The 72,089-nt window shown below is 36.4% G+C and overlaps 1 protein-coding gene across 1 annotated transcript; it reads left to right on the top strand.

Annotated features, from left to right (window-relative positions):
* Positions 1–13,215: 13,215 nt before the first annotated feature.
* Positions 13,216–64,137, top strand: LOC140168028 (uncharacterized). Its single transcript, XM_072191332.1, has 4 exons — positions 13,216–13,453; positions 17,838–18,320; positions 60,115–60,260; positions 62,469–64,137. Exons 1-4 carry the CDS (start codon positions 13,393–13,395, stop codon positions 62,736–62,738), a joined length of 960 nt encoding a protein of 319 aa, XP_072047433.1. The 5' UTR covers positions 13,216–13,392; the 3' UTR covers positions 62,739–64,137.
* The last annotated feature ends 7,952 nt before the right edge of the window (positions 64,138–72,089 follow it).

Here is a 72,089-nt window from a genome sequence, read left to right as displayed (position 1 = left end):
TATCAGCAAATATATCACATTTGAGGTCCAGGGTAGACTCCTATACGCGATGCTCATGTAAAATACTATGGTAGGCCTATACATAATAAAACACGATGTGGACCGCGGCTAATGTCCTTAAAATACTACAGTAGGAGTGATATCATAATTACTTCAAATCCTTATATGTAGACCTATTGGCAAACAATGTAGACAACTTACTTGTGTAGATTCTTATATCCGCCACACAGAGCGCACACTTTGCCTATGCTGCTGAACTGTCCGTAGCGAAATGGTACAGCAAAGCGTGTTCACTGAGTATAATCAAATGAGCGCCCAAACCAATTTGGGCGCTGCAATAGGTTTGTATTGTTGGTGAACCTCTGTTTTGTGTGCATGCGACAACTCACGCACACCCTTGGGATGGACTAGTACAAAAGGTACCTCTCGTTCGTATAGGCGCTTTTACGTGACTTTCGTTTCATCACTTATTGACAGTAGCCTGCCTATTATAGCGTTAATACGCTGGTCAGGTCAGTTACCGATTTAATGGCGGAAGCCCTTTGTCTCGAACAAAAGGTACCTCTCGATGAATAGCGTGTCGGGAACTCCAATTGGAACAAAGGAACAATAAGCGTTACATAATCTATTTCCTCTCCTTCCTATATAAACTCCTTGAGTACGACGGCAACTTCGTGACCTCTTTTGTTCGACAGAAAATTTATACGGGTTGGTGAACACGAGTTACGCAACACAATGTTGAAATTTTAGCCGGCAAACACGTTTTATCAAAATAGCTCCAGAAATGGAAGACACGGGTCGTATATTGCTCCATTTATGTAGGCCTACCCTGACCACAGATAAGATATCAAACATTTGTGTAAAGCAACAAATAACTTGTAAAAGTTGAATTAAATGGAAAATAAAGAAGCTTGAACATGTCCAAAGTAGCTCGGAAAATGAAAAAAATTGCATGTCACGAACACAAAAATGTTCATATCATCAAGCAAGAAAAAGCGCCGGAATCAAAAATGGGTGTCATGTTATAGAATAACTAAAGTTAGCTTGCCTGAAAATTTCACGAATTTTGGTTGGGGTATATTCTTAGTCGTATATTGAACATGTTGAAATGTTTATCTTTGTGCGTGACTACTGTCACACGATATATTGTACGGCCGATGTTTTCCTTGCAAAGAAACTTTCATTGTCAATTGTCCATTGTTTGTTATTTACCTTGAAAATAATACTCCCAACGTTCAAACAATTTTAAAGTCAGCATAAAGCGAGCTTCAGACTCCCCCTCATTTCAAATATATAGTTTTGGTTTCTCTATTGTTCAGAAACCAAAAATCAAGGGATTAAAATGTGGAGATGAACTGGTATGCAATCATAACACTATTGTGCTGGGAGGACACAAGAGGGTATATATAATCAAAAGTATAATGGCCTATAACCATACGTATATAATAGCCTATTGTGCTAACATTTTCATTATCGATATCTATCAACGCTGGCGACTTTTGATGCTCTCTGCCGTAGGTGGCACACTTCCATGACACCATAAAATTACACCCGAGTTCCGAGATTCGTTTGATAAGTAATATGCATAGACATCGTTGAGACATAAAGGATGGATATATACTAGGCCTACATGTAGAAATCATGTGCATATATTGAGGGGTGGGGGGGTGTTTTGTTTATTTGTCTGAAATATAAACGATGCATGATGATGTAGATGATTTGATTATGAATTAGATTATTCCCCGGAAAGCACAACCCATACCTCTTATCTATGTTCCCTCCGCCACCTATATATAACCTCCTCCCTCCCCCCTCCGCACACTCGATATCGACTCTTCCCTATTATTCCACTCCACTCTTGAGCTCCCTCTCCCCCCTTCCTTCCTTCCCACTTCCAATGCTCTCTCCCTCTGTTTCTCTTTCTCCCTTACCCTTACCCCTCCCCTCACACACACACCCCCCCCCCCTTTCCCTGTCGATCTCTTTTTTCTCTCTCTCTCTCTTCCCAAATAAATAAATTGAATAAAAGTCAGTTTAAACCAGCTTTCTATGATATTGATCTTCCGTCATGCGACATGCACATAAATAGAGTTGTGTATAATAGTGTTTATATCACTGAAGTCATAATCTGTCAAGTGCCTATTGTAATGTCTGTGGAAATATTTCGATGGTCTATATATTTTCACAGTGAAATCAACTTAGGCTATTTCGTAGTCTCAAGTCAATGCTTTCAAACTAAATCAATGCTTTCAAATGTAGACTGCTTTGTTCGACTTCTCTGCTCGTGAATATTGCACTGCGAAATTTAAACATTTTCTTTTGTATACTTAGATCAGGTAACTCGAAAATCGTGTAATTGTATTCGTCACACCACTTATAAGAAACTGAAACCAAAACCGAAACTACCTGTCACAAATGTTTAGTTTTAAACAAAAGGTAGAAACAATGAGTTCGATATCTTGTGATTCAAGTGGTTAGGCAGGACAATAGGAAACCACGTGACCAAAACCAAAACCAAAACTAAAACTCAATATTTGAAATGAGGCTCCGTATTGTACCTACAATATTGTATGTACAATACTTTTCGTGACGTCAAAAAGTATTACACGTGCAATAAATATACGTGCCACGACGAGTTGAATCAGATTAAATAACGCGCTATAACCCTGACGGTTCATTGTTTGCTAAATCCAAGCGAGGTCACCAGAAAATCTATGCAAGAGAAATTTCTACTGCTGCTGATGAAAAATCCTAGAGTGCTAGTTAGGGGAAAAAGTTCACTTTGGTGACCACTCTCTGGCTAGTAAGGTTTGACGATTGATTCGACATCTATGGACCATTTAGAAAAAAAATAGCCACCATGTCCCTCGCGAAAATCCCGGCATTTTTCGCTAGAGGCCAAAATCCAAAATGGCCGCCACCACCATTTTGAAAATTTAAGTTTGGAGGTTTTTTCTGCACTTTACCAGTAGGCCTTATAAATTCATAAAAAAATCAAATAAAGATTTAGGGCGAATGATTTTACTCGCTGCTCATCTGATCCACTTTCCCAGGAAACTAAATACCGATACTCCTTAGTTTTTCCCTGACTGTCCAGATATAAATATGAGTAAACATCAAATTTAATGTTTTCAAAACAATCAAATAAATATACATTCGTTTGCATTTTGTACATAAATATTAATATTAATAATGTACAAACATTAAAAAAGGGGCCTAAGAGTATGTCTATTTTTAATCATATACTAATTCCGCCATGCCCAAACATATTTTATATATATGAAATTGTGTAATGGAACCCAAATTCCAGTCAAAAATAAAAACAAATTTGTTATCAAATACACTAGGCCTATACATTGTATTACAGGAATTTAATAGATGGTGCATTTTAATAAATAAATAGATTAACACGGGTAATGGACGAGAAATATTTGGCAATACCGGATTTACCACAGAGCCAGTGGATAAAGAAATTAATTAAAATTAAAACAAATTAAATGAGAAAATGAAAGCAAGGACATTTGGTGAAGTATTGTTTTAGAATTCGAAGGAATCCTAAATGTTATCCTGGCCCAGGACACTGATTAATGTAAACTCGACCCATAGTTATTTTATCTACTTTTGCCAGCATTCAACCTGTTCAATGTGATTTATGCCTATTATATTTTTAATAAAATTCCGAAATCTGACGTATCAACGTTGTATCGTGCACAAATTATGATTCGAGACTATTTCATTTGACACGGTTGTATGGATTTCAATAGATTGGTCCTATAATAGATATCGATTAGAGAATTACAGCTAGAGGCTTTGAGGATGCCGTAATCCTCTTGACAATCAACCAATCAGAGAGACATATGGGTAAGTCCATATGATATCAAGGAGGTCCCCCACCTGACCCCCTCAGACCATCCTCAAATGGTCCATAGAAGTCGAATCAATCGTCAAACCTTACTAGCCAGAGAGTGGTCACCAAAGTGAACTTTTTCCCCTAACTATGCGTTTGGAGGTTTTTTCTGCACTTTACCAGTAGGCCTTATAAATTCATTAAAAAATCAAATAAAGATTTAGGGCGAATGATTTTACTCGCTGCTCATCTGATCCACTTTCCCAGGAAACTAAATACCGATACTCCTTAGTTTTTCCCTGACTGTCCAGATATAAATATGAGTAAACATCAAATTTAATGTTTTCAAAACAATCAAATAAATATACATTCGTTTGCATTTTGTACATAAATATTAATATTAATAATGTACAAACATTAAAAAAGGGGCCTAAGAGTATGTCTATTTTAATCATATACTAATTCCGCCATGCCCAAACATATTATATATATATGAAATTGTGTAATGGAACCCAAATTCCAGTCAAAAATAAAAACAAATTTGTTATCAAATACACTAGGCCTATACATTGTATTACAGGAATTTAATAGATGGTGCATTTTAATACATAAATAGATTAACACGGGTAATGGACGAGAAATATTTGGCAATACCGGATTTACCACAGAGCCAGTGGATAAAGAAATTAATTAAAATTAAAACAAATTAAATGAGAAAATGAAAGCAAGGACATTTGGTGAAGTATTGTTTTAGAATTCGAAGGAATCCTAAATGTTATCCTGGCCCAGGACACTGATTAATGTAAACTCGACCCATAGTTATTTTATCTACTTTTGCCAGCATTCAACCTGTTCAATGTGATTTATGCCTATTATATTTTTAATAAAATTCCGAAATCTGACGTATCAACGTTGTATCGTGCACAAATTATGATTCGAGACTATTTCATTTGACACGGTTGTATGGATTTCAATAGATTGGTCCTATAATAGATATCGATTAGAGAATTACAGCTAGAGGCTTTGAGGATGCCGTAATCCTCTTGACAATCAACCAATCAGAGAGACATATGGGTAAGTCCATATGATATCAAGGAGGTCCCCACCTGACCCCCTCAGATTTGCTTTATATTTTAGTCATATGTTGTACCTGTAAAAATATTAAAAACCTGCAAATTTGAGGTCTGTAGCTCTTACGGATTTTCTGTGGCAGCCATTTAAAGTTGGAGTATGGGGGTCTAAATTTGGATTCAAAAGTTGCCCTTTAAATAAATGTCATCTTTGGGAGTCTGTGACTTCTTTACAAAATAAGAGAGAGGTCTGAAACCTTGTATACACACTAACTGCATGCCCAATTTGTCAAAAAAAAAAAAAAAAAAAAATCTGTAATTGCGCGTTGTGTCACGGGGTCATTCAATATGCAAGAAAAAATGTAATGTTTTGTAAACTGGCAAGTTTAGCCCCTCTAAATTCACATTTTTTGTCAGATTAATTATTTTTTGTTGTCACTGATGCTAAATATAGGATAAATACAATACATATCCAAAAAATTGAGGTCACAACTCATTCACATTTCGAACAGCGCCCTCACGAAGATGAAATTTATTGCAAATTCAACATTTTTAGGGGGTCCAAAGTCGATGTGGTCCACCTTCAAAATTTATAAAACATTTTTTTTATTTGTCTACTAGTCTTAAATTACAACTTTGCGAAGTCCCAGTAATTGTCTAGGTTGACTTCATATAAAACGACAAGCCCAAAGTTGACCATTTTCTTATGATTGCATGTAGGGGAGAGTGGGGTAAGTTGAGCCACTTTTTACATTTACTTTCACTACGCTCAAATAAATAAAGCAGGACCCAAATGCAGTTTTACAAATGAAACATATGTATGTTTACTTGGTTATGATACCACAAAATTATAATCAATATTTTGCACTTTCGCACAGTGAGATGCCAAAAATCATTTGCATATTGGCTCAACTTACCCCAACGGTGGGGTAAGTTGAGCCAGTCGCGGGGGCAGGTTGAGCCACCATAGAAATGCACTGTATATGCCATAGCTGTGAAATTCAATTTTGCCTTTTTTTAAATTGTATTTTGCAGGTATTTATTTCGAAAAATAGTTTGATATAGAAGTAGTTTGATCTAAATATTGCATACAAGTAATTTTTGACAAGATTTTATGTTGAATAAAAACATTGGGGAAATTTCTACAGGTTTTTCCTATGCTCAACTTGCCCCATGGCCTGCGGCTCAACTTACCCCATGTGCCCCTTTTTGTCAACAACCAAGCCTCCCACCTGAGTAAAATTTGTTACAGTTGTAGATAGTTTTCTAAAATAGCGTTCATATATAACATCCTCAATACCCAGAATGCTATTATCTTAGCCTTTTTCTTTCTGGGTGAAACATGAAAAAAATTGTTTTTTGCCAAAAGTTCAACAAAAGTGCGAAAAATGAACTTTCTAATGCAGCTTTCTTACCCTATGTGCAAATGATTCCATATTACACTTGAGAAGCCTCTGTTATGTCATATACAAATAAGTGGAACTGCAAAGTAAGATAAATTTTTAATTTTCTTTCTAGATGGGGTGGCTCAACTTACCCCCTGGCTCAACTTACCCCACTCTCCCCTACTGCAAATGTGCCGAATTTGGAAGGGTTAAAGTCAAATTGGCCCCAATATTGAAAATAAAATGGAAATTAAAGTAAATAGGGCCAATAACTACGCATCTAGTCATTTATTTTCAATATTGTGGCCATTTTGACTTTTAAACCTTCCGAATTCGGCACATTTGCAGTACATACAATCATAAGACAATGGTCAACTTTGGGCTTGTCGTTTTATATGAAGTCAACCTATAAAATTACTGGGATATAGCAAAGTTGTACTTTAAGACTAGTAGTCATATAAAAGTGATGTTTTATGAATTTTGAAGGTTGACCACATTGACTTTGGGCCCCTGAAAATGTTGAATTTGCAACTTAAATTTCATCTTTGCGAGGGCGCTGTTCGAAATGTAAATAAATTGTCACCTCTATGTCTTGGATATGCATTGTATTTGTCCTATATATCGCATCAGTGACAACAAAAAACAATTATTCTGACAACAAATGTGAATTTAGGGGGGCTAAAACATTAATGTTTTGTATACTGGCAAGTTTTAGCCCCCCTAAATTCACATGTGCCGAATTCGGAAGGTTTAAAAGTCAAAATGGCCACAATATTGAAAATAAATGACTAGATGCGTAGTTATTGGCCCTATTTACTTTAATTTCCATTTTATTTTCAATATTGGGGCCAATTTGACTTTAAGCCTTCCAAATTCGGCACCTTTGCAGTACATGCAATCATAAGAAAATGGTCAACTTTGGGCTTGTCGTTTTATATGAAGTCAACCTAGACAATTACTGAGACTTTGCAAAGTTGTAATATAAGACTAGTAGTCATATAAAAAAAATGTTTTATAAATTTTGAAGGTGGACCACATCGACTTTGGACCCCTGAAAATGTTGAATTTGCAATAAATTTCATCTTCGTGAGGGCGCTGTTCGAAATGTAAATGAGTTGTGACCTCAATTGTTTGATATGTATTGTATTTATCCTATATATAGCATCAGTGACAACAAAAAATAATTAATGTGACAAAAAATGTGAATTTAGAGGGGCTAAACTTGCCAGTTTACAAAACATTACATTTTTTCTTGCATATTTAATGACCCCGTGACACAACGCGCAATTCAGTATCGAAGTTACGTAATGTTACTATGTCAACGGGATCACGCGCTAGAGTAATGAACCACGATCGAAATGATCACCACATAAAGTATATGGCACTCGAAGGCATACCAAAGTAGCGTGATCCGGTAACCAAGAGAATTACGTAACCACTTCGATGCTGAATTACAGATTTTTTATTTTTTTTACTTTTTGACAAATTGGGCATGCAGTTAGTGTGTATACAAGGTTTCAGACCTCTCTCTCTTTTTGTAAAGAAGTCACAGACTCCCAAAGGTGACATTTATTTAAAGGGCAACTTTTGAGTCCAAATTTAGACCCCCATACTTCAACTTTAAATGGCTGCCACAGAAAATCCGTAAGAGCTACAGACCTCAAATTTGCAGGTTTTAATATTTTTACAGGTACAACATATGACTAAAATATAAAGCAAATCTGAGGGGGTCAGGTGGGGACCTCCTTGATATCATATGGACTTACCCATATTTCAGAAATATATTGGTAGAGTTGAAACTCTTTCAACTCTGAAATATATATTTCAAGTAATCTCGTTTCACATTTAGCCCGGGCATTTAGCAGCACTTTGGCTTGCAATAAAGCCACGCAGGGACGGTAATGCTAATATACGATTTCAGTCAAATATTGGTGCAAATATACGATTTCGGTCAACTAATTGGCTATCATTTGCCCCAAATTATGAAATGTTTATTAGTAACAACAACTCTTAGGAGGGTTTTCGAGTAATTTTAGCGAAATAATGAGGTAAAATAAAAGAAAACCCACTTACAATTTTGGACGCTTAACTGTGGTGTTCTAGGGGAATTAAAATATCACAATTAACATGTTTAATTCAAAATCGTTGTCCTACAAGCACATGTTAAATGGTTCGATTCATATTAGGTATAAGTTGGGACATTGTCAGATTGTGTGAACATTACAAATACAAACAATAAGGTTGAAAAAAAATAGCCATTTAAAAATGATTTTAAAAGATCGTCTATTCTGTAGCTTTATGACACTGAATAGACCAAATATCTGCCTCTGACGAAAAAAAAAAAACATGTTTTCCATGCTGATTTGTTTTTGTAACAAGTACCGTATGTCATTTCAAAAAGAAAGAAAAAAAGGCGGATATTACTTTTTAAAAACTCAACGCACTACTATTAATACGCCTATATATAATTAATGAAAAAGTATAGAAGGCGTTGCATCCGTTTTCGGCACTTCCTATGGGATTTTCTAAAATTTCAGATCAATGGGGGTGGGGCTTCCGTGTCCCTATAACGCTACGGTTACTGCATTAACACGTTTATGGATGTATTGTGATGATCATAAGTAGGCCTATAACATACACCATCATAACATGCCTCAACGATATCAATATGTAAAAAGGTGTTGCAAATTCATAACACAGCGTGTTATAATGTAACGAATGCTATGCCAAAACTAAAAAAAAACCAAAAATATCAGTATCAATAAAATCAGAACCAGAATAAATACATAGGCCTACAAATAATACTTTTAAAGAAAGAAAGGAAAGGTTTTATTTCAAACTCTAATCGTGACCCGCAGGTCAAATTGCTAGAATTGTACATTAAACACACCTAAACAGACACAATGCAATTTTGCTGGCAGCAGCTTAATCAGCGCCAATATTGCAACATTGAAACAAACTACTATACAAACATCAATCCAACCCAACCACATCCCCCCAAGTAGGCAATGAGGATAAAGTGCCTTGCCCAAGGACACAACACGTTGGCACGAGCGGGGCTCGAACTCACAACCTATGTATTATGAGTCAGGCGCCTTATCCACTCGGCCACACGTGCTCCTCAACTTTTAAACTGACTAAATCAATATATGACTAAATATCAGTATAAATGAATCTCTAAATCAATTAATCAATCAGTAATCAATCAATCAATCAATAAATAAATAAATAACTAATAAATAAATAAATAAATAAATAAATAAATAAATAAATAAATAAATAAATAAATAATTAAATAATTAAATAAATAAATAAATAAACAAACAAATAGGCCTAAATAGATCAATCTATAAATAAATAAATAAGAACCGAATGTGCCATTTATATTATTATTACAATTTTAATATTATTAATATTAGTATTAATATTATTAACTTTAAAAAGGTGCCCATTGATTATATAATAATTCAAGTACAGTTGAATACAATGCACTCACTAAATTTACCACCCTTAGAAATTTGGCAACTCCGTATCAATTAAGCAACCAATGATTGTAGCAAAATATATATTTTCCCGGTACATACTATTTATTGCACGTGTAATACTTTTTGACGTCACGAAAAGTATTGTACATACAATATTGTACGTACAATACGGAGTCTGAAGCGCGCTTAAAGGTTTGTGTTACATTATTTGGACGGTGTTAATTCATTCCAGAAATAGAATACACGAGTGAGCCATGAGTGGGAATAACATTGCTATTATTACCGTATCTATCAAATCACTGGTATGGCTTAGTGGTAAATATTTGGAAGTTCGATCTTGGTTCGAACCCCGCTAGCACCTCTCTTTGATTTTTGATTTTATTTTAACTCATTTGTTTAAATCCTAGTTTTCATATTTTTATTAAAGCCATAATATACGATTTCGGGCTAATTTGAAGTTTTGTTATTCCAAAAATTATAACAATATTTATAATATTAATAAATAACTGTCAGGAAGGTTTTCACATTACATTTGAAGCAGAAGTAGCGAGAAAAAATGAAAGAAAACACATAATATCTTGACCGCTGAGTGTTCTATGGAGGATTAGTCTTAATAAGACATTAAAGTTAGTTGCTCTATCTAGAAAACGAACTTGGCTGAATCCAATTAGGTGTAATCCGAGGTGTAAGTTGGACATTGTGTAAAAGTGACAAATATGCCAAAATATTAGGTTTGAAATTCGTGCATCTCGTGATTTAATATGTAGGCATAAAAGCTCATAAAATATGTTGTCGATAGGGGAGGGGTCTAGTCCAATTAAAAAATCGTGAAAATCTGTGTTGACGTTCCTTTATTTGATAGGCCTATATATAATCTTGAACTTTTAAAAATTACTTAAGTTTGACATGCTTTATTTGAAATTATTTCATATTGAAAGCTACTGAACTTAAATGCAATTTTTAAAAAAAGATATCAAATCGAATGTAGGATTAGGCTTAAATATGAAATACTTAGCAACAAGAAATAAATCATGAAAAAAGTGGCCCTTCAAGCTGACATTCATTAGGCCTATATTATTACAGACGAAAGGGAGAGGAAAAAAGAAAGAAAAACGAACTGAACAATTCAAAGAACAACATGGGAATCGATCTCTCAACCCTTCGCACTGTAGACCTGAACTCTATCCACTAAGCCATCGCATCTTGTTCTTGCAAATGATATTATTTTGCTATCTTATTTCTCGTTCAACATGTTCAAGTATCTCACTCAACAACAATATTTTCAAAAATGATTCTACCTTCTTTGACGACTAAAATATTTTGACACCCAAATTTTTTTTTTTCATTAATAAAATATATAACAATAGACGTTTTTAGTTGCTATATTGATCAATATAACATGTAATAATAGACAGTGCCGGCTGGGATCCATTTCGTGAAGCATCGTGACACTTGCAACGTGCGCTTACGACACACGAGGACTCAAAGAACGCAACTTTTCAACCTACGACTAGGTTATTCCACCGCTCATTTTTGCTGAAAATTTAATACAAGCTCTGGTTAATTAATGTTTATCATAACAGAAAAGCATTAGACCGGCGTTTCCTCAAAGCTATAGATATAACCATTTTAGTGATCGTGACATGCATTTTCTCTCATTTTTTAGGCTACTTCGCGCACCAAAAGCATTCATTTTTTCCACAATAATTCAACTTTTACACGTTATTCTTTGCCTTATACTCATGTTTCATATCTTATCTATGGGCTCAATATGGAAATGAAGGGAGAAACGACTCGTGCATTCCATTTTTTTGATGTTTTCTGAAAAACCGTATTTGCCACTTGATTTTCAACATTGCGTTACGTAACAGCAGAGGTCACGCCGGTAAAAATTACCGGAAGTGAGCTAAGTTGCTGTCGTACTGCAAATGCATGAGTACAAAAGACCCGGGACAAAAAATCACTTTGATCAATACCAGCAGGAATAATAGACAAAGGGATAGGCATCCTAGACTGCTGCCCTCTGTTGAAATATGTATCCTAGGTCTAGACAATAGGCGGATTAGCGGCCATTTTGTCTTCGACATGATTTTATTCACGTGTCCTTATACTTTAGTACACAAATATATAAGTTAACAGGTTTACAATATTAAAATTATATTTTGAATATGCAATATATTCTGTAGTAAATCGATCAAACGACGGTGATTGTTCAGGTATTAAATGCTTGATAAAATTAAACTGTCTGACCAGCTAGTATTCTCAGGCTCCGCCGTCAGTGTGATTCCAGACACTCCACGTACCGTGTTGCGAAGGTGGAGGAGACTAAAAGCTGTATTGACAAACACGCATGCGTTAAAAAAAATGTAGCCTAGGTCGAACAATAACGTGACGTAGTTCCGGCATCGTTCCTATGCACTTTCACCAGGCGGCTGACACTGAAAAATTTGCATGGAAAAATGACCCGTCTCCTCCGCAGCCAATTTGGTTCCGCTCCATCGAAATCAAGCTGGTCACGGAGGAGACTACCCTCCTTTGTGTTTGTTCATTTGTGTATGGAGAGCCCTTTTTGGAGTCCGGAATGACTTAGGCTACGCTCTCAGCTAGAGTCCGACGCTGCATTGCATTATAAATACCTTTTCTGTGAAATCGCTATAGAGCCAACCGGGAGCACGTATTCGTTTTGAAAATATAGCATTAAAATTAGTATCACCCTTGTGGCCCCCGTGCAGTGGAAAACCTTAATTCTTTCATTAAAAGGAAATGAAAATTAAAACAACCACGGATCTACTTGTGCACCAATAAAATTGGCACAGCAATTTGTCTCAAATATGAATGAATTTTAAGAAACATACGGGGTATGATGAACATTGACCTGACGCCATGATAGTAGGATCTATTAGTCGTTTTATATACAATGTATATACCGTATTGTCATAATACCAATATTTGTCATTATATATAATGAGTAATATCTAGCAACGTAAATGTGCAGTTCATATGCACAAACGAATACTGATCTTTATGATATTCAGGGTTTTGTACATCACATATAACATGTCACATAGGAGGTCATACGTGTTGACCTTCATCTATTGTATTTGTTCATCTGTGTATGGAGAGGATTAGCGCCATTAAACGCCATTAAAACGCCATCAGTATTAGGGCGTAGTTCAGTGAACTCACCGGATTGCTATTCCAAGTACTTTGATAATACAGATAATATGTATTAATGGGTCGAGGCGATTGCATTGAAAAACCTAATAAATTATTCATAACAGTTACGTAATCAATCGATAGTGCGGACACTTTTCATTTGCAAACCACCAAAATTCGTGATCTTTTAGCGTTGGAAAAGAAACCACGTGAATAGAGTGCCCTCTCAAGAATATCAACTCTCTGCTTTCACCCTCCTGATACCAGTTAAACAGGTGATTGGTATTGTACTCCATGCATTTGCATGTCTTCTGGAGCGTGTCTGGAGGATTCTGCAAGAAGCACCTATACAGGGTGTATTCGTGTTTTAGAACAGCTGGTAGAAGCACGGTTATATTGGACTCCAAATAGGGCGTATTACATACACCATCCGACAGAGGATTTCTAAGATGACGGAAGGGTGGATTTCACGGGCATGTCTTGCCTCTCTAGCGTTCACGTTACTCATTGGTAAGAATATTATTTTTTCAAACATAATTATTATCCTGCATGTGGCCCATTTCAAACGATTTATAACTATACTGCGCTAGCCCTAGAACTCTGGCCATAGTATCCGTTTTTACTTCCACTAGGGCCAGTAGACTGCGGAACTCAGTCCTCAATGATAGTCAGTCATTTATCTTTTGGTCGTTATATGACTATCATTTGAGGGACTGAGTTGTTATAATATATCTTCCGAGGTGCAATTTCAGACAATAGCTGGGGATTAGTGGGGCAGAGGTTATCTATTGAATCCTTTCATGACCACTGAAGCATAGTCAAGTCTGCCAAGGACACTCGGCACAAATTGAAAGACCATCACAAAAGAATGCATGCATGTCAGGTCATCGACACCAATTTGGTGTTTGTTATGACACAAATTTGGTGTCTGTTATGCACCTCGAAATATGTACCTTAAAGTCTGTATCTATAGGGCCAGAGGCACTTACATTGAAAAAATTGTTGGAGATGGTTGAACGCAACAGAACAAATAAATGATGAAAATTGACCTTTTCATTGTGTTCGTGGGTCACCGCAAGAGCTGTAAAATATTTTTCATATTTATGCACACTTTCCCTACCTATTTAAATGAACCTCAATATTGACCATCATATTGTACCCATTTGTGTTACCTTCAATTCGACGATCCCTGTTGATTTGCCGTGAAAACGCTTGCATTTACTTGGAGGGAATTATTCGGTTCTTCCGTTATTTACATCATTTGACCTCTTGACCTGATGCGCCGAAGGCGCTGTGACTTTTTCCATTTGCAACAATCTTCCCTATAATTGAAGACCGAATTGAAAAGACTAGTTTGCGTATGACGTCCTGTCAACCAGACCAAAAATGCCGTACTGCGCAGGTCAGTAACCAATCACGTCGCGCCTTTGCCCTGACGTCAGACGCAAACTAGTCTTTTTAATTCGGTCTTCAATTATACCATCATGCAACCGCATCTGACCTCGCCACATCCCGGGGTCGTCATGTCCATTTTACTTGTGGGGTGGATAAATGACGGAGTAGTGGACTAGGAATAGTAAATTAACATGAAACGTAAAACACCTGTATAAAACGAGAATAACTCACGCATGACCGACCGACCGGCCGGCCGCCCGTTGGAATAAAAAAATACACGCTGGATTGTCTTGGAACTCCAAATGATTTAGTTACAAACAGATATTGCGCTAGTAAAAAATGCATTTCAGCCCCTGCCAAAGTTCATTTTCGGACTCCCCCGTAAAGTAGAATAGTCCAGATTATCGTAACCTTTGACATTGCCAATATCACACAAATGTCGTCTATTTCATGCCGTAAAGATGTATGAGCAAGTTTCTGAAGAATATTGGCAAGTTTAAAGGCCAGATATCAGGCAAACGAATATGATCTGCATATATAGAAAGATCCGATCGTTGTCCGAACGTCAAAATTTGATAAATGTCAATGGTACAATTCTAAGCACGTGAAAGTCGTGATGTCATTTCTCAACACAATACCTGTCAGAGGATATTTACATAGGCACAAAAGACCGTGTTCAACGTAGCGTTACTCAGCCAAACATGGCAGAGTAGGTCCCGGATGGTCGTACATGTTCCTATCTCCACAACGTTATACCTTTCCAACAAGGAAAGAGATACAAAAGGCGAACGTCTATACTGCGCCAAGAAAGTATCCTTACACTTGGAAAAATAATCACAATTTCAAAACTGAACCATAATGGGTAAATTTGTTTTTGTAATAGATGCACTATATAATCCTGCACATTATGACACCACATTGAATCCAATGTGACCTCAAAAAGTAAAGTTACAAGCAATTGAAAAGACGAAGATCCAGTTTTAAAAGTGACAAATTGGCCTATACAACGCGCAAAAAGATTCCAACAAGCGCAACAAAGAGACTACACAGTTTCTTCAATGAAACTTTATTTAAAGCAGTATTTATTTCAGTTTTTACTTCTCTGTACTTTTCATAACTTGCATTTTATTTGTCAGCTCTTTTGTTTCAGTTTTCTTTTGTTCCTTTTGTTTTAAATTAAAGGCACACACAAATTAGCCATTTACCACTGTCAAACTAAATTTCCAGTCCGTGGAGTTTTGAATAGGCCATCGTGTCACTTTTAAAACTGGACCTTCGTCTAAGCAAATGCTTGTAACTTTGCTTCTTGAAGTCACATTGGATTCAATGGGGTAGTATACAATGCAAATGCTAGACAAAATAGGTTGGAATGAATGTGCACCTTGTAACGGCCATATATTCGTTATATGGAGTGATGAAATGGCGCTTTCTTTAGTGTCAAGTGTCAAGCCATTTTGTGTGTCAATGGGATTTACACACTTAACGTTTTGCGCAACATATCAAATTATTTTGCAATTCAGTTAATTTATATGAAATCGGTACTCACATATCTGATCTCCATATCATAGTTATCTTATTCGATGTAGCCAAGTAAATTAAACTTGGAATTTCTGATACTTAAAAGATAATTTCCAAGCCAGCGACCATCCCCCCACTACGTCCGACAAGCGTGGTAGGTGATGAAACAATACAAATCACGAGATCTCGCCAGATGACCCACGTCGTTTACAGCCGGTTTCTGTCGTCAATGCATGTTAGCGATACAGCCACGTTGCACTCTGGGGACGAGACTAATCATCAATTACTGTGGGGCACGTCGATAACAACGAATAAACAAAATGGCTGGGAAAACTGACAAAATCGTTTTCTTAAAAAGTGTTTTCATTTTTTGACCGCGCTGGATATGCTAGAGATATACAGGTACATTGAAGGATTGAATGGTAAATACAAGTTGCAAGAAATCTACTCGCCAGCATCGTAGAGAGCTCGCAAAAAAATTACCGTCCATGCGAATGTAATATTGAAAACGTATAATCACAACCACCCTCGCCCCCAATACCTCCCCTCGCCCCACCAATCACACGGTTGTTTGATGGGGTCATTTATTAGTTTTTCAAACAAAACATCATGTACAACCAAATTTTAGGCTTAAACTGCTAAAAGCGATATCATGCTAATGTATGTAGATGCTTTTGAGTCATTCTCAACTTTTAATTTCCCTTTTACAAAATTATTCACTTTTATAGCATTTTTAAAGCTTTATCGGATATAAATTTTGATAAAAAATATGATATTTCTTTTGAATTAATGCTGGGCCAAATTTTCTTCTTACCAACAAGACAGCAATGAAATCATCACCACTGTTCGAAGTTTTAGAATATTAATAATAGTCAATAGTCGTTATCAGGTGTTCCAATGATTTACATGCAGACCTGCTGGGTACCAGCATGTTTGATTGATAATAGATCCATTGTCCATAGGGAAGTCTTATAGATAATATTCTATCCTGAATAGTTTTATGCATAAAAGTGACTGAACATTTTTATGAATTTTATAATTAAGATCTTAAACATCAATATTGTCTTTTCAACAGAAACAAGAACTGCCTTTCAAAAAAGACAACGCCATTAATGAAGATCATGTTTCATAATTTTGTAATGACAAGTTCTTTGAATGCTAGTAACCTTTTGTGTGTGGCACAACTAACCGGTGGGAAATATCGGTAGTATTGGTTAATACCACCAATACTAGGAAATACTCAAGTATTTTCATGGTGAAAGCTAGCTGAATTGAAACATGGGTGCTAAATAAATCTGATGAAAAATAAAGTTTTAGGCCCTAGCTATGACCTTTTTCAGTTTTTGACGTCTGTATGTGGGTTTCTAACCAAATTAACACCATATTTGCCCATTTTATTTTAGCCTAAAAAGTAGGAGTAATGTAGACCCATTTAGACACATTTTTCAAATCGGCTTTCAACATGAAAATTGCCGGTCACAGTATTTTCCAGTATACGTATCATTGGTGGTATTTATCAATAATTTCCCACCCGGTTAATTATTCCACACACAAATAATTATTAGCATTCCAAGTACTTGTTAATGTAAAATTATGATACATGTATATGATCTTCATCTATGGCGTTGTCTTTTTTAAAGACAGTTCTTGTTAATGATAATTTGAACGGGGATGTGCCACGCAGACTTTCGGATGCTGACTTTCTCTATACCTACTTTTTGCTGTTTTTGCCACCCATCAGTATACCAATTTTTCACCAAAAACGCCCAAAAAGCACCAAAATTTGCCATAATTGGGCGCTTTTAGGAGCACTTTTGCCCAAATGCGCTCAATTGGGCGCATTGGTTTCCACTGAAAACCCACCCATCAATATATCAAAATAGCTGATAAGGACCCTCAAACCGTGGCACATCTTCCGGGGTGCTACTGGCGCGATGGCGTACACAAATCCATTCGATTTATTAATTTTATACCATTTCAGGAACTTGTGAGGCCAATGACGTTGCTTTCAATAAGTTTCTTCTTCATGATGGTGAAACGAGGAGTAGCTGTGGGTACGGTAATTACCATCCACGTCTGATACTCCAAGAAGGTGCTATAGTAGACGTCGTGTGCAAGACTAATAAGGCTATAAGAAGGGGGCCTTTATCAGCCGTCGGAGTGAAGTGGGCCCTGCAAACGCATACGGGAACGGGCAATAATCATCAATACGAAGAGCTTAGGTTTACGGTTGATGATAAAGTATTTCCAGATGAAAGAAATTACGAAAAGTATCATTCTGAATATGTGGACGGTCCTTCCTTTGATAAGGCAGTCAAGGTGATGTCAACATTGCGATACACTGCTCGCAAGGAAGACCATGGCAAAGGATTAGTGTGCGAGGGGGTTGATCTCAACGGTGGATCGTCTCCGGATGTGTCGTCGTATTACTACGTTGGTAACCATCTGCACCTGGTAATTAGACGTAAGTTGCCTTACCCATCTTCTCAGTTAAAGCAATAATGTGTGATTTGCATAAAGAATAGATTCCTATTTAAATGTTTGTTTTCACTGATCACATTATCCCCTTTTAATTTCGAGCCAAACAAATGAGGTATAACGAAGACAAATGGGATTCATTCCAAAGGCTACAATGCGTGTACTACGCTCGCCGATCGTATTACATGTAACTGCACGGAGCATCGCGCTCGACGTGTGTACATGCAAGCTGACATCCACGGTACCTGTTAGCAAGTACTCGATCGTTGAACTCTGAATAAAACCGGGTCGACCCGGTTTTAATACAAACAGTTTAATTTTACTGTTATTAAAGCACTTCAGGCTTAGTCTTTAACGTGGTGTTTTAGTATACCACTGGGCATTATAATTATGCAAAAAGTCGAAATCCGAGTAAAATTGAGGGCGTCGCTGTGAAGCAAATCACACATTATGGCTTTAAGTTTCATCAAATTCCAGCCATACAAATAATGGTTATGAAAAAGCTTTTACAAACATAACATGGTGAAAATGATGATGCCACTGAAACGCAGGGCGTGTTGTTATGGCACCCCTTTATAGCCTACGAGCTAAATCTCATAAGGGCTTTATATTTGAGTTCAACACCCATAGCAACCAATGTTTAATAGCATGAGGTGTTAGGATAGATCTTCTAGATCACTGCTAGGGGGCTGCAGTGGACTCAAACTTTTTTGCTAGAGGTCACGAAAGGTCACACAGGGGTAAAATTCACTGAGTAAATGAGTAAGATTTAATCTTTCCTTAACAGAGGGCTGAGCTTTCGGAAATCTAGTGAGTGCCATCTTCAGAACAACTAAAATAAACATGATGATGCGCTTTATATACACTAGGGCAGAGGTCCGCATATAGCGGACTTGTGGCGTGACGTGGCTTCCTGAGTGGCGCGCGGAGCCGTTTAGATTTTTTTTTTTATACATCAAATCAAACCCTTTGATCAAACTTCATCCTTCATCAGGAATATCTCCAATATAATTTATTCTACAATTCAACATTAAAAAATGCGATTCCAATGTTATCCTTGTAAAGACAGGCTAAAATAGTACAAAATATTGCACCAAATGGCGTCATTTGCACCTCAAATTTCAAAAGATCGATAGCTTCAGAGGGGGGACACCCCCTATGTCTCCCAGGCGCGCAAAAGCATGAGTGGCGATTTGCAGTTTTCGTTTATTTCATGTGGAGCTTCAACAAATCTATTTGAGGTTACACGAAGAAACGTATAAAAAACGTATAAAAGACGTATAAAGTTGTTCTCTAAAACAGAGTTTTCTCAGTAATCAAATGTCGCAGCGAGTGAAATGTTGGTGCATTGGATGAAGCTTAACATTTTTGTGTGTGTTATATACAAATTTTTAGAATAAATTTGAAAATCCTTCGTTTAAAGCAATTTTACGCACCATGTTCACAAGATCAAAAACACGTTCCATGACGTTTTTTTCAAATGTGCGCCACGTATAAATCCACGCCGAGTGATTGTTTTCTTCTTTTTCGTATTGTACTACAAATCGATCAAAGAAATAATGTTGCCATGGGGAAGAACCAAATACAGTACCGATTAAATTTTAAATTCCCGTTTTGGGGGAAAATTTTGGAGAATTTGCTTGAGAAAAAGCTGGTTTGTGAAATTATCGATATCTTGATTACGGGACGTTAATTTAGACATCTGAATACCTACAATATTTCTCAACATTCTGCCAATTGCTATTCCATTTGATTTTCACTCCAAATTGAAGCTAGTTTTGCAAAAAACGAGGTTTTTCCCCATCGGGTTTGTCCAAAATTTCAGCGGCGACATACGTGTTTATTCTAAGAGCCATTATGCGGACGCAATTGTAATCACGTCATTGCGTCAAATTATAATTATATATCCCTTTCGCCAATCAATTGCGTAAGGTGATGTGTGGCCGAGCGGATAGGGCGTTGGACTTTGATTCTATTATGATTAATTTTTGTGGGTTCCCGTGTGGCTGAAATTGCGTTGTTTTTCCTCTTTTCTCATTTTTACTTCTGTTCTGCCCTCTTTTCTTTCTCCTTTTCTTTTTTCTTTCTTTCTTTCTCTCTTTCTTTCTTTCTTTCTTTTTTTTTATTCACATTCTCTATTTCTTTATTCTTTCTTGCTCCTTTCTTTTATAGTTTTTGTATATTTGATTGATTCGCTGACTACAGTGATTGATTGTTTTTCACTTTATATAATTCAGAAATTTGTAGGCCTGCTAAGTCTGTCTTGTTGAATATTCCCAATATTCCAAATTCGATTTACAAATAATAATAATTGCTTTGTGATGTTGTTGTTGTTGTTGATGTTATTTATTTATTTCATCAAAGATATAAAGGCTCTATAAATTTAATATCAACACATTTTCTAGACGGTGGCGTATCTTCATGAGGCATAACGAGCTCCGGGCACGAGCTGAGCCAAGTTTCATGTCTTGACCGTGGATCGATATTCTATTATAATTATTAAAGTAGGCTTATACTAGGGATGACCAATGAACCATCAACTTGATTAGAACACTCCCATAGACATGCAGGGAGCTCAACTGTGCACTACTTGCACAGACATTTCTAAATTGATCTCATTCTTTTATTTTTCAATATTTTTCTGTAAAAATTGGGGAAGTTAATGCCAATTATATTTTGTAACTATCTTGCAAATTACAGCAACATAACTTATTTAATTTTCCTGTAAGTGCGAATCAAAATTGGTCCATCACCACAGTGCGCTTAATTGCCAGTGGCTGAGTTCAGCACTGCTCAAGAATGGCACAAAATATTCATGTCAATAATTTCAGGTGAAAAACGTGGCCTACTGAGCTGAAATTTGGCAGAGTTGCCAGTAATACCTCTATCATACCCTCTGTACAACGGTTAAAATATTGAACAAGTAGATCTCGAGTTAAAAATTAAATCACTAGCTTCCCTTTGGAATTTCCATATTCCTTTCGAATCATGCTAAGAAGACACCTTTCTGAACATAAATGTGAAGTTTCGTGCTCATTTGATGTATTTTTCACCTGATTTCAACCCTAAACATTTTCTTATATTTATACCATCTGCACTGACTTGCTGCTATACACGCACAGGAGCTGTACTTTTAAAATACGCGCCTAATCAATAATGAGTCTTTCACTCCATTGTTAAAGTATTGTGCTCCCTGTAGCATATGGAGTGACCAGGCCCTGGAGTGTGATGGTTTTGTAGCACATGACAGTATTCATTCAAGCCTATCAAGGTCAGTTATTAGCCACTTGCTGAATGGCTGGGCATTATCAGCTATCAAAGAGATACCTTATGCTGCTGCCAATCACAATAGAGGTTAAACATTTTGTTAAAACCCCAGAAGTGATATCAGGACAAAGCTGTGCATGTTGGTACTTGATTGTTTGGATTCCTATGTTGAAAATCCCTTGTAGTACATTAGTATTTTTCTTATGTGTAGTGTATATTGTTGTGGGAAAAAAAAGTTCACCTGGACTCTTGATTTTGTGCCACTTTGGCCATCATGGATGATTTTTGGCAAATGTTTTCTAAAAGCATGATTTCAGTGCCTCGGTTTGAAGAAATACTTAATGCTATTGACTAGTAAAGTGCCATTTCATAAGAAACCCTTTGATACTTTCACAATATGCTTGTTTCATGTTTGCATATATATTAAAATAAAGAAATATAAAAGGTAAATATATGCTTATACCAATTTTGCTCACATTGCTATATTTAGACTTTGTCAATTTATTTCGTTCAATGACCGGTCAGAATGGGAAACTTTGAAAATTCATAATTCGAAAAGTTTTTGACCGATTTTGACCATTTAACCACCAAAATACTTCTGTTGATGAGTTCTTTCCGGAAAACAATCTTTTGTAGCAATAGGGGCAACATGAAATTATGATGGTCATCCCTACTTATACCTCCCGGTACGCTTGTTCATTTTCTGCATGGCGGTTTCTGTTATGAACTTACGCCCCTCTGAAATCAAGTTCATGAAAAACCTTTCGGCTAACCTTGAGGAAGCCTGCACTAGGGGAACAGTCAATGGGACATGTCAAAGTGATTCGAGTGTTCTCCACAAACACTGACAAAGGAAGTTCCCTTTTTGACTCATTGACGCCTCCTGTCAATCATTTTGACATCCCCCTCTTCCACTGATAAGCCCCCCTTCAGGCTTCACAATTGATTTTGAGTTTACTGTTTTCCTCCCGCATCCAAAATTGAGAATTGCAAAATATTTAATTATTTGATTTTTATTTGACATTCCCTTTGTTAAATGACATTTTAATTACATTAATTTGCTACTTTCTTACTTCGATCATCCTAACTATGATGTTGAACAAAGAAAGAACATCCCTGCATTATTATCAATCACACGTTTTGGGAGTGCTCATTTTATTTGGCCTATCTTCACCCACGCCTCACTACACACATTATGATTGACACCTACATTGAAGACTAGGAAGCCACATTTGCATAATGCTCACTTGACTGTGAAACAACTTGTTGCTAAGTTGCCAGTTCTGAAGTCATGCTTAATTTTTGGTCAAGAAAACTTTTTGTGATCAATATGGTCCAAGAGATAGCAAGAATTTCTTAATTCGTATTATGCATGCTTTTTATTAACAACAGCCTCGATTTTCACATTTTGGTGTCTAATGAAAGATATTGAAATTATCTATCAAACAAAACCAATATCAATGAGATTTAACAATTTTTCGACCCTAATTTTGAGCCAAAAACGTCAAAATTTAGCATTTTTACCCATATTTTGCAAATTGACCTGACATTTTTACTCAAAAACTGACCCATTATGTTCACAAAAAGATGACCAAAACAATGTGTGTGGGTAAAGTCGTTTTTGGGCAAGGACATTTTAAAGTGCAATGACCTCTTAAATTGACTATGTAAGAGGTTTTTCTGCACATATAGACTGTGGGCTATGCTAACCTCACTCCCCCAGGGGGGATTTATGGAGGCAGGTATTTTTGGGACCCTAATGCATTGAGGTTTTGAAATCCGCTTGCATGCACATTGGCCAGCGGTGGGTGAGGCGGCGAGGGCGCTTTTTTCAAAATGGCCGCCAAAATCACAAAAATCAACATAACTAGGCCAGTGAAGCTCCTAGCAGCATAATTATGATGTCTACACCCATGTTTTTAGGGTCAAGGAATCCTATAGTATCACTTACATCAACAGGGGACCTAAATTTCCAAGATGGCTGCCAAAATTTCAAAATAGCCGACATTGAAAATGAAAATTATCTATATCTCAGTCCTTGAAGCTCCTGCAAACATAATTTTGATGTCTATACCCATGTTTGCAGGATCAAGGAGTCCAATAAAATCACTAAGAACAGCCCAGGACACAAATTCCAAGATGGCTGCCACGGAATTTTAAAATGGCTGCCATTTAAATCAATTTTGTCTATATCTCAGTCGTTGAAGCTCTAAGGAGCATGTCTCTAATGCATTATGCCGTATTGTCGGAATCAAGGATTCCAGCCAATACATTTAGGTTTTGAAATCCGTTTGCCTTCACATTGGCCAGCGGTGGGCGAGGCGGTGAGAGCGCTTTTTCAAAATGGCATCAATAATGACACCATAAATAATCAACGACATGTCTATTACCTAAACACAAGAAGTATCAAAGCCTTAGTAGTATAAGTGGGTAAGTGCAATAGCTGTCCTGTGAACATTTGGCAATATATTATAAACATATCAAAAAAAAACTGACCCCCTTAAATAATGACCATTATTCAAAAACGGGTGATTGTATTACAAATCTGTAAAATGCATTGGAAGCAGAATTTATTTCTGCACATTTTGACACCTTTTGTAGCAATTGACTAAATATTGACGTCACAGTGTACATTTAAATCAATGTAGCCCAAGATCTGAAAGTTGCAGTAAATTCTATTGATTTTGCTTTCAGTGTAATGGAAGGAAATCTGTGTAATGATATCTGAGTATTTTTGTATTGTAAAAATTTGTATGTAAGTGCAACTTTCAAATCTGGACCTCATTACATTAAATTGACTGGTGTTTTATTGTTTTCTGGGCTATCGTATCAAATGAGGTGTCAAAATGCGCAGAAATAAATTCTGCTTCCAACGCATTTTTCAGATTTGCAATACAATAGTCCCTTTTTGAATAATGGCCATTGTTTAAGGGGGGTTAGTTACTTTTTTTGATATGTTTATATTGTACTCATATACACATGTCAGCTACACATGGCAGCTATTGCTACATTAGCTACATTAGCAACAATCGGCAATTGGGAGCTACTATATCAACACCAATATCAGCAGTAGATAGCTAGCTTAGAGCCAATGAACAATAAGGCTGAAAGCTACTTCATCAACAACAATCAGCAATTGGAAGCTACTTCATCAACACAAATATCAGCAGTAGATAGCTAACCCAGCAGCAATCAGCAATATGAAGCTAAGCTTATTCATCGACACCAATATCAGCAGTAGGTAGCTACCTTATTGCCAGTGAACAATTGAAAGCTACTTCATCAACACAATCAGCAAAAGGAAGCTACCTCATCAACACCAATGTCAGCAGTAGATGGCTAACACAGCAACAAGCAGCAATTGGCAGCTACTTCGTCAACACCAATATTAGCAGTAGATGGCTACCTTAGCGCCAATGAACATTTACTTCAATTGAAAGCTGCTTCATCAACACCAATCAGCAATAGGAAGTTCCTTCATCAACGCCAATATCAACAGTAGATAGCTAAACCCAGCAACAATCAGTTGGTAGCTACTTTATCATCACCAATACCAGCAGTAGATAGATACCCCAGTACCAACCAGCAATTGGGAGCTACTGTATCAACACCAGTATCACCAGTACAGTAATCCCAGCACCAATCAGCAACTGGGAGCTACGTCATCAAGCTACTCGTTGCTATCGTTTCATTTTTTTTCTAGAATTAATCCTTTTACAAATAGAGTTACTGAATATGATTAGATTAGTTGTTGATCTTGGAGTTGGGACATCGACTGTTGAGTGCCCAAGTGGGTAAGTGCAATAGCTGCCATGTGTAGCTGACATGTTTATATGAGTACAATATATAATATATTGCCAAATGGTCACAGGACAGCTATTGCACTTACCCACTTATACTACTAAGGCTTTGATACTTCTTGTGTTTAGGTAATAGATATGTCGTTGATTATTTATGGTGTCATTATTGATGCCATTTTGAAAAAGCGCTTTCACCGCCTCACCCACCGCTGGCCAATGTGAAGGCAAGCGGATTTCAAAACCTAAATGTATTGGCTGGAATCCTTGATTCCGACAATACTGCATAATGCATCAGAGACATGCTCCTTAGAGCTTCAACGACTGCGATATAGACAAAATTGATTTAAATGGCAGCCATTTTAAAATTCAGTGGCAGCCATCTTGGAATTTGTGTCCTGGGCTGTTCTTAGTGATTTTATTGGACTCCTTGATCCTGCAAACATGGGTATAGACATCAAAATTATGCTTGCAGGAGCTTCAAGGACTGAGATATAGATAATTTTCATTTTCAATGTCGGCCATTTTGACATTTTGGCAGCCATCTTGGAAATTTAGGTCCCCTGTTGATGTAAGTGATACTATTGGATTCCTTGACCCTAAAAACATAGGTGTAGACATTATAATTTATGCTGCTAGGAGCTTCACTGGCCTAGTTATGTTGATTTTTGTGATTTTGGCGGCCATTTTGAAAAAAAAGCGCCCGCACCGCCTCACCCACCGCTGGCCAATGTGCAGGCAAGTGGATTTCAAAACCTCAATGCATTAGGGTCCCAAAAATACCTGCCTCCATAAATCCCCCTAGGGGAGTGGGGTTAACATAGTCCACAGTCTATATGTGCAGAAAACCTCTTACATAGTAAATTTAAGAGGTCATTGCACTTTAAATGTTTTTGCGCAAAACGACTTTACCCACACACATTGTTTTTGGTCATCTTTTTGTGAACATAATGGGTCAGTTTTTGAGTAAGAATGTTTAAGTAATACATTCACGCTTTTCAGGAAATTATAAGTTTTATGTCGGGTCAATTTGCAAAATAGGGGTAAAAATGCTAAATTTTGACGTTTTTGGCTCAAAATTAGGGTCGAAACATTTTGGTTTTGTTTGATAGATAATTTCAATATCTTTCATTAGACACCAAAAATGTGAAAATCAAGGCTGTTGTTAATAAATGGCATGCATAATACGAATTATACAGGAAAACGGGTCAAATTTGAGGTCATTGACCTCTGATGTCACGCTCCACCGCTCACGACACTCAAGACTTCACTTTTCAGATGTCCCATTAGTCCGGCTGCAAACATCATATTTTGGGGGTTAGATGGTTTTGCCAGTTAAAGTTTGTTTTTTTGCTGGTTATTAATCTTTGAGTGGTGTAGAAAAAGATTCCGTGGGATGTAAAATCGTCACCCTTGGGCAATCCGAGATATTCAAGATGGCCGCCACGTATCTCTGAAATAACATTCAAATGGTGTTTTAGTGACAAAAGGTATCATACCAAATAACTATACTGTTTTGGGCAGTTAAAGTTTGTTTTTTGCTGATAAATGATCTTTGAGTGGTGTAGAATAAGATTCCAAGGGGTGTGAAATTATCACCCTTGGGCAATCCGAGATATTCAAGATGACCGCCACGTATCTCTAAAATAGCATTCAAATGGTGTTTTATTGACAAAAGGTATCATACCAAATACTGTTCTGGGCAGTTAAAGTTTATTTTTTGCTGATAAATGATCTTTGAGTGGTGTAGAATAAGATGCTAGGGGTGTAAAATTGTCACCCTTGGGCAATCCGAGATATTCAAAATGGCCGATTCGTAACTCTGAAATAGCATTCAAATGGTGTTTTAGTGACAAATGGTATCATACCAAATAATTATAGTGTTTTGGACAGTTAAAGTTAGTTTTTTTGCTGATAAATGATCTTTGAGTGGTGTAGAATAAGATTCTAGGGGTGTAAAATTGTCACCCTTGGGCAATCCGAGATATTCAAAATGGCCGATTCGTAACTCTGAAATAGCATTCAAATGGTGTTTTAGTGACAAATGGTATCATACCAAATAATTATAGTGTTTTGGACAGTTAAAGTTAGTTTTTTTGCTGTTAAATGATCTTTGAGTGGTGTAGAATAAGATTCTAGGGGATGTAAAATTGTCACCCTTGGGCAATCCGAGATATTCAAAATGGCCGACACGTAACTCTTAAATAGCATTCAAATGATTTATTTTGGTAACAAAACAAATTAATTATAGCGTATTTAGTGCGCATTAATGGTAGTGTGGGCTCAATATGTAATATATGCACGTAGATTATGAATTGACACGCTTCAGTGATCCCAAATTGCATGATGGCGTCACGTGAGTTGTGTAATGTATGCTCATAATAGGTAACTGTATTTTCTCAACATATTGAATGGTTTGCATAACATATCATACTCACACGTTTCTTGTTATTTAATTTAATTATTCTTAACCATTTGCATAAAGTTTTTTTTTTCTTTCAGACCATTTTAGCAATGATTAGATTGAATTCAAAATCATTACTGTGTATATATTGTCATCATGAAATATGTTCTTTAACACAAATACCTGAGAATTGTAGCTATAATTGCATGACACTCTTTGAAAATACACTTTCAAGGAGTGTGAAGATATAATGATTACTGTTCCAAGGGAGTAATTTGAGTAATAGCCCACATTTGTATGGACTAAGGTTGAGTTTTGAAAATGACAAACTGGCCTATATTATACAGCTAGAAAACATTCCAACGTGCGCAGAAAAAAGACAGCATATTTTCTTCAGTATGTATTTGTTTCAATTTATCTTCACATACCGATACGGGAACGAATGTAATAATGCTCATCGTTGCTCTCTGAACAATGGGCCAAGATTATGAGTATGATTTGTATGTCAGCTTATGTCAGCCTGAAAAATGATCACGCAAATCTAATATTGGCAATTATGTAGAAGATGGCTCTACCCAGTCCGCCAAACGACTACGTTGATCTTCCCCCCCCCCTCTTTGACTTCCAGAAATACTAATGTGGGGAAGTGTGTGAACTCCAAAAGATTCAAAGCATCCAGACAGATGGAAGCTTGCATTATGTACATATCTACACATGAACGTTATGCCAAAATTTGAGTATCTGATAGCAAAATGCGGGATCGTGGTGATAGCTAGGCAAATGAAATCAGAGAAAGTTAAGAAATCTCAGTGAGTGATCTTCTATGTGAGGGAATTATGCATCACAGAGATCCTGTGCCTGAAGGAAGAACAGATGATTGTGTTTCAATTCAGTGAGTGTTCCAGGCTAAAGAGGAAATAAAACCAGCAAAGAAACTTTATTATTTTACTGTTTTTAGTGACAAAAGCAATACACGCTGTGATGTTGCAGCATCTGAAGAAGATGCAACTGATGAATTCCTAAAACATGCTGTAGATGTCCTATCTGGTGATAAGAGTCGCATTTGGAAACCTGCTGAATTGTATCAGGAATGCTGCACACATTTGGAAATCACATTAACTCGTGCTGATCGTAGGTGACTTAATGAAGAACTCCAAACAAACTTTGCCGAAGAGCTTCAAGTTCTTTCATCACAAAGTTATTCTAGTATTATCGTATTCCGTTGCAACTTTAACGCACGTGAAATGTGAAGTTATAATGAAACTGTTATAGGCAGTAGCATCCAAAGAGTAGCCAAACAGATAATACGAGAGTGCAAAGACATTCGCATTGTAAAGTCACACTACAATATCCCTATCGACGAGGATTTGGCTGCATAATCAGTATCTGACATGCTACAATTTCCTCGCCGAAATTGAAGAAGTCCTTGTCAGCTTTACTGATAGGCTACAAAGTCCTGTGCAAAAGCAAGCAATGGATCTTCAAGTGGCATTGGGTGTCTTACTCAGAGATTCAAAGATGATTATAAACCATCTGTTCGACTACCGGGTTACATGTTGCTATAATGATCGGTCCTACACTTCCAAGAATTTCGGCTGCAGTTGCAGGCGCTGTTGATATTAGTCGTCAAGGAATTGAAGGCGCTCAGCTCAGGAAGGATTGGTACAAGTTGGGCAGATACAGATATCAGTTCAGATATCACCCAGTTAACCCCGAGCTGTCACTCAATACACTCCCTGCAAAAAGTCTTCCAAAAAGTGTTATATTTCTACCTTTCATTTCGGTGGTGGCCATCTTGGAATTTTTATGCGATTGTAAGGAAGTAAAATGTCAAACTGGATCTGCTTAATTCTAGGGTGTACATTAATTATTGTAAGAAACGAAATCTGGCAAAAGAACTTTACCTTGAAACTAATGGTTTTTGCTTATGACGTTTAACAGCGGCCATTTTGAATTGCGAGAGTGTCATGTTTAAAACTGTATATAGTTTATATTTAAAGCATCCAAAAGGAAAATAATTTGCACAAAATACTTTAAGTTATCATTTATTATGGTACCGCTATTGAATAACTGAGCTTAAATTTAGTATCCATAGCGGCCATCTTGAATATTTCTAATTGCCCAAGGGTTACCATTTTACATCCCCCAAAATCTTATTTTGTACCACTGAAAGAGTAATAATCAGCAAAGAAAACTACTTTAACTGGCAAAACCATCTAACCTTGCTCTGCCACCGGACTACATGGGATGTTCTATCCAACTATCATAACAAGACACCTGGTCATTTTTGTCAAAGAAATTCTTGCTATCTCTTGGACCAATAATTTATCCGGTACACTGAACTTGATGACAATAGAATCTACCAAAAAACGTTGACAACGTAAAGAAATCAGCAAGTTTAAAAAACCCACCTCGGCTCACTTTTTTGAAACTTGGTCCCATTTGTAAAAGGTACTGATTTAAACTTTATCATATTTATATAAATTTAAAACATTTCCAGAAGTGTTATGTATCTTTAATGTGCAGATGCGATATTAATTTGTAAGCTTTCTGGAACGACCTGAAAGGTTATTATCTTATTCTTGCACGGTAAGCCAATATCCTATTGTGTTTTGTTTTATAATAATCATGATTAATGATTGAATTAAACAAATAACACGTAGGCTTGTAATCTTGTTGGAAACGCTGTGTTCTGTTGAAATAAAATAAAAACACTGATTTGCTGTTGGTGTTTAAAATGGGACCAAGTTTCAAAAAGTGAGCCGAGGTGGGTTTTTTAAACTTGCTGATTTCTTTACGTTGTCAACGTTTTTTGGTAGATTTCTTTTCTTTTTTATGAATGTAGCCAAGCAGCTCCAAGCTTGGAAAGTCATCAGGTTAGGATGTGCTCCATAAAACAAATAAAACGAAAAATAGATGTTTGAAGTTGCAATTCTGGATTCATGACAATAAATAATTAAACCAAACTTTATCAGTCGTTTATTTTTAAAACTTGCTTGTCACACGTGACTCTAATGGGCTATTCCAGATAAAACATGCACCCCCCCTATAGAGGGCAAAATTTTTTTTCTCTAAAATGTCTGGAATTCCAAAGCATACTTGAGGAAGAAACCTGGATTTCCGGCCCTGTTTAGTGCATGTAAAATCTGGAAATCCATGGAGGGTATAGAGGTTTTTTAAAATTGTCAAAAAAAGTTGGAATTTTCAATTGACTTACCAAAAAAATCTGAATTCCATTGCCCTCTATAGAGGGTTTCTAAAGATACCCAAATAAAATGTTGGAATTTTTCAATTGACTAGCAAAAAAGTCTGGAATTCCATGGAGGGGTATAGAGGGTATTTAAAAATTATCAAAAAAAAGTTGGAATTTTCAATTGACTTACCAAAAAAATCTGGAATTCCATCGCCCTCTATAGAGGGTATCTAAAATTACACAAATAAGTTGGAATTTTTCAATTGACTACCAAAAAGTCTTGAATTCCATGTTAGGGTTTTTAGAGTTATTTTAGGCGTGTATTATAGGTGTTTATTGTTGTAAAGGTTACATTATATTTACTTTATCTGCATTTATTCCAAGTCATCTATGATGTTTTACATGATTGTAAAGGCCTAATATAGGCCCACCACCAAGGCCTGTGTTTGGCAGTAACCAGGGTCCGTACGCAGGGGGGGGGGGTGCGGGGGTGCGACTGCACCTCCCCAAATTTGCAAAAGTATACAAAAAGTCCCAAAATTGAAGCAGGTTTTTTATGGTTTATTGGTCAAAAAAGGTCCAAATTTGGGGGGAAAAGTCCACATTTCACAAAATCGCCCCCCCCCCCTTGGAAAAAAGTCCACTTTTTCAAAATCAGCACCCCCTCCCCCCAAAAAAATCCTGCGTACGGGCCTGGCAGTAACGTACGCAGGTTTTCAAAGTCTGGTTCAGGGGTCTCGATTCTCTGACTGTTTTAAAATTTAATAACTAATTCCCCAGTTTCCCCCGATTGGGTGCATTATTTCCTCGAACTTTTTGACAAAGGGGGGCACATCCCCTGTCCCTTTGCGCACGCCACTGGTGTTGGTATCCTAGGTAACCAATAAAATTAAGCTTCTCTTTTGTGAAGGGTTGCTGTTCTCCTTACAGGTTTTCAATAACAATATGTGGTATGTAGGCCTACTAGTTTCTATATTAGGCCTAAAAATGTTTGATTGGCGTAACATAATTTTAACATTCTTGTTAAACCGGGTCTTTAGGTCCATGAACTGAACCACACAAAGGGACGCATACTCTGTCGGCAGCACACATTTCGAACCATAAAAGGATTGTATTGTTTCTTGCTTCAGCTCTTTCTAAAAATTCATTAGGGCAAAATTCTTTCTTTATGTCCTTAATTATTCTTTATTTATTCCTGTTCTTTCTTTCTTGAGGCCTAGATCTTTTTACCCTACTTTACAACACGAATATTGTTGTATTGTCAATGGAAGTCCGTAGAACGTTCGCCTAATGGCGCTATGGGCCCCTTTGATATAACTGGTATTTTAGACACAAACTTAAAGCGCCCTCCCACAAAATTCCCACCAGCAAATAAGGGCATGCACACACCGTTAATTCTTGTTGTGATTTTTAGAGGAGGTAGCTCTCTCTTTGTACATGAAATTTACCCCAAGGCAAAGGAGCCATGTGCGCCATTAGGCGAACGTTTACGGTACATAAAAAATCAAACTTTCTTACTTTGGTTTGAGCTGAGACTAAAATACCTAAAGCCTCAAATGTTGTTTTTATATTAAATACATACCTGTATTTGAATGAAATAGATATATTTATAATAGGCTGCATGATAAATACATGAAGCCACATCAAGTAGAACGAGTGCAACCTTGCTGCAGTACCTTGTACTACGCAGGTGCTCCTTTGTTAAAAGGGAATTCCCTGATTGGGGAGTGGACATCAAAGAGCTCATATCTAAATTCGTTGGGGACTGTTACTTTTTAAAGTTTCAACGTCCGTATACATACGACATGTAGCCTATGAATAAAATACGACATGAATCAAGTAATAATAAAGTGACCTAGTTCTTTCCTTGCCCTGTTATAGCTATTATTATAAGATGAGCTCAAAGTGTATATTTCTACATTTTGAGCTCAAAATATTTAATCAATGATAATAGGGATATCATATGTCTATACTGTGATGCGCATGCGTTGTGTGTGGGGTGTGGGCTGTGGGGAGTGAGTGTGATGCTGTTTTAAACAATAGGCCTATAAAAACAAAATCTTCGCACAAGCTAGAATGAAGAGTGAAGACCCAAGTCGGGCTGGGGATCACCATTGCAGGGGATGAACCTATCGACCCACACCACTCTTCGTCATACATAAATTCCCCCAGGCGCATTTCCCTAACATAATATGAAATTTTAAAAAAAAGGAAATTTAGTTCGGCAGAGGTGGGGCTCGAACCCACGCTGCACCGCTATCATGTATACAGTATCGACATATTACCAGCGCCTGTACCCTGTTTACCGCTTGGCCAACTGACTTGTTGGGGCCATCTTGAAAATTTGAACATATAATCACAACTTCAATTACTTCATTACTTCAACATACCACGTGACAAGCAAAGACAGAAAACGTCATACTGCAGTTACTGTCCATTTTCCTATACACAATACATAGTGCTCTTACCATTGACGCGTAACCTCTACAAATAGCGTACGTTAGAAGTAGGGGTAATTGCCTAGTTAACGTCGGTGTGTGAAAAATAACCGGCCAATTCTAGAAAATATAGTTTTGTAACATGTCCTAAATTTTAGCTAATTTAGATGTTTGGAAATATTCGTACTTTGGTGTTTTAGGAAGGATATGTAAACGACAGATAACACCAAAAAATATGAAGAAATTATTTCCAACCCGTGTTAAGTCTGCAAACCACCATGCTTCTCATTTTCAAGAACGCTGGTTAACAATAAGCAGAGTATTGTCTCATTTCGTAAACAAAAGCCTACACAGAAGTGTTCTCTAGCGTTCGCTTTATAATCGTTCACCCAGCTGAAACTATAATACCAGCTCATTGCTCCATTGTACATGTAAAGCAGAAACATATGTTGTGTGTATTTAACCAGAGAAGATATGATTTAATCAGTTGAGCTGTTTTCAATGAGTGTTATCTTGGTTTAATAGCTTTTAATTGGGTTTAAGTCCTGCAAAGGTCGTGGTGAATTCCACTGTAGACATGACTGCATCATGTACCATATTTTGGAATTTTATCTGCTTAAAAACATTAATGTGTAGAGCTACCATTAGGCCTATTAATATTGTTGAATTCTCAGGCGCATACAAACAATACGAGGGGCCTATGATACATACACATGCAAGGTAGGGAGCCTAGCCTACCATTTTTCTTGTAAGACGGTCTGGATTCGTAGTCCACGTAGGTCCCCAAAGTTCTTTCAGATATTAAAAGATTAAATTCCCATAAAGACGAAACAGTAATCTTTAGTGGGGACCTACGTAAATTTTACATAAAATTTCCGCCATCAATTCAGTGTTAATTTTTATTATTCAGAAAATATTTAGGCGTATATAAAATTGAAATAAATTCTCTGCTTCCTAAACCACATAAACTGAAGCATGATTGGGTATCACGAATCGCTATATATGATGTACAGTTAATATTCAAATATTCTTTTACACATTATGATGCTTCAGTTTTTACACAAACAAGAATTTGTCTTTAAAAAAGATAAGTTCACGGATCAGGTGTATAGTACATATACTTTGAGCTACTTTGGTCTAACATTTAATATTCATATCTAACATACTCTGCACTTATTCGACAATAAATAAGTGATATGAGGCTTAATAATGATACCCGTGTCTTGACTCTGAAAAACAATATTTTTTTTAAACCTCATTTTGCATTTAGTTTTTTAAGCCACCTCGAAGCCACCTACACTACAGGACCTCATTTTGCATTGAGGGTTTTTATTGCGTTGCAAAGTAGCAAAACTTTCTGGCCCAATTCGTGACTGGAAAAGGCTATCCCCTCTTACAACCTATCAACAGGTCTGATTTCTATAATGAGGTGTCACCGGGTTTCATGAGATAATAATACCAAATCTAAACACCATGAAATTCAATACATCACGACCAAGCTCACATTGGGCGCCCCATTCCTTTTTTAAAGGAATTTTTATTAAGCCACCTCCAGGAAACCAATTTAGCTATAAACTACGAAGTATAAAGTCTAATAAATAAATAAAATAAATAAAATAAAATGAAAATTGTACATGTATGCAAGATGCCTTATTACTAAGTTACTAAAGTAAACAAATTACACAGCCATTTGCTCTTGCTAGTTTTTGTCAGGGTCAGGGATATTTGTCTCATAGTCCTGCTTTTATGAACACTAATATTATACAGGTTACTACACATGGGTTATTACAAGAGTCAATAAACATTTGACCAATTAACTATAGATAATGGACTTAGTTTTATGCAATGTAGTTATATTGAACCTTTTCTGAAGTAAGTCGCCTGCTGCATAGTTTTATTTACAGATGATATGTTTACTTTGTGATTAGGCCTGACCATGACCTGCTAGTTTGATTAACCAATCAGTTATGTGCATTGTCAGCATGTGATGGCTATAAGCCAATTGCAAACATATTTATAAAAAAAAGGCTAAAAAATCCTACACTGAGCAGACTCTTTGCTGGGTTTAAGGGCTAAATAGTAAGTTGTCATGTGGGGCAAGATTAGATAAAGGCATACAAACTAGGGTATGAGATATTAGGAATTATTTCCTAGCCTCTTAACCACAGGGTTGGGCTATATAGCTATTCAAGACACAGGGTATGTAAGGGATAAACTGTGCATATGAGATGTGGGGGCAAATGGCATCATTTCACTGACGTGAAAAAATATTTCATTGAAAACCCTCCCACTCAGCTATTTTAAAAAGGTAATCAGGCTTCCTCAGCATATCACATGTGTTATGGTATTATTTTGCGAATTGCCCCGTGGTACTTTATGGAGGGGAGACTTTTATTTAAATACGGTATAAAGGACGAGTGGCCAGTATTCGGTAGGGTCTACATAGCTTTACAAATTCAGAGTCTTGCAATTATGATTTTAGAGCCAAAGGGATAACTATATATTATAAAATTATAAAAGGTTAGAAAGTCAGTATTAAAAGCAAGTCCGTAAGATACACCTCTACACTACAGGCTGCACTCCATAGTAGGCCCACAGCTAAAAACGACACTGACAGAAAAAAACTTAAAAAGGGGAGAACTTTTTCATTTTTATTTTTTTCTACAATGCAAAATTGATCATTAAGAGGAGGAAGCAAATTGTATTGCCAATATGTTAACTTTAATTTTCCACTTTTATGCAAGAAATAAAAGAAGAAGATACAAATTCCCTTTAAAAGGGGAAGCCAGCTTCAATGCAGAAGAGGTCTTGTAATTAGTTTAGGTGGAAGGCATTTTTAGGATCACTCTTTTTTATGATCCATCATGTTCCATGACAGTCCGGGATGACAGTCCACCAAACCAGGTGGTGGTCGCATTGCATTTTCATCATCAACCGTGTAACTGAATGGGATTATTTTGAAAATTTAAAACGCTTGAAATTTCACAAACAAATAGGCCTATATGTTAATAAATAATATAAATACAAGCTACAACCATGGGGGTTCGATAATGAACCCCACAAAACTAACCGAGTATTTGGAAAATGCCATACGGCCGGGCCGTTTCACAAGCTGCCGGCTCTATCATGCCATTCGCCGCCTGCTCCAAACCATCAATGATAAGAACATGCACACAGAAAAACCAAACATTAACTCTTATAACTTCCTGTCAACTCTTTAATTAATTACTCCAAATTGTTCTGTCTTTTTGTCTTTTCTGCCTTTTAGGCCACCCTTAGCTCATTATTAATATAAAGAAATACACTGCAGTTTTTAGTTAATTGGCTAAAAACCGCCATCCTACTTGCCTTATACATGCACATTAATTTTATATTAATTTATATATTAATTCGCAATTTATACATAGCACATTATAAAATGTATAAAGACTGATATTGTTCAATAGGCCTACATGTATATCAATTGTACCCATATCAAAAATAGGCCTTGAAATTACATCGAATTTTTCCTGTTGAAAAGACAAAACTGATGTTTAAGATATCAATTATTTCATAAATGACATTTTGAGTCATTTTTATCCATAAAACGATACAGGATATAGGATATTTTTACTTTGACTTTTAGGTCCATAAAGGTTTTAATCATGTTATTATCAATACACTCACATCTCATGCTGTGTTGATCTCCAGGAGGTCTGCAAATGTAAATCTAAGAACGCCTGATAACAAGGATACTATCATTTTCTTTCGTTGATATGCTGTGGAAACTATTATAGGCCTGGCATATATATATATAACTTTTAATGTTATATTTCCTTCAAACCATAACTTTTGAAATTCTCACTCGTTTTCATTCGTTGAAACGGCAAAGCATACTTTCTTTTTCTTACAAATCGAATCCCAGGTCTTACATATATTTTCACCATAAAAAGTTCCGCAAAGTAATTCAAACCAATGCTAGTACCCCGTAATCTCCCCGTAGCAAACAAAGACGATCTCCGAATTAGATAGCCAGCTCTTAGCTGGCGAAAATCAGAATCCCTCAAAGGGGCAGGGACAGAGTTGTTGTTGTTGTTTTGGCCAAATAATAATTTTATTGTTTTGATTACATTCGATAAATTTGGTTTTACCATAGACCATTTATCTTTCCTATTTTGGAGATTATAAAAGACATTAATTATGTACGATTTTGGTAAAATTTTAATTTTCTTCTTCTTTTTTGTCAAAATTTACTATGATTAGTATATTACATAATATTACTGCTACGGTACTAGTAACACTTTATCTGTCAAGGTAGACTTCTCCGTAGTCCACTTGCCCATTTTGCATACTCTGGCCATTACATTTAAGCATAAAACTCTGATTTATATTGATTTGTGTGCAACTGATAGATTTTCACATCTGTATCTGATCTTTTCAGTCACCGCACTCCCTCTGTTAGCTTCCAGGATTTTCGGGGTTCGCTATCAATAAACTGGTACTTCCAAAATCAGAATTGTTCAGTATTAAAGTGAGCCATTATAATTATGCAAGATAATGTAGCATTCAGTTACTTTTATTGTCACTAATTATCTGATATTTTTAACTCTTTATGACCATTTTACTATTGAATACTTTAATTTTAATAAACATCAGTATAATTTTGTATTCAACGAAATGGGTTCATCATGACCAATGATGACTAATAATAACATATTTTTTAATAAAATTCGACTATGGCATAGTCTACTGTCAAGGGGGTCTTCTGATCATTTTAACCTGAGACTAGTAAACCAACAGTCTCAGGTTTACTAGTCTCAGTTTTAACTAAGCGAAAATAATGAGGTAAAAAGTAAAAAACCGACTTAGCCGCTTTACTGTGGAGCTTTGGGGGATCCCAGTTTTATTATAAAACCTCTAAATTTTACTTTGGAGGCTTAGTCCTTTACATGGTATTTCAGATAGCATTGGGCAATTACAATCATGTAAGAAGTGCAAATTTGAGCAAATATGCAGCAAATGATAGCTTTACTGTAATACCAGAAGATGGGAGAAATATCTCTTTTGCTGATCAAGCAGACCCCCCCGATCCAAAACAGCCTGGAGTGACTGTGAAGACTGCATGTATTATAAACACAAGTGTGTATAACTTTGTTTGCCAAGTCATGGAACCTTTAATGTGTTTGAAGAGCATAATTAATATCCATGGTTAAACAAACAACCATGAACAAGATCTTGTTCTGTTTAATACATGTACTGCTCTGTGGTTTAGGTTGTGCAAATTACCAGTTTCGTTTGATTTTGTTTACTTACGTTTTTTGCAGCAGTGCTGCATTAATTCTGAATTGGCTGGGTGTTACTATACTGAAATTTTCGAATGTGAAATGCATTTTGTACCACTGAAGTTTTTCGTACACATCGGTAGCTTTATTAATATAAAGATTGACTTTTGTAGAATTTTGGTTGTGTATCCATTGATTTTATATGCGATTTCATTGAAAGAAGTGTTTTTTAATGCAATGATTTTCAACAACACACTCAACCTGGGCTCCTTGCATGAGGAATATTAGCTACAAGCATTAGCTGAGCATGCGTCCTGTCAATTTCTACTCTCACATCCCTGATTTAGCATAGGGATTGGGCTCGTTTGCATATGCATGAGTTCGTTGAGTTGGTCGTAGCGTCCTTGGAGATAGTACATTTCTAGTAAAATGGTATAGATGAGTTTATAGTCAAAATGCGTGATGTATTTTAACAGTTTAAACGTAGGCCTATGTTTCTGTAAATGTGCATAATTTCCAATCATGTCGCAGATGGCAACTATCACAGCACAAGTAATAATTTATCCTAGTGTATTGCCCCGGTAGAATACCTTGCATATGCCATAGAAAAATTTTGATAACTTGGTTGGTAGACAGAGATGACGTCAGTGGTACTGATTTGGTTTAGATCTGAAACCATATTATACCTCAGGTTTAGATTGAGAAAGTATACATATCAAGTAATTATCTGGTGGGAATTGTTTTATTGTTGTATTAATTGTGGTATACTGAACCCGACAACCACATTTGAAGAAAATAATTATAACTAATGATGATTCATTTTATCATGGGCTATATTTTTGCCGGCGGAGGAATATGGATTTAGCCTGGGGAGTTAGCTTTCAAAAACTGTATCACGTGTCATTACATGTGGATGGGATGGGTGAAGTTTCGTGTTACCAAAGTATGGTGTGTTACCATTACAACAACAACTTACTTATTTACATAGTACATCCAATCACAGCGTGCTGATCTGTCTAAAGTAATAAACAAAGGTTGTTCAGTCGCACAGTAACAGTGCATGCACGTCATTAGAGGCGCTGTAGTTTAATATGGATATGCAAACGAGATGGCCGGTGACCGTGACTCAACTGTAAATGATTATTCTTCGGGACACCTTGACGGATTTTCCCGCAATTGACACACCGTGCTGTAAGCATGGTAAAGTGAACCTGTAAAATGTACCAAATGCAGTTTTTGATATTGCGGTACATGTCAGCTATTTTATGCAATTTTCGGCCGTTGTTTCGGCCTACAGTTTGTTTAGGACTTCTGTGTTGTGGACCATACTATTTTGTTTTTACGAAAGTGATAATTTCTCCATCATTTTGTTTCAAGTTGCTTTATTTATTACTAAAAAGCCTATTCGGTCTGGATATTAAATTGATAGGCCTAATGGTGCAGTGTAAAGGACCATGCGGTTATAAGTTGAGACTCCCAAAAGACTGACGGCGTGACATTTTTCTTGAATGAAATGATAATGATATTTTCAAAATGAATACTTACACCCCTCATAGGGGTCTATGTAAAACAGTCAATTATCAGAATTGCAAGTGTAGTCTAAAAGTGACAAAGAGATATTGTATTCTCTGGTTTGGAATGAGTATTTATGACTGAAAGCAGTTAAGCAGCTAATTAGCACTAATTAAACCTTTTGAATAAATAATTAGGTATGTTAATGAAGTAAATTTTGATCACCCTGTATACATAGAAGCAAACATCGCACCCAAAATAAAGTATATTTCTGGTTGGCTTTTTTCAATTCAAGCTCTGTTTGATTTTGTGGTCCTCAGATTGAGAAAATATTCCTGAAAAGAAAAATATACCACATGTTCCTTAAAAAGTTCATTTTTACACACTGTATATCGTCTAGTACACCCTGAATATTGATTTCGAATTTTGGTCAGTTTAATCTCTGTTCTTAATGCTTTCCAGAAATAGGCCTACCTGTAATTGGTTCATAAAATGATATAACTATTCATCGCAAAATTGAAAGCAATGGCCATACCCGATGTCAGTCAATGGTATATCCAAACCACAATATGAACCTGAAGACTCGTCATCAGACTTAGACACTATCCATGCTATCAATGAGGAATTGCTAATTACCCCATACCACAGTATTATGTTTATAATCATTCCTAGGCCTTATTAAAGGCTCAAATGCATACAACTTTTTAACTCATTTATGTTAAGTACAAACTTGAGAATATGTTCTTCATTTTAAGTAAATATCATCATATGTTATTAAGTATACCAAGAAATGAACTAAGTACTCAGCATATAAATTAATTTGTGCCCTCATTGTGGGTTTTTAAGACAAAATAAAATAAAGGAAACAAACATAATTCTCCTTTTTACAGTGTCGTTTCTAAAAGCTCATTTTTAAGCCAAAGGTCCTCTCAGTGAATGTGAAATCCAACATTTTTTCTTCATTCACTGCGCCGTCTTTTTTAAAGACATTTCTTGTTTAATCTCCATGTGTTATTCAACCTTTTTATGTTCACTCAGCATGCAGGAGAATTTTAGATGTGCTATAAAGAACATTGTAGGCTTTACAAAAGCAAAACTTTAATGATAATTATAATGAGTAGTAGAAACGAGATGCAGGGTATCTTAATATTTTAATGACATTATCAATCAAAGTTTTTTTCCTCCATCCCCTATACACAAAACCCAATGGCATATAAATATTTAAATTCCTCATCAAATTTATAATATGCTAATTAATCACATCCCGTGAATAATAAAATAATAAAACAATAAAATGGATGATATTTGATATTACTATACTTTGCATAACATCAGAGAAGATGAGCTCATCTTCACAATTCACATGTATTTCGATTGAACATCTGCATTTTGTTCCATTCAAGGAACAGTAGTTTTAGCTAGTACGATATTGGATTCATATAGGCCTATCCCTCAGATGTTATCAACTCAGACAATCCATAGAGACGAATTCGTCTGACATTTGGTTTGTAATGGAACATTTTCCAAATGCAAAACATGCATGTAAAAAAAACTCAATGTCCGGATTTTTTTAGACGGGGAGCATCATTTAATATAAATCATTTTTAATAATAGTAATACCGGTAATATGCACTTCTTGATTTATGCTTTTGGATTTTTAAATGTATATTTAGAGTCCCTCTTTCAAATTTTATATTTATGTGTACTTTGGTCAAAATTTACATTAAAATGATCAGAAAAAAACTATTATTGTCAAAATTTCTGTTTTGGTGTCATGTCATTTATTGTATTTTTGGCGACAAAAAAGAAAAACCCACCCTATTCTACGGGCGGACCTTTCAACTTCAAGTAGGGTCGGGTGTTTTTTGTACTTGTATTTCTAGAGAGAGGCTATCTTGAAATTACCCTAAAATATCACCAAAATCTGAAGAATTTTTTAATACCAACATATTTTCTATGATTTATGCAAAATGGGTTTTTTTTTAATTCTCAAAAACACAAATTCCGGGTCGGTTGGCCCCGTAGAGAAGGGTTTTTTCGTAGCCTTTGATACTATTAATTAATTAATACTGATGCTAAACTTAAAATTTGTAGCCATCATTGAAAATCAATCAATTCCGGAAATTAAACCTGTTATTAAAACCCCAAGCCACGATGGGTTGATTTGTTTTTAATACACAGAATAATATTTTCCCTCAGTTTATATACGGTAGCTACCCAAATCTGCTAAAATAAAGCACACAGTAAATTTGGAAACAGATAACACTTTGTACTGCATGGATGAAGTGTGTGTGCACTATCTACATGTATGTGTGCAATGTCCCATGAACAAACAATTACGTAATAGTATTGACTTTTGTTGAACTTGTGAAAGGTCAGTCCAGAGAGTTTCTCTGCTCGTACTAAATTACTGTTTAAGTGGTAATTTTCGCGTACAGTTATTGTCGCGATTTGGAGTTACAGAGACATTTTTGCAATTGTTATTTTCGCGATGCTTAGTTTTGCCCTATACTTGCAATACATTATTATATATATTCGCGAGGTGTTAATTTCGTGGATGGAACTCCATTCGCGAAATCCGCAAAAATAAACCCCTCGCGAAGTGTGCTTGCTTTCTGTGAACTTGTTTTCATTAACTTAAGATAGTGCACTTTCTTTAAACTGTTTCTTTACTCAATGAAACTCTCATTAATTGAGTAAAGAAACAGCTTATTTTCAGGGCAACCATTTTCTTGGGGGTGACTTCATTTGGAATCTACACCCCCTGTGTGAGAGACTAAAGTAATGTCTTCCATACAGGGTGTATGTCTTTCAACTGGAATAGCCTAAAATGTGTATATCATATACCTGGTATATGGCCGGATTTACCTTTTGATGGTCCTGTGGGCAAGGCAACATGATTGTCGCAGATCTACTCACTCAAATGGCTTTACCAAGATTGCGCGCAAAGCGCGGCAATTTGGTCTAAAATAGGCCAAAAGGGAGATGCAAATTGTAAATTTTGTCACAACATATCTGTCAACTGAGCAGGGGAGGGGTCTGATTCGCCACCCTGCGACTTGTTTTCCGTCAAGTTGGTGTACCCTCTTTTTCTTTCCTACTAATAATTAGAGCTTACTCAACAAGAACTGAAGAATGTTGGTTGTCATGGTCACTTGGGCTGTCAATCATGATGATTATAACTACTTAGTACCACCAACTTGTGGGGGGGGGGGGGAGAAAACGCCCCCAACATACATTATGCACATACATAATGACAAATTGCATTAACCTGGAAGAGAATGGAATTCCTGATATCTATTTGCACAAAAGGCTGGAAATCCCGACAAATTACTAACAAAACCATCTGGAATTCCAGCACCTCAATGGACAAAAATATGGATTATTTTATTGACCAGAGGCAAAAAAGTCTGGAAATCCAACCAAGGATAAACACAATAAACCTGGAATTCCAAAACCCTCTATGCCTTCAGACTAACAAAATGGTGGAAAAATCTGGAAATTTTGCGCCAAGCATAGGCAAAATAGGCTGGAATTTGGAACAGCATAAGTAGAATGGGCTGGAATTCCGAGCCCCAAAGACCACCAAAAATCTGGATTTCCGTTGCCCTCTATAGGGGGTGCATGTTTTATCTGGAATAGCCCAATGTTAAGAGGCGTACACAATGATCAATATACATTTTAATATATTTTAATTATTCAAGGCAACGTAAATATGTAAAGAAAATGTAAATATGAACAACACACACCCAATGCTGACAATGCCAGAGAGACACAGAGAGTAAGTCCGATTTAGGCCTACTTCAAGTCGGAACTGGTAAATGCGCATTATATTTAAGCCTATACTACGGAAGGGTCTAAATGCCCTGAGTAGGCAATATAATCGTGTTTTAATGTTTGTGGTTCTTTATAGCCCTAGTTCGATATTCCTATTAAGCGGCGGTTGTCGGCGATCTTTCGTGGTTTGTGGTTTTCATCAAGCCCTGCCCTCTATCGGGAGCTAATTTATAGTTTAAGCTTGTTGGTATCCATATTTCGTGGTTTCTGGTTCTTTGTAGCCATGTGGGGCAATCTAGTTGCATATCCAAATTTCGCTGTTTGTGGTTCTTTATAGCCCTGCGGGGCAATCTAGTTGGATATCAATATTGAGCTGCAGTTGTTGTTGATCTTTCGCGGTTTGTGGTCTTAATTTGTTGGCTATCCATATTTCGCGGTTTGTGGTTCTTTATAATCTGGCTTGTTGGATATCCATATTTCGTAGCTTGTGGTTCATTGAAGCCCTGTGGGGCAATAGTTGCATATCGAAATTCCGCGGTTTGTGGTTCTTTATAGCCCTGCGGGCAATCTAGTTGGATATCAATATTGAGCGGCAGTTGTTGTTGATCTTTCGCGGTTTGTGGTCTTAATTTGTTGGATATCCATATTTCGCGGTTTGTGGTTCTTTATAATCGATAGGCCTGTGGGAAATCTGGTTGGATATACAAATTGCGCAGTTTGTGGTTCTTTGTAGCCCTGCGGGGCAATCTAGTTGGATATCCCTATTAAGCGGCGGTTGTCGGCGATCTTTCGCGGTTTGTGATTTTAATTTCCCTTATCAAGCCCTGCCCTCTATCGGGAGCTAATTTATAGTTTCAGCTTGTTGGATATCCATATTTCGTGGAGTGTGATTCTTTATAGCCCTGCAGGGCAATCTAAAATATATCCCAATTTCGCGGTTTGTGGTTCTTTATAGCCCTGTGGGGAAATCTAGTTGGATAACAATATTCAGCGGCAGTTGTTGGCGATCTTTCGCTGTTTGTGTTTTTAATTTGTGACAATTTATAATATTTATTCCAAATATAATTTCAGTCTGAGCTGTGAACAGAGCCACTGATAAATGTGTTTTAAATGACGAAGATATCATGATATCAGGCATGGTGAAAGCATCTGGATGGTGAAAGTAGGCCCTAGGCCTAGGCCTAAAATCAAACATGTTTGTTTGATGAAAAAAAATATAATATCACAATAGCAATGGATGTTCGAAATTGTGTTATTCTTGATTTATGACAATAAATTGGTTAATAAAACATTTAAAAAGAAAGGTGGTGGGAAGTTTCGATCTTGGGCAAAACTTCATAAGTGGATTAGAAGTCCATGGCCTTAACCACTTCGCCACGGGGACGTCCCGATATAGGCTAACGACGTGTGAAAGTGGAGTACCGTATTTATTAATATGAATATATGCTGTGGTCCGGAAAGAATAAAAGAATTGTGAAAAACTTAATTTTTTGGCGAATGGGATCCAGAATTTGTATGTAGGGTATCCAGGAAAATGCTAGGGTATATTTTGAAAGTGAATCTCAAAAAGTAGTGCGACAGTGACAGCCATGTATGGCTGTAGCAGTGACGAAAGATTCTGGATATCAGTATGATTAGCTATGATTTTACACTAATTTTGGCTACGAAATACCGCGTGAAATAATACAAGAATGTTTGTTTATTATCAAACAATCGAATTGACTGTAAGATTGGTGTAACTTTTTGAATTAATGAGTTATTAAAATATTACACTTTGGACAGTAAATAAGATTTAGCATGGTTTTAGATATATTTTGTACCCAGCGAAAAATATCACAGAACAATAGCGTTTTGTTTCGTGTAAATATAGTCCGCGGTGCATCTGTTTATTCTTCTTTATCAGTCGTTTTTTTTAAACTTGCTGGTCATGCTACCGCTTGACTCTAATGTGGAAAGATCAATATTGATTTTTACACTAGCATACACACAAGATGTCCATAATATTGCTTTTCACAGACCTATATTGCTGCATGATAGTTTTGCTACCCTCAGTTATTTCCTTTCTTTGCACTTTCTCATATTATCTTTATTTTTATTAAAATAAATATATGAATAATGAAAATCTCATGAGTAAGAAAGCATTTTCTACATTTTTAATTTCTGCATTTATCACAGCTTGCGTTAAATAATTATATGGGTAAAAACAAGGCCTATGATGTTTCATCTGACACAAAAATGAAAGACAAAAGAAACAATGGCATTTTTACTCAAAGCACCAACAAAAACATTGTTTATTATTACTAATCTTTAAAAAAATATACATGTATTATATATATATTTAAACACAAAAATACTGAATATTTACAATGTCACACTTTTTACGTCTTAAAAAACTTGTCTACAGCCAATACAGTCAATCAATACATTTTACATGTGATAATAATTCATAATGCAATAATAATAATAATGCAAGCAAGTTGTGGGTAGTTCAATGCAAATAAATCAATAACTAGTTTTTTTAGTTAAATATAAAATTTAAAGTAGGCCTAATTAGAAATGTCTCATAATATTCATGTAGGGTCTAGGCCTACTAGTACTACATGTATACAGGGTGAATTAAAATGAAAAACTTGCCGACATTTAAATAATTTGTGTTTGTAAGCTGTAACAGAATAGTAATAATATGTTTCCTATTTTTGGTGAAAGAATTATGTCTTTACTTCAAATGGTTTTGAAAAAAAGGACATTTTTATAAAACACACCAATTTTGTTACTGCGGTAGAGAACACGGATAAACTTAGTTCCATGTGTTGGTCAAAAAATGGGATGATAAATTGAAAATGCGATATCTTCTGACTAAAACCACTTATTATCAAAATTCAAAATTTCTACTACAGAACATTTATAACTGCTTTCTATGATAGTTTTTTGATGTATACAATCTCCGCGAATATATATAAAAATGGGTAAAGTTGGGTATAGTTCATTTTAAATCACCCTGTACAGCAGCAACGTGTCTGTGAATAAACATTGACCTCAAAATTGTTATTGAAAAATCCCATTCAATGCACACTGTACATGAGCATAGAGGTTATCCGTGTTCTATAAGCTGCATATCCTACCAGCGACTCTTATACCTTGTTTAGGACTTTCAAAAGAAGTACCTGAATGTGCAACCATGACTATTTCAAAATAGCCCGCCAAAGTCATGCAGGTAACTCCGAGGTCGTGTATTGAATTAGTTTGAATGAGGAATACTACGGGAACCAGTGCCTTTTGTTAGAAGTCACGCATGAGTAAAGTGGATAACCTCTATTGAAGCAACTATTCAATACATGACCACTGTGTGTTGTGCATGTACATGCAGAGAAGATGTAATTTGCCAGCGAAGTGATTACGTAACTCCCTGGTAACTGGATCACGCACCTTTTGAAATTGATAGTATAATGCCATTGACTTTGTGTTACGATCATTTCGATCGTGGTGTAGAACTCAAAAGCGTGATCCAGTTGACATGGTGATAATCGGATTACACGTAACACTTCGCTGGCGAATAAAGAGGAAAGTCAACGGAATTATATACTTGAGATAATCCCGTAGGTAATCCTGTCGCATCTATTCATAGTCTTTTATTCTCAAGTAGTTAGACATCCACCTGAAATATCCTATGATGTTATGTGTGTGACCACCCATGGTTGACCGATTTTCACTTCAGAATTGGAAATATTTCCAATGTTTCTGTAGAGAATTTGTTGAAAATTATGAAAACGCGTGTGTTAAGGACCTGCTGCTTGGATGGGATACCACATGTGGATAATTCAAGAAACACTAGTGGAAATTGTAAAATGAGAATTCTTTCAAAGCGATGAGAATTGGACAAAACTATGAGAATTTAAATTTTCTCATCCAAATGAATGAGAAATACTAATTCACCTGTCAACAACCTGTCGCAGATGGTCGTTTGACACTGAAATTAATGTGAGCTTCAATTTTCACATAAGGAATTAGTATGATTACTTTGTTTTGATGCAAAACACCAACATTGCGTTATTTGTGTCCAAATAGGTGAATGTAAAATCTAAGGAAGACATAACCAGCATCTTTAGACTTTGCTAATTTTAATTTAAAATCTCACAGATTTCATTATTGATCATAATATTTTTAAACAAATTTAAATCGATAAACTGCGCCCTCCTAGGTGTCATCTGAGATTTTAAAAAGCGATAAAGAACAGAATTTTAAAGGAACAAAAATCGGCGCCAATTGGACTCGAACTCTAGACCTCGTGATCGCAAGGCATTAACGAAACCACTACACTGCAGTAGGCCGTTGTCAGTCGTGTAGAGTTATTTATAATAAGTATAACAGGTTGATGGCCAAACGGTCGACACAAACAGTGTTAAAAGAAATTAATGTAATTTTCTTTATTTAAATTGTGTCCACCGTGAGGAAAGTGCACGAATCAAAATTTTATTTTCTTAATCCTAAATACATTGCCAACAAATATATTCGTAGTAAACCGATACAATTATGTCTATTTGAGACGTTTCAGTTCAGTTTTGTATTACGCCACGGGCCATACGTACGTTGAATAACTTACCGTCGTTTTATCTTTTCAGTTTCTGTTTCCGTATCCGTAATAGTTTTTGTAAGTCATTGTTATTCTGAAGTGGTAGTCTCCCAGGTATGACCAATCTTTTATTCTAGCCTTTTGTTAGTTACTGAAAATTTGAAGCTCGTGAATTTCAGTTTTCGTTTTGGTAAGTTATATTGATTTTTTACATAAAACCTTGAGATGTGCGGTTGGGTGCCAATCTAGACAAAAGAAGAGTCTAAATTTTACGGTCCTAAATTCGCGGTAAATTGTACGGCTTCAATTGACTTGTGTTTGGTGTATATGTACTTACGCCCAGACGTAAGTGGATCGTAAAAAAAGTCTTGCATTGAAATATATACTGACCATGTTGCCAAGTTATAAGCAATGAGTCTTTCATATTGGCGATGAAACGAGCGTCTAAAATAGTCAAATATCTCCCAATGTGGCGCGTACAAGTGGTGATTTGGTAATCATGTTTTATATTGAAATGCAATACAAAAGAATTTGCATTGGAGCAAAGATAATGTATTCTATTCATGGCAAGCTAATCTGATAATTGGTTGGGCCTATATGCAAGACTCGGGTTTATTTTAAATGTTTATTTTTGCAGAGCTTATTTTCAGTCATGGATCATACTGATAAATTTCGCGAGGGGAGGGAGGGAGATACTTAAGTTGAGACTGAACAAGCGAGAGTGGGAGGGGGTGAGGAAGAAAGAGAGGAGAGGGAGAGACGGAAAGGCTAGAAAGAGAAAGCTCGAGAGGAGAGAGTAGGGACCGGGGAGGGAGTGGGGAGCCTGATCATGGGGGGGGCAGGAGGAAGCAAAATAGGGAGATAACATTGATACGAGGGAAGGGCGACACTGTGGCCCTGCACAAGTGCAATGGGGCGTGACAGGCTCATAAGCGGACCCTTTGTGATTGAAGGGCTTATTTTCAACGTTTTTACAGAAAAAAATGGACCTTTTCATTCGGATTTGCATTTTGTCATAATAATGTGAATCAATTTATCACTGTCAAACACGAGAGGGCGCTAGACCATTAAAACAGCGGTCGTACACCGGTGTTCATTTATCTCCAGCCTTTATGGGCTTTATTGACACAGGCAATTACCTCTATTGAAATAAGCTGATTGGTACTTCAGAGTTAACAAAGAAGTCAGATTACAGTAAACTTACTGAATCCCTTGCGTTTTCGTATCTGAACAATAGAGTTACGGAAACTGAAAAGATAAAAAGACCCTTAATATACATTACAAATCGATTACACTGACGTTCATAGAGTTCCTCGTGGTGCAACGGTAGAGCATCTGACTTGTAAACTACAGTCTGTCTCAAAAAAAATTGTGCAAGTGAAAAGCGCCCTCTTTGGCAATTAGAAAATACCGTTGTGACATGATGCTTACATCAACGTCAAGGGCACAGTCTTGGCTCTCAAATACCGTTTGTTCTGTTCAATTTGCTCTTTTTAATATCGAGATATGTTTAGTTAACAACGAAAGGGTAAAATCACAATTGTGCCACTTTTACTAGGGAATAGGGCTGTACATGTAAATCAATGATAGCTGATGTTGATGCGTCTAATCCACTCCCCCTTCGGGGCTCGTGCATTAGACGCATCAACACCAGCGCGCGTGCATTATTTTGTCTAATTTAATTAATTTGTCAAATTTCATGAACTTGTCAAAGTTCATTAACCTATAAGTGTGCAATATTTGTTTGTCTTTTAACATGTCACTAGTGGAAATTGTAAAATGAGAATTCTTTCAAAGGGATGAGAATTGGACAAAACTATGAGAATTGAAATTTTCTCATCCAAATGAATGAGAAATACTAATTCACCTGTCAACAACCTGTCACAGATGGTCGTTTGACACTGAAATTAATGTAAACTTCAATTTTCTCATAAGGAATTATTATGATTACTTTGTTTTGATGCAAAACACCTACATTGCGTTAATTGTGTCCAAATAGGTGAATGTAAAATCTAAAGAAGCCATAACCAGTATCTTGAGACTTTGCTAATTTTAATTTATAATATCACGGATTTCATTATTGATCATAATTTTTAAAAACAATTTAAATCGATAAACTGCGCCGTCGTAGGTGTCATCCGAGATTTTAAAAAGGGATAAAGAACAAAATTTTAAAGGAAAAAAAATCGGCGACAATTGGACTCGAACTCTAGACCTCGTGGTCGCAAGGCATTAACGAAACCACTACACTGCAGTAGGGCCGTTGTCAGTCGTGCAGAGTTATTTATAATAAGAATAACAGGTTGATGGCCGAACGGTCGACACAAACAGTGTTAAAAGAAATTAATGTAATTTTCTTTATTTAAATTGTGTCCACCGTGAGAAAAGTGCACGAATCAAAATTCCAAGTTTATTTTCTTAACCTTAAATACATTGCCAACAAATATATTCGTAGTAAACCGATACAATTATGTCTATTTGAGACGTTTCAGTTCAGTTTTGTATTACGCCACGGGCCATACGTACAGTGAATAACTTAATATACATTACAAATCGATTAAATGTTCATAGAGTTCCTCGTGTTGCAGCGTTAGAGGATCTGACTTGTAAACTATAGGCTTTATTATTGAGGGTCATGGGTTCGAATCTTCTGTAGTGCTATTTTTTTTATTGTTACTTTTAATCTTCTCTTCTATAAGATATGTTTAAAAACCTTTTTTATCTCAACTTATTTATTCAATTTATACAACTGCATTATTGGTATATATTTATACCAAAGATCTATGAGTGGATTGGAAGGTGAGCGGGTCTTTTGGCGAATCTCAATTCTTTCTTTCTTTCTTTCTTTTTGTTTCCTTTTTTCTTCACATTGCCAATTTACACTTCTTCTGTATTGCATAATTATTCAAATGTATTTATATGAAATATTAAATGAATAAATCTTGATTGATTGATTTTCTATTTCCATGTATCAATGCTTGGGTTTTCTTCAACATGTTCAATTTTGGTGGGTTTTTTTATACGTTATTATAGAAATGCAAAGGCCTAATAATTGCATATGCATATTTCGCAACCTCGGTTCAATAAAACCGTCCATATGAAGTTCGCCATAGGATATTTTATTTGTATAATTTCCAGCCTATTTTGAATCCCCTCCCTCCCCCACCAACCAATGTTGGAGCAAAGATATACATGATATAGAACATTTAAAAAAATGCGGTGTTTGGTATACAACATTGAATAAGGGGGCGGGGGGTCATTGAACCGTGGATGTGTCACAGCAAATTTGCACTTGATTGTAGCTATACAGAATACAGAACGTCAGGATGACGGTTGAAACTTACATTTCCTCATTTAAAACAATGTGACAGGTGGTTGCCCGGGGTGGTTGACACGCTAATTAGTATTTCTCATTCATTTGGATGAGAAAATTTCAATTCTCATACTTTCGTCCAATTCTCATCGTTTTGAAAGAATTCTCATTACAATTTTTCTACTAGTGATAAAGCACATCAGGATGACGGTTGAAACCCATATTTTGCGCCCAAAATTGGGGTATTTTTGTAGTAGGTCAGAGCCTAGCTAATTAAAAAGCACATCAGGATGACGGTTGAAACCCATATTTTGCGCCCAAAATTGGGGTATTTTTATAGTAGGTCAGAGCCTAGCTAATATAAAGCACATCAGGATGACATGATTTACATGTACAGCCCTCTTCCCTAGTAAAAGTGGCACAATTGTGATTTTACCCTTTCGTTGTTAAGTAAGCATATCTCGAGATTAAAACAAGCAAATTGAACAGACTAAACGGCATTTGAGAGCCAAGACTATGCCCTTGACGTTGATGTTAGCATTATGTCAAAAAAGTATTTTCTAATTGCCACAGAGGGCGCTTTTCACTTGCACAATTTTTTTTGAGACGGGCTGTATAGGCAATATTGAGGGTCATGGGTTCGAATCTTCTGTAGTGCTATTTTTATTATCATTACTTTTCCTCTTCTCTTCTATAAGATATGTTTAAAACCTTTTTATCTCAACTTATTTATTCAATCTATACAACTGCATTATCGGCATATATATATACCAAAGATCTATGAGTGGATTGGAAGGTGAGCGGGTCTTTTGGTGAATCTCAATTCTTTCTTTCTTTCCGTCTTTCTGTCTTTCTTTCTTTCTTTCTTTCTTTCTTTTTGTTTCTTTTTTTCTTCACATTGCCAATTTACACTTGTTCTGTATTGCATAATTATATATTAAAATGTCTTTATATGAAATATTAAATGAATAAATCTTGATTGATTGATTGCTTACTATTTCCATGTATCAATGCTTGGGTTTTCTTCAACATGTTCAATTTTGTTTTGTTTTTTATATATATTATTATAGAAATTCATAGGCCTAATAACTGCATATGCATATTTCGCAACCTCGGTTCAATAAAACCGTCCATATGAAGTTCGCCATAGGATATTTTATTTGTATAATTTCCAACCTATTTTGAATCTCCTCCCTCCCCCACCAACCAATGTTGGAGCAAACATACATGATATAGCACATTTAAAAAATGCGGTGTTTGGTATACAACATTGAATAAGGGGGCGGGGGTGGGGTCATTGAACCGTGGACGTGTCACAGCAAATTTGCACTTGATTGTAGCTATATACAAGATATACAGAACGTCAGGATGACGGTTGAAACTTAAATTTCCTCATTTAAAACAATGTGACAGGTGGTTGACACGCTAATTTGAGAAAATTTCAATTCTCATACTTTTGTCCAATTCTCATCGTTTTGAAAGAATTCTCATTGCAATTTTCTACTAGTGAAAGAAATCGAGTGTTGTAAAATATCCCACCAAATCCGCCCTTTTTTGTAAATATATAAATTTCTAAAGAAGACATTTTTAGGATTTTTTTACAGAGGTGATGATTGTTGATTATTTCCATTTTTTTTTTTTTTTTTTAATGTTACATGTTCCTGTCATTTCCTGCAAACCTAATAAAGATATTCTGATAATTGAAAACATTCTCTATCATAAATAATAGAGGTTGAAAGTGGCAACTAGCAGCAAAAATTATAATTTGCCATGGAACTTCAGTCATATTTTATCTGAAATCTGACTAGATGACAGGGTCTGCATGCATGGTATGCATGGCATGATGACATGCACCAGAGAAGATGTAAAAGAAGGAGATAGATCCAGCTATCCTCAAACAAAATATGTGTGTTGCCGCTCATTCAAAAGCAATCACGCTATTTAGGTTTAACAATAAAATACAACAAAAGGGGTCGACCCATGACGGGTGTGATACACAAGTTGCTGCTTACTGGTTTTAGGGAAAGGTCAGTGTCTGTATACCATCAATACTATGCATACCATGCATGCAGATCCTAACATGCAGTTTATTTCAAATAAAATATGACCGAAGTTCCATGGCAAATAATAATTTTGCACGCTTGGTTACGCTTTCAACCTCTACGATTTATGATAGACTATTTTCAATTATCAAAATATCTTTATTAGGTTTGCAGGAAATGACAGGAAAATACATTAAAACAATAAAATATAGATGATCAAAAATCATCCCGTTTCTAACAAAATCCTAAAACACTCTCCTAAATAATTAATATATGTTCCAAAATGGGCGGATTTTTTGGAATCTTTACAAAACTACATTTCTTTCTTATAGTATCCACGTGTGGTATCCCTGCAGAGCAACATCAGGTACTTAACACACACGTGTCATACTTTCAAGGAATTATCTATAGAAACATTGGATATGGTTTCAATTCTGGAGTGGAAATTAATCAACCGTAGTCGGCAACACACATCACATCAAAGGCTACTTTCAAGTAGATGTGTAACTACTTGAGAATAAAGGACTATGAATAGGTGCGACAGGATAACCTACGGGATTATCTCAATGATATAATTCCGTTCTTCCTCCTTCTTTTTCAACTTTCCTGCATGCACGCACTGACCTATCCCTAAAAGCAGTTAGCTGCAACTTGTGTATCACACCCATCCCAGGTTCAAACCCCATTGTGGTATTCTATTGTATAAGCGGCTAAATAGGGTGATTCATCATTTACTTTGAATGAGCGGTCTCCACATATTTTGTTTGAGGATAGCTGGATCAACCTCCTCTTTATTACATCTTCTCTGGTACATGCTACACAAGTCAATCCATAAATCAATCAACACAATTTAACACAGCATTTAGTCAACACCTACCTCTGACAATGTTTGACACTATACATAATGTTATAAGCTTTTAAACTTTTTACGCTTATTTGATCGTGCTAAAATCAGTTAATAACAGAAAACAAAAGTACAACGAACTTGTATTTGTCATAGTTTTGCTTTCTGCAAGCACGTAGCTTGATAATCATGATAATGAAGTACGCTTAAAACTATTTACTGTACACAATCATACATTGCTATGCAAAACTGGTTCATCAAGTTTCAGAAAACTGCTGCACCCATTTTCACAAACATGGTATCATTCTGCTCTTGAATAATCACAGAAACTCCGTAAATATAAGTTGACTTAATATTTCAAATCAAAATGGAGAAATAATACGTTTATTTTCATGTTACTTGTCACATGAAACTTCAACGTCCTCCTACTCAGCATTCCAGTACATCAGCGTCACCAACACAGTTCAGGTAGCTAGGTCAGAGTTCACATGAACCAAACATGCCATCAAACAACCTTTCCCATTCGCTAATTCTCTAAAACAATATCATTAATGAATATATCCAAATTACCAATATCAAACTTTCTACTATGCGTTCAACATAGGGACATTTAGTGGGCGGGGCCTAAAATTGGTCACTCAAGTGGGCCTATTGATCAATCATTGATCAATTGAAAATGTCAATTTGGCTTGCTGTAAATTGATTTTCCTCACAGTATTACTATAGAACTAGGGATAACCATCAACATTTCATGTTGCCCCTATTGCTACAAAAGATTATTTTCTGGATAGAACTCATCAACAGAAGTATTTTGGTGGTTAAATGATCAAAATCAGTCAAAAACTTTTCGAATTATGAATTATCAAAGTTTCCCATTCTGACCGGTCATTGGAACGAAATAAAATGACAAAGTCCAAAAATAGCAATTGGGAGCAAAATTGGCATAAGCATATGGTCGAATCCAACCAAAAGTGTCCACGGGCCAAAAATAAAAGTCCGAAATAAAAATGTCTCCACAATTTTTTCCTTTTGTCCATTGATTGATGACATATTGGCCTTATAGGAACCAAAAGTGCCATTACTAATCTTGAAAAATAAATCCAGGACGTGTGATAGTAAATGTGATATCAAAACCCAATGTTACCTACGAATACCACTAGGATGCTTTCACTATCGCAATACTAATCAACCTAAAACATTTGTATTATTCACATTAACGCTTTTATTCATGTAATGTAGACCACAGGGTGTCAGGAAAATGCCAACTCAACCAGAAAATATTTGTTTTTATTTTTATAACGCGATCAATATGATCTTAGTCAATGTATGCTAGTTTATTTTTGAAAATGAAGTTTAGGTCAGTTTCTGTATTTTATTTATCAAATGAGTATGAATCAATTTACACATTGTATAAGAACGAGTATGATATATGTTTTCAAGAATATTAGGAATTATACGCATACACCTAACGCTTTATACAATGAAAAGGTGAAGAAACCCGGGTATTCGTAGGTAACATGAGCGATTTAACAATATCTATATTGAGTTTATAGGTTTAAATTTGGCTATTATGGTAATGAATTAATAAAATGGTAGTTTTAGATCTCTTTCAGATGGTACGTCCAAATGAATAAATGCTATTACCTTAGATCAAAAATTTTTGATGCTTTTAGCAAGATTTTGACCACTTCATTTTGATATACAAGTAGTTAATCAGCAATTTTACATAATAAATAATTGTTGAATGAATCCGTATATGGGTAATAATAGTGTCCTGGGGTACCGCTTAAAGTTTTTGACAATTAATTTCCATTGGTAGGGACACTTCATTACACATGTCATGTATTATGCTGTATTCGTAAGTAACATTTCAGTATTTGTAGGTAAGAATTAGACTTTTGGTGGATATCGCAATCAAAACTTCATTTTATAAAGCACTTTGAATGTATTATTTTATTTATGTGCGTTTATTGATACTTTAGACCCTATCATGTATTAATAATGTCGGTTCAAAGCGGTTGAAAGAGGATTGAAGTAAGAAACAAAGGCACTAAAGTGACTTTAATTTGCTTAATTGCACACAAATCGCTTTAAACCCGTATTGCAGACTTGTGAAGTCCATCTTGGAGTCAGTCACGTCTTGTGGCCTTTCGTTTGAGGGCAACTACAATTAGCTTTATACCAGGGTCCATCAATGTGTTGTCTAGATCATGAGACAATGAGAACAGTCGTTTTTCCATGGTATTCGTAGGTAACCTTAGCGAAAACGTCAAAAGTTACCTTCGAATAAATCAATTTGGACACAAATTACTCAGAAACCAGAAGGTCGGTAAACATTTAAAATGAAGCACACATGACAGTTGACAAATCCAAGTATGTATCCCCTTCTAATCTTCTTTGAATCTGATTTTTCTTTCGAATGAGCAGACCGTCGTCTATTTTAGTACATATTTTCACCAATTAAGCCGTATTCAGTTTTGCATGGTGGGCATGTATGTGAATTCGCAACTTTCATTGACATATGATTTGATAGGAAACATACAGGCCTTCGTTATGTACCAATATGGGCATTGGCATGAATGGCGGTGTTTCACAATACTGTCATGATGTCAAAGTGTATTCGTAGGTAACATTCGGTTACCGAAATTTACCTACGAATACTTGCTTTTATTGTTGACATCTCAGAAATATTTAAACGCAGGTTATTGAAACTTGGTAGAAATAAAGAGTGTATTACCCTGCACCTATTGCTTAACTATCGTTTACTATTCTCTCACTTTGTGGAAATGGCACAGCTTTTAACATGTATTCGGAGGTAATGCATATTTTTTACCAAACCTACCTTTGTGCCATTTAGAATTTCTGGCAGCTAAACACAATAATAAAGATGTCCGAATGCAATGCATTTCAGTATTGGACATATCAAAGCTTGTATCAATTGCGCATTTATTAGTGATTTCCATTTTTTAAATATATATCTAGTGCTATGAAAAATTGTATTCGTAGGTAATGTAAAATATACCACTCAAAAAATTATCACAAAAAATTCATAATTATGTACAAATATGTGAAAATTTGAACAGGCAATCTTTGAATACACACCTTTCAGGAAATCAATTTAGATTCAATCCAATGACTTCTTTTCATAACTGATTTAGATGTTTTTAAAAATACTTTAAGAAATATTTTGAAAAAATGGGTAAAAATAGCATGTTTTGGGGTCTCTGTGTCTAAGTTTTTCACAGAAGGGGGTCTTATTATATATGGCGCGAAGCGTATGATCAAGGCGAATAAACACAATACAAAAACGAATCCCAATTGATTAATACTTTTAAGTTATGGCCCTGAACATGCCGTGTACACTTTTCGTTGGATTCGACCATATATTTACCTTTATATATTTCTTTATTTTAACATATATGCAAACATGAAACAAGCATGCATATTGTGAAAGTATCAAAGAGGTTTCTTATGAAATGGCACTTTACTAGTCAATGGCATAAACTATTTTTCAAACCGAGGCATTGAAATCATGCATTTAGAGAACATTTACCAAAAACCATCCAAGATGGCCGATATGGCACAAAATCAAAATTGCACTAAGTCCAGGTGAACTTTTTTTTTCATAACCAAGAACTTCAATGTTATTGGGTTTAATATGACCAATTAGTAGGTGTATGCAAACAAACTGCCATTGAAGGTCATTGACTCATTCACAACAATAGCGGTTATCCACTTCACTCATCATGCTCATGTGTGACTTCTAACAAAAGGCGCTGGTTCCAGTAGTATTCTTCATTCAAACCAATTCAATGCATGACCTCGGAGTTACCTGCATGACTTTCGCGGGCTATTTTGAAACATACTTTCTTTTGAAAGTCCTAAACAAGGTATAGCCAGCAGCAAGTTGTAGATGGTATAGGCCTAAATATAAGAAAACGTTTAGGGTTGAGATCAGGTGAAAAATACATCGAATGAGCACGAAACTTCACATTCATGTCTTCTTAACAATAACATGATTCGAAAGGAGTATGGAAATTCCAAAGCTGGAAGCTGGTGATTTAATTTGTAACTCGAGATCTACATGTTCAATTTTTTAACCTTTTTACAGAGGGTATGATAGAGGTATTACTGGCAACTCTGCTAAATTACAGCTCAGTAGGCCTCGTTTTTCATCTGATCTTACTGATCTGAATATTTTGTGCCATTCTTGAGCAGTGCTGAACTCAGCCACTGGCAATTAAGCGCACTGTGGCGATGGACCAATTTTGACTCGCACTTACAGGAAAACGAAATAAGTTATGTTGCTGTAATTTGCAAGATAGTTACAAATATAATTGGCATTAACTTCCCCAATTTTTACAGAAAAATATTGAAACATAAAAGAATGAGTTCAATTTAGAAATGTCTGTGCAAGCAGTGCACAGTTGAGCTCCCTGCATGTCTATGGGAGTGTTCTAATCAAGTTGATGGTTCATTGGTCATCCCTAATAGAACCTAATGAAGCCAATATATTAAGTGGTAACACCTTTCTCTGTGTGGTGGCGCTCTAACATGGTTCTAATATTGAGCAAAATTATTTTGTTTGTTAAACTTGTGCAATGCGTAAAGTCAACCATAACTGCAATATAATTAAATCAGCAGTGCCAAAATGTACTGTTGCTATTGGCATCCCGGATTGGCATGTGACCACTCGTTCCAAAACACAGAAAATAATAAGTAATTAATAATTGATAATTTTAATTTTAAGTTTATTGTTTAAGATTATTGTTTAAGTTTATTGTTTAAGTTTATTGTTTAAGATTTACGAGGCACGAGAAATCTTAAACAATAAACATAGAATTTAATGTGAAGGGCCTAAACGGTGGTTGAAATGGTACTAATGTAAGCTCAGCATTTTTTTTTTTTTTTCAATAGACCTAATGTATATCAACGGCACAAGTTAGTAACACATTTTGTAATTTGCCGACAACCCAATGGTTTTTCTTACAAGTCAATATTTGCCGACATAATTAAGAATTGAGAGGGAGCCCACACCATACCCCCCTCTAGCGACGGCCCAAATTAGGGGGCGGCAAAAAGAATTATTAAAGAAATATTGGTGGGATATTGTCAAAAATGCTTAAATTATACCAAAAAATTATCGTTTTTAATTTGCGGGGATTCAACATCAAACGGGTGTCACCTATCCATGTAACCCCATTTGAAATTAATGCTCCACGTGTGGAAAACTGTCATATGGCCATGTTTTCCATAGGCATGATAGGCGTGAATGTATTTGAAGTGCAATCGCCCAGTGGATTGACCAATTTGAGTTTATCATCATTTATTTAATATTATTATCATCATTGTATCATTTCAGCGGCACCGGCTCCATTGACGTTTAAAAGTACGATCGTACACAAATGGCGCAGTGGATTCGTTGGTAGGATCGATATACCAATCTCTGACTATTACACTTCTTGGAAGATTATTATCACATTCCCTAGAAAAGTGTTCAATCTCTTTGTAAGTCGAAATTATATATTAATTTTAAGTCATTTCATTCAAAAAGATAAGTCATTTCGTCGGTCATTCAGTTTAAGCGTATCAAACCGTGGCAGATAACACCAGGTGGCTTGTATCGGGCTGACCAGCTCAATGGCAGAAGTCCAGAATTGGCCCACGAACCTTCTGCTTGATTCGGGGCTAAAATAAATAATGTAAAATATTTCACGCGTTTCCCCCGCCAGTTTCGCGGTAAAACCGGGCTAAAATGCCCAACGGGTAATCCGTGCACCAACCCTCACCCGACATCCATGGACGTCAATCCCGGGGGACAGTGGGGACGTGTCCCCTCCCACCTTTTGTCAAAATTGCCAATATTTTGTTCTTTCAGCCACTTTTCGACAATTCAGGCCACTACCCCCCACATTTCAAGCCGGATTGGCGCTAATGCCGACAACTGGCACCCGGACGTCGTTATGAGTGGGATGTGTTAAATAATGACGTTGGTCTTGACTTTGGTTTGGATGGGAAAATATAAATTTTTATGAAAAAACAAAAACCCAGAAAATTGCTAAAATGTTTTATACGTGCTGGTGGAAGGCTTAAGGGCTGGGCAGTATTTATTGTGGGACATTAGAGCACATCAGACATATCGAATTGCATTCTGAATACGAAGAATGTCATTCTGATATCAAATAATTTTGATTTTTGAAATTCGCAATTTAATACACATTTTATGGCAAATCATTAAAATTGATATTTTTGATATTTAACAGTACTTGAAGTAAACTTTATAAATCTGATGATTTATACTTAAAGTGTCTGTAGGTGGGATGAAAAGCCGACGATCAATTGAAAATTTTGACCTTTCGTATTGAAGATATGGATTTTTTTTCCCATAACACCAAAAAAAATCCATATCTTCAATATGAAAGGTCAAAATTTTCAATTGACCGTCGGCTTTTCCTCCCTGCTACATACATTTTAAGAATATGTCGTTAGATTTATATACTTTACTTCGAGTACTGTTATATATCAAAATTTGAAAAATATCAAATTTTTATAATTTGTCATAAAATTTGTATTATATTGTGATTTTCAAAAATGAAAATTATTTGATATCAGAAAGACATGCTTCGTATTCAGAATGCAATTCGATAGGTCTGAGGTGCGCTCATGTCCCACAAAAAATACTGTCGAAACGCAATAAACGCTCATTTTAGATCCCTTAAAGACTGTCCTTCCGGGCCTAAAATCTTTTAGTGCATCTTGTGTATATGATTCCTTAACGTCACTTGTGGGTCCCCCAAGGCTCATATCAGATAATTTAATGGAGATTTACGATTTGGGCTATTTTGACGTCTGACGACTTTTGTGTGGTGGATTTGGGAAAAAATCAAACAGCGGGGAAAACCTGAATAACACGCAAAAGGCGAGCGATTTTACTAATGCAGGGACTAGATATTATGGGTTGGGGTGGGCCTAGGGATTTTTGAAAAAAAAAAAAACTTTGCCCACTAGTGATATGAAAAAATTGCCTCGACTGATGAATAAAAAAAATATGGATCACATAGGCCTAATTATCGGCAATCGGTAGTGATGAAAGGTGTGCGGCTGTTGGCTTGATGGAAAGAAAGTGCGCGGAGTGCGCAATCATTTTTTCATGTAATGTATGCTCGCAGCACACGAAAATTGTGATTCTAAAGATTGTGCAAAAATTATATTGGAAAGTGTGAAGAATGTGCGAGTAGCAATCCCGAACATTTTAATAGTCACAAACCCTTAGTAATTTTATAACCCCCAATTTTGGTGTCAAAATTATAACTCCTATATTTTCATACCCCCCCCTTCCGAAGAAAATGACAGCCCCTTAGTTGAAGTCATTTAGTTACTTTAAATTTGAGCATTTATAGATAAGGTGACATCAGTGTTTATTAACAAAGAAGAGGAACTGGTCTATCGATATGCTTGAGCGAATTGCATACGAACACACACTGGTCAATGGCGTAATTGTGATGTTACCATGGTTACGGGAGTTTTAAAAGGGGTCCTGAACAAAACATGATGCATACTGCCGTGCAAGGAACATGGGCATTGCCGACGAAATGCCTGGCAATGATGTCACATGTCAACTCATCTATTGTGCACTGGGAAATTTTGATAAAAATTACTTTCTACATTTTAACCCACCCCTTAATTTTGAAATTTGACACCATTTATATTATACAGGGTGGTGCTTTTCAAGTGGCCAACGAACCTTGTCTGCACGCACCTGATTGCGGTGACGATGTCCGGAAGCAGTGGGTCATTTACCAGACTTTCGCAAACCGCGTGCAGAATCCAGGAGACCATCTCAGACTCACCTTCGTTGCTAAAGTGTGGAAGAAGATCGACCAAGGTCTTCTTGCTGACGTTGACTTCTATGGATACAATCAGGTTTTCTTCACTCATGTTAGCTCGGCTGATATTTCTTCTTCGTCCGATATTCATGTGATTTAAACCATCACACAGTCCTTCACTGATGGGCTATTGCAGTGTTGATATCAATGCACCCACTATGGAACACACAACCTTAATCTCCCACAGAAGGTGGAGTCATCCATTCAAGTTAGTAAACGAATTTAAAATTTACACTCCACTTGTGGAAGATTAAGGTCATGTCTTCCATTGGGGGTGTATGGATTTCAACTTGTGTGGCTTCTTGTCCCACGGTCCGCACTTGGTCGCTTAAAAAAATTTAGGCACTTTCCGAAAACCCCGAAGGTTCTGAACAGCGTTCATATAATTTTATGGTGTCATTTAAAAAAGCTTTTGTACAGCGCCCATGCCATTTTATGGTTTCTTTTAAAAGCCCCTGCGCACTACCTGCCTATCTAACATTTGATTGGTCAATTACATGATATCTTCACTTTAATCACCAATCAGAATGGAGCTTTACAAATAATTCAACCCAATTCTTTTGCGTGGTAAAATTATTTTAACAATGTTGCCGATTGGTCAAATTGATAATGATAACTTCTTTTTGGCCAATCGGCAGGTAGTTCTCATTGAGGTTACACCTGTACACCTAAAGGATAATGACGCAATTTAATTTATACCATACCGTGCTCCCTCCACAGCTTAAATAGTAGTACCCGAATGCGATCTACCCGTGTCTATTCCCATTGGTTTAACTCTGGATATAAACCAGTTTAAGATGCATTAAAACGAAATCTTTGAAGATACTATGTGTTCACCATGGTTTAACTCTGGTCATAAACCAGTTTAAGATAGATTAAAATGAAATCTTTGAAGATACTATGGACATAAATCGGTTAACTACATTTTTGTGATTTTATTGGAATTAATTTGAATTTATATTGAAAACAAATCACATCATGGGTTCTGGTGCAAACCTATGTTATGAAGTTATGAATCAATTGATGAGTGATTGACATCTCACTATAATTCAAGACCTAATTAAAACGACTAGTTTGCGTATGACGTCCTGTCAAGTAGACCGAAAATGCCGTACTTCGCAGGTCAACAACCAACCACATTTTGCCTTTGCCCTGACGTCAGACGCAAATTAGTCTTTTTAATTCGGTCTTTGATTATAAAGATGAACAAAGGATCCTGGTAATTGGATTAGATCAATCGCTCGTTGTTTACGTCTGAACTATGAATTCAGCTTGATTTCAATAAGTATAAAAATGCATTTAAGCACTGAACGCATCAAGTCGATGAGCATTGTGTTGGGTTTATATGCGTGAGTAGGCGGGGCCGTCTTATTGACTACGCGCATACGGACCAATCACAACGGTCGTTAGTTTGATAACTTTGACGCTGGTGGTAGGAATTAAATGGTGTTGATAGATTTCTATTTATGAATGAAACTATTAAACGTAGTCTTTACTAAGGTTTTGTCGTTTTAGCTTGTTTATTAAAGCATAGTGTACGATCTTATCGTCGCTGTTTTGACATAAAGTCGTGCGACGATTTTTGGGCAAAATGAGTTATATAAACTTTCAAAATCTATGAAAGTTTTGAGACCTAAATGTAATTAGTTAATGAGATGTGGCACTAATTAGTGTGATACGACATGGTTTTTATGTACCCCCTCTCCCGAAAACTTAGTTCTGTGTTTTGACATAGTCGTATTAGGCCTCGTATCCATAGGCTGTTCCCTTGTGGCTTGTGCCCTTGTTCCGTGTTTACTTTTTCCCATGTGACCTGCCACACAGACAACGAACCTTTGTTTTGCTTAGTGGCCGCTACGGTTCGTTGTCTGTGTGGCAGGTCACATGGGAAAAAGTAAACACGGAACAAGGGCACAAGCCACAAGGGAACCGCCTATGGATACGAGGCCTTATGATACGTCACCATAGGCCACCGTGTAACTGCAGTTGCCTATTGTTTTGACATACTGTCGTATCATATGACGTATCATTATTAATATATAGGTTGTCAAATTGGGCATGTTTTGACATACTGTCGTATGAGTTTGCAGATTAATTCTAATTAGTGAATGAATAAAAAGTTTGTATCATGCTGAGAACAAATACAGATATATTATTGATTACATTCTTTTATAAACATTTTTTACTTTGGTGCTCTCCAGTGGGTCTTCAATGCGATTTTCTCAAAACTGCATTTTTCGTCATACGACAGTTTGTCAAATAATATAAAATTGGTTAATTGTTTTCAAATCCGATTTTTGTTGTTGCATATTTGTAATGTTTATACATGTCCCAACTTGAACCTGTATGGAATCGGTTAAATCTGTTGTCTTTGTTGGGCAACAGAGCAAAGTTCGACATGTCTTTCCATGTTAAATGGCCAAAATAACCAGTGGGATTTATTTCACGTTACCTTGTTATTTCAGTTCAAAATGGACAGCAACCCTTCGCGGCACACAGTGTCATCGCCCCGATATCTTCATGGCAGAAATCGCCATGGTAGGTTGAATCCACAGCCATGCATGGCCATTTTGTTACGACATGTTTAATAGTTTTGAGACGCATAATGGGCCGAGGGACATCGGATTAAGGCTATTGACAATAGCCTGGTGACTGACCTCTGTACGGTCAGTGAGCATGGTATACGCCATGAGGTAAACTGCTTTTAGACTGCCTCCACGAGTGGCCTACGCTGCGCTATAGTTCGGCACATATAAAAGCAGAATTTTTGTCAGTTTTTGAGCTCAATACGCACGGTTCTTTCTCAATACGCAAGCTAACGACTATCTTATCCTTTCAACACATATATTCAAGTGCAAGCATAAAAATATGGCTTCTATAGAATAAAAAAATACGGGAGATATTCATCATTTTCTACCCCGGTAGCCAAAGTTTTATCGTCTGAATATCAAATCGTGCATAGCACATTCACGTGTATCGATCCCGGGTATTCATTTTAGTGTCTCTGCTGTACAAAATAATTATTAACCAGGCGATGTCGGTATTACTTATATTATTTCAACGTTTTGAATAAAGAATAACAAAATTAAAATTTCGCTGAAATCGTATGAAATCGTCACAGACCCTATAGACAAAGGTGAAATTGAACATGTCAAATCTGCCCCGGCATTCACTGATAGCCAGAATGGAGTCAAGTGACTCTATAAATGGAGTAAACTAGCACTGACTCTCCAAAGGAGTCGCCTGATTATCACAGGAGAGTCGGTTGACTCTACCTGTGGGGTCAATTGACTCTACATTCAGAGTCGTCGACGGAGTCAAGAAATGTATGACTCTGAAGTCAGACTCTGCAATATCTTGGCTCTTGACACCATGGAATGTATATTCTCCCATTTCAAGGGGATGGTGGTCAGGCCAAGTTTTCTCCATCGTGTCGTCTGACTATATCGCCTATGGTGTGATTCAGAGTACATTTTCCTATTCCGGTAGGTCCACACCACTCCACGCCATACATAAATTCTGCCAGTCACATTTCCCCAATATGAAATTTTTTTAAAGTAAAATTTTAATTTTAATTTTACTTCATTAAAGTTTGGCCATGAAGCAATTCCTGGAGAGGGCAATCCCTCATTTGCATGTGACGCTTTCTTATTTAAATTAGCCATTGTGTTATTGCTTAATATTCATATGTTATGGGGAGCACTTTACACCACCAGGTTGGGCAAGTCATGAATAATTTAGCGTTGTGAAGCCAAATAAACTTATTATTTCCCAGGCTTGAAAAAAAATTATAGGCAGAGGTGGGAATCGATCTCGGTACCTCCCGGTTAAAAAGCACAGTGCAAAACCACTAAGCCAGCTAAATATCTGTTTTGAGACGTGTAACATTAAATCAGTAATAAAAGAAGTAGATTCTTATTTTGGGCTCAAATTGTAGAAAAGGGGAAATATTTGTCTCTGCTCTAAAGAAAATAAAAATTGAGATCTTTAAACAAAATGTTACGGCTCTATTGAAAAAAAAAAGAATGATATCAAAATAACTTTAAATTCATTTCACGACGCGGCATTGTCACAGACGAACACTGTATAGGCTAAAAACTAGATCCTCACCACTAGACGACGTCGTAGCACAGTGGTAGAGCATCAGACTGGTGATGCAAAGATTGTTGGTTCGAGTCCTCCTGTCAGCAATGTTTGTTTTTGTGAATGCAATGCTACGATACCATTTGTTCAAATTTTTCTTATTTATTTATTTCTTTTTTTATTTATTTATTTATTTATTTGTTTATTTGTTTATTTATGTAAATAATTATGCATGTATTTATTTTGTTTAATCACTCACTCACACTCTTTAGAAAAAAGGGCTCTTGGTCGATCAGTTCATTTATTCATTGTTTGATGGTTTGATATGATATGTCTATTGATCGAAATTGAATATCATATAATTTATTCATATTCATTGTTTGTGAATTGATTGATTAATTAACTGATTGATTGATATGTAGAGCCGGTGCAAGTGAGTGCGTGAAATGTTAGAGGTGAGTTACTTGAACAAGCCTTAATAATTATAATAAATAAATAAAACGCTTTCCCCCTCTCAGCCTGCCAAAAATATTGTGACCACCCCCCTGTTGGACATTCAAATTATTGGGATCCCAAATAATGATTAAATACATCAGATTTGTAGATGTAGGCCTACAGTTAAAAAACTTTTTTTTAAACTAAACCGATATTTTACTCATTATTGACCATGGTAGGCGAAACCGTCAATAGTGATTAAAGAATTTTTGTTCAAAATAAAATGTCCATATCATAAGCGTTTCCGGACCTTTACTATTATCCTCTCCCTCCCCCCAGGGGGGGTACTCACGTACAAGGTTTTCCACGAAAAATCCTTAGGCATGGGTCTCCCTTTTAGATTTTCCGTGCTATGTCTTTTACTATTTTCAAGCTCAAATCCTTAGATATGGGTGCTGTATACTTTCCTGACAATCCTTAGATATGGGTAGGGGGCCTACCTATTTTCGGTAAAATCGTGACCCTTAGAAATGGTTATGGGTTCGGAAGCTTGGGCCGCACATCTCCGTCGAAAAATAATCCAAGTACCCGCCCCCCTGGTTATCCTAAGCCTTTTAAAGCGTTTTAAGGTCCAAATCGCACCCCTCTCACCCCAGTTTTACCCGCCTCAGGACTCATAATTATTCACAGCCCCTGATAATCTCCTAAATTATTCAATTGTTTTTTCGATGGGCCTAAACTCCTGTAATATGCATGCACATATTAAATACAGCAAGCTACATTCAAATTATACATGCACGATGCAAGTGCTATTCCAGAAACGCTGCACATCAGTGACATCACTTAATTAATATTACTACCGGTAGTGAGTAGCAAGCTTCGAAGGTTGAAAGTGCGCCCGCTTTACTACCTGAGAGCAATCCGGTAGTGGCGTTTCAATTTATTACGTGTTGGGAAATCCACAAGATCAAATAAAACGGTGAGTGATGATTATTTACTTGTTTTTAAAACAAACTTCTTAGGCCAGTAATAAACTACGTTCACGGCCGACAACTATAGTTTGAATGATATTTATTATCACACGAGGAAATAAAACAAACGAATATGGCGCCTCACGTGCTTCAGGTCAGGTCAGTGGTCAAAGGTTTTTTATCGCTAAATCGCTGGCTGAATATCGTATCAAATTCAAGTGATACACTACCGTCGTATTATTGACACCAATTCCTAATTTCGACATTACTATTGCGAAAGGTTATTCCATTATCAAATTATTAGACTTTCTATAAAAAATAAATCACTGGTGCCTGATGGGAAATACTAGTGCGCCATCACCGGATTGCTCCCTGCTCTGCTAGCTGGCGCACTTTCAAGCTTGCTACTCGCATTGAACAGGCAGAGTTCGCAAAACTAACGGCGTCGTTATTTGCCAACCCTAAAAGGGATCGAAATTAATTATTCATAACCGATCGATAACTGGCCTCATTTTCTAACTAGCAAACCAGCGGGATTTGTCATAGGTTTGCGTTGATAATAGAACAACCGTGAAGTTAGTGTCACCCCCTTGGTTTGGCGGAGGCGGGGTTCGAACTCACGGCGGCGGATTGCTTTGGATACACTATGAACCCAGCGCCTTAGACCACTCGGCCACTTGTCTTCTTGGAATTCATTTGAAACTTATTTGAAGATATAATCGCAACTTCAACATAGGCTTACCACGTGACAAGCAAAGGCAGAAAACGTACCATATTTTGGAATTTTATTTGCCTAAAAACATTTATGTGTATTATTAGCGCTCAATTATTGTTAACTGCGTGTTTTATACAAAAAAATCCAATAATAAACATGATAACTGGGCGTCTGTATGGACAATACATTATATCGATTTTGACACGTGCTTGTGTCTCAGTACATTTCCATGGTCAGTAAAATACTATAGAGGAAAACCTACCATTTTCTTGTATACACGTTCGATGTTTTTATCAATTACATAAAAAATCCATTTTAGACCCCAAATGTTTTTTCAGGAAATAAAAGATTAGATTACCATAAAAACGAAACAGTAATCTTTTGCCGGGTCTAATGTAATATTCACATAGGATTTTCAACGTTTTTTCTATCCTTATTTTTGCTCAGTTAAAAAATATTTTGGCGTATATAAAATTGAAATAAAATTCTCTACTTCTTAAACGACATCAAATATGCCACAATTGGGTATCACGAATCGTTATATATGATGTGCAGTTAATATTCATATTTTCTTTTATACAGAGGATGCTTCAGTTTTGACAGGAAAAATATTTTCTTGAAAACCCTCTCACTCGGTTATTTTAAAAAGGTAACCACGCTTCCCTAGAATGTGCAATAAATTAGCATTAAAATTTTTCTTATTCTAACAGCAAGCGTTTCTAGAATGTATTATGGCGAAATGTGGTGTACGGTAGGTCTATACTTTGAATTTTTATCTTGACGTACAACTTGACTATATGCATTATTATTTTCTTTTTTCGCACTGTCGGAGTGACCCTGTAATGGAGTCAGGGTGACTCTATTAATGGAGTCTGGGTTACTCTATTAATGGAGTCTGGGTTACTCTAGGAGCAGAGTCCAGCCACTACGCGACTCTGTCTAAGATGACTCTATATTGGGAGTCAAATGGCTCCTGTGTAGAGTCATCAACAGTGACTCTTCAGGGGAGTCATGAAATTTATGACTCTTCAAGGGAGTCAAATGACTCCCAATATGGAGTCATTTTAGACATAGAGTCGCAGAGTGGCTGGACTCTGCTTTTGGAGTCGCCTAGACTCCAGTTTAGCTTTCAGTGTTGTGGGTATGAGAAATGGAGTTTCTCACGCGCAACAACCAAATAAAAATTACTTTAAAAAGGAATGGGCGCCCAATGTGAGCTTGGACGTGATATGGTGAATTCCATGGTGTGTAGATTTGGTATTATGATTTTTCTAGAGATGAGTAGAAGATGATCAAATGCAAGAGAAACGTGTTTGATTGGATAAGGTGTATGACAGGACCGTTTTGGATGAAATAAATGGGAATGAAGCTTTCGTGTCAATTTGCGATTAAGTGGGGTGGGGGAGTTCTGTTTTGGGGGCTATTGTAGTGAGGATATTGCTTTGGATTTTGAATATTGTTGAATTTCGTTATGCAGGGGTATAATGATGAATAGTATCTAGAAGACCCAAATAAGTAAGCTCTCCCCTGGCAAAATATGGGGGTATCCCCCCACCCGGGATCTACGCCTATGTTGACCAAAAGAAACCGTAATTTTTTTATAAACGTCTGTGATACATATACATCATCTACTTGCTAATACACTGAAAATCAAATAGAGATGAAGGATAAAAAACAATTACAGAACATTCGTTTCTTCATAAAAGTAGCTATGGGTAGGCCTATACAATGTTTACAAGATAAGAACGTTAATGTTTTGTACATGAACGTAACGTCTTTGATACGTAGTTGTTAACACACTGAAAATCTGACTAGAAATTTACAATTTGATGATATCCAAAAGAATACTTAGCATTGAAGAACTTTCATCACGTCATCATCATCATCGGCTGCCCATCGAGTTCGATGTTGATGGGTATCTCTTTCTCCATCCTTCAAGGTACTTCTTCTTTCGCTTCCGCTCCACTTTTTTCCCAGCATCGTGGATCTTCTTCCTCCAACTGACCCGGTCACTAGCTTTCGTCTCCCATGTATCAACATCCATGTCAGCTGTCTTCAGATGACGCTTCACAACATCTCTATACCGAAGTTTCTGTCCACCATGTTTTCTCTTTCCTTCTGTGAGTTCAGCATACATCGCAGCTTTCGGTAGTCTTTCATCAGGCATCCTCACGACATGACCGGCCCAGCGCAGTTGGCTTTTCACTAGGATGGCTTCTACGCTCTCCATTTTGGCTCGCTGAAGCACCTCTCCATTAGGGACTCAGTCCTGCCATGTTATTCCCATGTTACATCTAAGGTGGCGAAGTTGAATGATCTTGATGTCATATTTGTCAGTTAGTTGTACCTGAGCTATTGAGAAGAGGAGAGGCAATTGAATGCCTAGGTCCATAGACTTCCTTCAGGGCTGTGAAGAAAGCTTGAGAGTTACCACTCTCTGCCAGCTCTTGCACGGCTTCTGCTTTCTTATTCCATCATTCATCCCTCATCTGACGTAAAGATCTTTGGACATTACTTTTGCACTCCTTAAACTTTCTGCTTTTCGAGCGGAGCCCTGTCCTGAGCATCTCATTCCTGGCAACTGTCCTCTCATGAAGGAGAGCCTGGATTGGTTCATAGTTCTCATCAAACCAATCAGCATTGCGACGGAGTGGTGGGCTTAGCTGTTCTCCCATAACCTCTTGGGTTGCCTTACTAAGAGACTGCCATTGTTCATTGATTGTAGCTTCCTTTGGCAGTCTCAGTCACTATCTCTCGTAACATACACGTATAGTAATGATTAACAATGTTGAAAATACAAACGTAACGTTTTGTTCATAAACGTAACATCCTCGACACATCTTTCAGTCAGAATTAATAGGTAAATTTTCACGGGAAAATTTTCTGGACACATGACACCCATGGGCGCAGACATATTAGCATTATGGAATGTGACCCCGAGCACAGCGGGTGTTCTTCCAATGTATTTGAATAGGAAGAATTCCTTCTTTGATGCAAAATAAGTCACTTGTCGCAAGTTAATAATACTATGGTAAGAGTTTCCGTAGATAAATATTTTTTCCGTAGATAGATATTTTTGAAATTACGTTTTGATGATATTGTGAAGAAATTAAGATTACATAATATTCCATAAATTTGCAATGCACAAATTTCTATCAAAATTGCGGTCAAAAATACTATTCCAATTCAAAATTACTAAGACTTGAATAGCGAGGTCACCGCCGGGGGTCAGAGATCAGGCTCGAGG

The sequence above is a fragment of the Amphiura filiformis genome, chromosome 13 (genome assembly GCF_039555335.1).
Source record: "Amphiura filiformis chromosome 13, Afil_fr2py, whole genome shotgun sequence".
Lineage (NCBI taxonomy): Eukaryota > Metazoa > Echinodermata > Ophiuroidea > Amphilepidida > Amphiuridae > Amphiura > Amphiura filiformis.
The sequence above is the reverse complement of the archived record's forward strand: the minus strand, read 5'-3'. Positions and strand labels throughout refer to the sequence as shown.

Bases quoted from the DNA above. Each gene is read 5' to 3' on its own strand.
- LOC140168028 (XM_072191332.1), top strand. From the start codon at position 13,393: ATGACGGAAGGGTGGATTTCACGGGCATGTCTTGCCTCTCTAGCGTTC. The intron at 13,454-17,837 runs GTAAGAATATTA...ATACCATTTCAG, and splicing joins AGCGTTCACGTTACTCATTG to GAACTTGTGAGGCCAATGAC. The intron at 60,261-62,468 runs GTAAGTCGAAAT...TATATTATACAG, and splicing joins GAAAAGTGTTCAATCTCTTT to GGTGGTGCTTTTCAAGTGGC.